General features: G+C 41.8%; 1 protein-coding gene across 5 annotated transcripts; it reads right to left on the minus strand.

Annotated features, from left to right (window-relative positions):
• Positions 1 to 8,066: 8,066 nt before the first annotated feature.
• ZNF318 (zinc finger protein 318) lies at positions 8,067 to 42,508 on the minus strand. 5 transcript variants are annotated; one of them, XM_046005535.1, is made up of 10 exons: positions 41,847 to 42,508; positions 38,805 to 38,956; positions 32,517 to 33,156; positions 30,104 to 31,546; positions 28,028 to 28,127; positions 25,324 to 25,628; positions 19,858 to 20,061; positions 19,303 to 19,402; positions 18,200 to 18,318; positions 13,459 to 17,906 (listed from the first exon to the last, which is right to left on the minus strand). In XM_046005535.1, exons 1-10 carry the CDS (start codon positions 42,300 to 42,302, stop codon positions 14,583 to 14,585), a joined length of 6,843 nt encoding a protein of 2,280 aa, XP_045861491.1. In that variant the 5' UTR covers positions 42,303 to 42,508; the 3' UTR covers positions 13,459 to 14,582. The 5 variants fall into 5 exon arrangements, with proteins under 5 accessions (XP_045861495.1, XP_045861496.1, XP_045861491.1 ...); XM_046005538.1 differs by lacking the exons at positions 13,459 to 17,906; positions 18,200 to 18,318 and adding an exon at positions 19,651 to 19,748 and having other exon boundaries at positions 19,301 to 19,402; XM_046005539.1 differs by lacking the exons at positions 13,459 to 17,906; positions 18,200 to 18,318; positions 19,303 to 19,402 and adding an exon at positions 8,067 to 9,037.
• Positions 42,509 to 72,089: the final 29,581 nt, after the last annotated feature.

Consider the following 72,089-nt stretch of genomic DNA (forward strand, 5'->3'; position numbering starts at 1 on the left):
CTAGCAAGTCTGACTTTTTCCCTTGCTTTCCAGCATCTGCTTGCTGCTGTTACATGAACCTGCTGAGAGCATTCGGTGTATAGCTACTTGTGGCTAGTTAGCTGCTTGGGGTTCTTGACTGGGCTATATTTTGTGACTGAGTGGCATCAGCTGGGCTAATTCAGAATCAAGACTGCAGGAAATGACACTCTGATCCCTCCCTCACCGTGGTTGCCTTCAACTCACTCTCATGAAGAAATCAACAACAGCTTTAAATAGTGGTTTTCCATACAAAGATGGGCTTGGTTTCTCAAATATCATTTGGAAATGTGTATTTTATCTAAAAATATATGAAAATAACTACATCCAGATAATTTGCAGCATGAAAAATGTATCCATATGCTGCTAGAAACTGAGAAGAAAACAAGAGGAGTGAAACTTGGTGGTCAACTTGCTTGTAGATCTGACAGATGGTGACAATACTCCGTGATGTGAACTGTCAGCAACTTCCTCATCCCATTTTTTATAATATAAAAGAATAGTCCTTCCAGGTCATGAGACTATGTTAAGGAAAACTAAAACAGTTTAATTTTATGAATTCAGAAAAATGCAAACGCTTACCTTTTTATAGAGGAGTTTCTGAAACTCAAAATCACAGAACCAGGAGTCAAGTTCCAGGCTCTTCCCAACTCCAAAATGACTGAGCTTTTTCTCTTCTCTGGAGCTTTTGGAAGAAGCAGAGCTATAATATCTTTACTCATAATCTCTTATTACCACCCTACCACGACCACCAAAAACAGGACATCAATTCCCAGTATCTTGTGGAGACAAGAACTTATGCATCCATCTTGTGATAAAAAGCCACAAAGAGGAAGGCTATAAAAACCAAGGCGGCACTGAATCTTTGCAGCTCTATAGGGGACATTTTGTTTTTTACTTAGAAGCATTTCCTTTGAAGAACCTCATCTTCACCCATTATAGATTGTTCAGTAGGGTAGATCTTGTTCTTCCATGATGAGCTTCTGACCAGGGCCTGGTCTGAGGACTTTATCCACCTGGCCACAGGAATTGTTTAGGGATAGAAGTGTGGCTCAAATCACACTCATCCTTTTCCCTGAGACTTTTCCATAAGACTTTTTGGTGTTATCAGGAAAAACACTCTCTCATTTCCTAGACAGAAACCTTGTAAGGACCACAGCAGGCTCAAGACTACAGGGGCTATTTTGCCCCTGAGTGAAGAGAAAATGAGACCAAGCAAAGCTGAGAGAAATAGGAAGGGAGGGTCCTAATGACATCTCTGACCTCCAGGATCTAACTTTGCCCCAGTTTCCCAGTATCAAGCAATAAATTATCCCCTATCCATTTTTTCTTAGACTTGTTTGAGTTAGATTTGTTAGAACCAAGAGTCCTAATTAATACAACGTGCATCTTTATACAGTTCTTGTGCTTCTCTTGTATTTAAGAGTTACATCATGGTGTATAAAGTTCTGACACTGTAAATTGCTTCAAATACATATTATCTTAATGCATGATTTTTAGGATAACCATGTAAGAAAAAAAGACTAGAAAATGATATGTAAAAAATTGGATAGACAAGTTATCCAATTAAATAACAGGCAAAGAATTTGGATAGTTTCCCAAATGGCTAATAAGCACATGAAAAACATGCCTGACATCATTAGTCATTAAAGAAATATAAATCAAAACCAGAAGGACATACTATACTATTTTACATCCACTAGGATGGCTATAATCAAAAAAGAAAAAGAGAAAATAACAAGCGTTGGAAAAGATGTGGAGAAAATGAAACCCTCATATTTCTGGTAGGAGGGTAAAGTGATGCAACTTCTGTGGAAAACAGTTTGACAGTTCCTCAAAAAGTTAAATATATTGTGATTTCACAGAAATGGCAGACAGAGTTACAAGAATCAGTCCTCCACTGAAGCTATCATTAAGCTGGCAAAAACGGATAGAAGGAACTTTTTTCAGAACTCCGGAATCCAATAAAACTTAGAGTGGAATCCAACCAGTGGTGTGCTTAATAAAAAAAAGTAGCTGTTAAAATGTTATGGCATTTTTGTTTACCTGTCTACCATCCCCCATTCCCCAGTTTGGTGCTGGCTTTGGGACAGTAGTCCACATTCCTGGTGTGGCTTGCTAGTGCTAGGGGAGGAGAGATGCACCCTATTCACAAAAGACTGTGGCTGTCAATTGTGCCCTGTCTGGTGGTTTCCTGAGGGATGCATGCTGAGTCTGACTTTTTTTTTTTTTCCTCCCCAGCCTGGAGAGCTTTCCAAATAGCATCTGTTCCAAGTACTTAAAGACCTGTGCTACTGATGACTGTCTAGAGCAAGAGATAGAGAACTGAACAAGCAGCAGATGAATCTAAAAGCCTGGGAAGTAGAAGACTGAGGAGTAAGCTGTATGGGGAAATAAGGACTCTGAAGGGCTACTGTGTGATTGGGGAAATCCATTATACAAAGTGCATGCCCAGGGACAGATGCATGTTCAGAAAAGACCTGAGAATATCCTAGGCTTGCACCTTTAGCTGATCTTTGGGTTCCATGCAATCAGGAGGTGAAGGCTAAGGCAGAGTTTCAGGCAAATTGGCTTAATATTGAAGAAGTGCCCCAGCTTAGATCCAAGCTACAAAAGCCTGGAGAGGTGCTTGTGGTGTTTTCAGTCCAGCCACTTAAGGAAACCTCTGACAGGTCACTGACTGACTGCTGAGATAATGGAACAGAGTTTCAGTGATCACACACAACAAGAAATGCAGTCTTAAAAAAATAGTTTAGGAGAGACAATGAACAAATGGATGACAATGGTCTTTAATAACCAGAAACAACAAATGGATGACAATACTCTTCAATAATCAGAGGATCGGATTCCCAGACTGACACAGTTTAATATTCAAAATGTTCACTTTTAAACAAAAAAATCACAAGATATATAAAGAATAAATAAAGTATGGTTCATTCACAGAAAAAAAAAAAGAGAAGTTTACAGAAATCATCACCAAGGAAACCCAAACACTGGACTTACTAGGCAAATATTTTATTTTTTTTTAAAGATTTTTTATTTTAAGTAATCTCTACACCCAACATGGGGTTCAAACTCACAATCCCGAGATCAAGAATTGCATGTTCTAACCACTAAGCCAGCCAGGCACCCCATTTGGCAAACATTTTATTTTATTATTTTAAAGATTTGATTTATTTATTTGACAGAGATCACGAGTAGGCAGAGAGGCAGGCAGAGAGAGAGGGAGGAAGGGAAGCAGGCTCCCTGCAGAGCAGAAAGCCCCATGTGGGGCTTGATCCCAGGACCCTGGGATCATGACCCGAGCTGAGGACAGAGGCTTTAACCCACTGAATCACCCAGGCGGCCCCTTGGCTAATATTTTAAATCAAATGTCTTAAATGTGTTCAAAGAGCTAAAGAAAACAATAGACAAAAAACAACAACAACAACAACAACAAAACACACACACACAAAAACTAAAGGAAACTAGGAGAATGAAGAAATGAACAAATAAAGAACATCCATGAAGATATATATTATTTATTATTATAATATCATATAAGAACTAAATGAAAATTCTCCAGAATAGGTCATATGTTAGTCCACAAAACTCAATACATTTAAAAAGACTTAAATAATACAAAGTATCTCCTCCAACCACAGCAAAGTTAAAAATCAACAAGAGAAGGAAAACTGGAAAATACACAAAATGTGGAAACTAAACAACACGCTCTTAAGTAACCAAAGGGTCAAAGAAGAACTCACAAGAAAATGATAAAATATTTTGAGATGGATGAAAATGAAAACACAACATATCAAAACACATGGGATGCAGTGAAAACAGTGCTAAGAGGGAAATTACAGCTATGAACATTTAAAAAAAGATCTCAAATCAATAACCTAACTTTATACCTTAAGGAACTAGGAAAAAAAAAAAAGAGCCAACTAAACTAAAAGATAGTAGGAGGAAAGAAATCATAAAGATTACAGCAGAGATGAATGAGGTAGGGAAAAGAACAACAGAATCAAAGCAACCAAGAGTTGATACTTTGAAAAGACAAAATTGGAAAACTTTAGCTGAATTAAAAAAAAAAGCTTTAGCTAAATTTACTTAGAAAAAAAGAGAAGATGCAAGCAACTAAAATCAGAAATGAAAGTAAGGCATTACTACTGACCTTACAAAATAAAAAAGCATTATAAGATAATACTATGGACAGCTGTATGATTAAGTAGGAACCAGACAAGGTTGTCACTTTTACTGCTGCTTTTAAACACTGTACTGGAAGTTCTAGCTAAAGCAATTAGGGAAGAAAAAGAAATAAAAGGTATCCAAATTGGGAAGGAGGAAGTAAAACTATCTCTATTCTCAAATGACACGATCTTATAATATACACTATACATATGTTATATATTATATTAAAGAATCCACATACACACACAAAACTAGAAGAAATGAACAAGTTCAGCAGAGTTTCAGGGTATAAGAGCAACACATTAAAGTACATTGTGTTTCTGTACACCTGCAATAAATAGTCCAAAAGGAAATTAAAAACAATTCCATTTACAATAGCATACAAAAGAATAAAATACATAAGAATAAATTTAGCCAGGACATGAAAGACATACACAAAAACTATAAAATATTGCTGAAAGATATTGAAGAAGACCTAATAAACAAAAAGATATCCCATCTATGTTCATGGATTGGAAGATCTAATATTGTCAAAAAGGTAATGCTATCCAAAGTGATCTATAGATCTAAAACAATCCCTATCAAATTTCCAATGACCCTTTTTGCAGAAATGAAAAGCCAATCTTCAAATTCATATGAAACCGCAAGGTGGCCCAAACAGCAAAATAATCTTAAAGAACAAAGTTGGAAGTCTTAGACTTCTCAATTTCAAAACTTGCTACAGAACTACAGTGATCAAAATAGAGTACTGGCATCAGGATGACATATAAACCAATGGAATAGAATTGAGACTCCAGAAATAAATCTATACACCTACAGCCAATCAATTTCCAACAAGAATGCCTAGACCATTCAAAGTAGAAAAAATAATCTCTTTAACAATCTGCTGGAACAACTGTACTTCCACATACAAAAGAATGCAGTTGGACCCTACCTCACACTATATACAAAAATTAACTCAAAACAGATCAACAACCTAAACATAAGTGCTAAAACTAAAAAATTCTTAGAAGAAAACATAGGGGTAAATCTTCGTGGTCTTGGACTTGGCAATGAATTCTTAAATATTATGCTGGAACCACAAGTAATAAAAGAGAAAATGGATAAACTAGATTTGGTCAAAATTAAAATCTTTTGTGCATCAACAGGTATTATGAAGAAAGTGAAAAGACAACATACAGCATGGGAGAAAATACCTGCAAATCATATATCTGATAAAGGTCTAGTATCCAGAATATATATAGAATCCTTACAACTCTAGAACAAAGAGACAAACAACCCAATTAAAAAAATAGGCACAGGACTTGAGTAGGCATTTCTCTAAAGAAGGTATATAAAAGGCCAAAAAAACACATGAAAAGATACTCAATATCATTAGTTATCAAGGAAAGGTAAATTAAACCACAATGAAACACTAGGATGGCTATAATATATATAACAAAGAAATTAACAAGTGTTATCAATACGGAGAAATTAGAACCATTGTACATTCCTGAAAGGGATGTAAAATAATTCAGGTGCTGTGGAAAAATTTGGCAGTTCCTCAAAAAGCTAAACAAAATAATCACATGACTCAGCAATTCCACTTCTAGTTAAATTCTGAAAAGAAGTGAAAACAGGTACCCAAACACGTACTTATCCATGTGAAAACAGGTACTCAAACATATACTTATTCAGGAATGTTCACAGCAGTACTACTCACAATAGGTAAAGGTGGAAATAACCCAAATGTCCATCAGTGAATGAACAGATAAACAAATTATGGTATATACATACAATGCAATATTATTCAGCCATAAAAGATAATGAACTACTGATACATGCTACAACAAAAACATTATGCTAAGTGAAAGAAGCCAGACAGAGTAGATCACATATCCTATGACTCCATTTTTGTGAAATAACCAGAATACGTACATCATAGTGACAGAAAGCAGATTGGTAATTGCCAGGGGCTGCAGGGAGGTAAGAAATGAGAACTAACTGCTTAATAGACACAAGGTTTTATTTTGGGGTGAGGAAACGGTTTTGGAACTAGATAGAGGTGATGGTTATACAACATTGTGAATGGACTAAATGCCACTTGTTTATTTTAAAGTGGTTATTTAGTTATGTGAATTTCACCTCCATAAAACAAATAAGCACAATACCTGAGACAGCAGTCAGAAAAGTGGTTACATTTCAGAAAAGTAGTGACTGGAAGAGGACATGAGAGGGCTTCAGGGATGTTGGTCATATTTTATTTTTTAATTTGGGTGTTGGTTACCCAGTTGTGGTCATTATCTTAAGATTTTGGTGCTTAACAATTGTGATGTGTGTACTTTTGTTTTTTATGTGCACCTTGTACTTTAACATAAAACTTAAAAAAAAAAGAGTTACCATGACCCAGGATATACCCAAGAGAACTGAAAAACATGTCCACAAAAACACTTGTATACAAATGTTCACTTTCATAGCCGTATTATTCATAATAACCCCAAAGTGGAAATAACTCAAAATCCCATCAACTAGTAGAGACACAAAATGTGGTATATTCATGCAGAATATTATTCAACTTATAAAATACGGTGAAGTACTGACACATGGTACAACATGATGAATGGACCTCGAGAACATGTTAAACAAAAGAAGCCAGACACAAAAGAGCACACACTGTATGATTCTCTTTATACGAATTCCCAGAACAGGTAAATCCACGGAGATGGAAAGCGGATTGGTGACTGCCAACAGCTTTGGGGCAGGGAATAATTGGGAGTGTCTGTTCATGGGTATGTTTCTTTAGGAGGGGTGGTAGATACGTTCTGGAATTGGATAGTGGTGATAGCTGCATGATTTTTTTTCTTTTAAGATTTTATTTGACAGAATGAGAGAGAGAGAGAGAGAGAGGAGAGTGTGTGTGTGTGTGTGTGTGAGTGTACAAGCAGGGGGAGTGGCAGGGAGAGGGAGAAGCAGGCTCCCACAGAATAGGAAGCCTGATGTAGGGCTCCATCCTAGGACCCTGGGATCATGACCTGAGTTGAAGGCAGATGCTTAACCGACTGAGCCACCCAGACACCCCATAGTTGCATAATCTTGAAGATACTAAAAACCACTGGATTTTATACTTTTTTTTAAAAAAGATTTTATTTATTTGAGAGAGTAAGTGAGAGAAAGCACGAGCAGGGGAGGGGCAGAGGGAGGAGAAGCAGTATCCCCACTGAGCAGGAAGCCCCATGTGGGACTCTCTCCCAGAAAGCTGGGATCATGACCTGAGCTGAAGGCTGATGCTTAATTGACTAAGCCACCCAGGTGCCCTGGATTTGACACTGTAAAATGGTGAATCTTATGTTACAAGAGATTTAATGTTATATGAAATATATTTCAATAAAAAAAGATCTTAAATATTTTCACAATGTATGTGAACTCTAGCATATTAAAGAAAAGAAGTTCAAAGGGAAAATATTACTCTGGAAGTGTTCCCTTCCCCCTGCCCATCCTTCAGATCAGCACCTCTTAGAGGTGGACCTCAGATACCATTGGAGAATGGAGGTAGATCAGTTGCAGTTAGGAATAAAAACTGTGACCAAGAGCCCTGATTGTCCCTGAGCAGAGGAATGTGGTAGCTGATGCGAAACAGGTCTTGGGCTGGAGCAAGGGAAAGAAAGTTAGAAGTGGTGGTGACAAAGTGTTGGCAGCCCTGGAACCAGAGCGTTTCCATTGCTTCATCCACAGGGTGGATGCCTTAGGAATGAGTAGTCCTTAACTGATTTCAGCCTCAACAGCCAGAGACCCTGAGATATTTCGTACCCCTTACTCCTTACTTCTTACTCTTTCGATGGCTCTGGCTGGATATTACACAGTTCTTTATACTTCTAGTGTTATGAGTATTCCCCAAACCTACACAAACTATAGATTTACTTGGGTAGTAAACTAAACCTCTAGGATTCTAAAAATGCTGGGATTTACAAATCAGGAACAAAAGTAGGCTAACAGTTTTAAGGGTAAATCTGGATCAGAGGCAGCTCAGATTTAAATGAATCTCAGAGTTTAAAGGACTTTGAGGTCAGCTAAATTTTATTTGCTTTTGGTTCTCACCCTCCACAGACCTGAAGTGCAAAAAGGAGAAAATGAATTACCTACTGGCATTTTAGATGGAGAGGAAGCGGTTTCCTTGGTAGTTTGAAATGATGCTTTCCTGTTTCTGTGAGCCAGAAATTTCAATGTGTATAGGAGAGATAGTGAGACTGAATGGAAACTACTTGACAACAGTCCTGAAGTCTAAAACCCCAGGATTTTTCAAATACCAACTTTGTGATTTTCTCCCCATCCTCCCACCTCTTTTGTCTACACATACACCACTCCTCTAAGGACATACCCAATTTTTACCTTTTTTCTTAAATGAACCCGTAATGAAGCTGAAATAGTAGATGTTCTACTTGCTAGGAACACTGGGACCCAGGCTCCAGGAGGGATAAGAAGATCTGAAAGCCACAGCTTTAACATAAGTATCAGGGCACAAAATGAGAGATGGAAGTTAGGAGATAAATTGAGATGAGTGGCAAGTTTAAAATATGTGTCTCTATGCCTCTTATCTTATTCCTCTTTGACAATAATACAGACATACATACACAACATATTTGCTCACCCAACTCACCATTTTCTGGCAGCTGAGGGCCTTCTCCACAACCCATGCCTGTCCCAGCAGTCATACCTACCTTCTGGAAGTCAGACCCTAGAGGTGACTGCCTACTGACCCCAAGGGTGCTCATCATTTCTTTGGTCTCTGTGACTTCTATCCCTGCCTCTCTGAGGCAAAGATGTCTTTTGGACTTCTTCTTTCTAGAAATCTGGACTTTGGCAACTGCTCCTGAAAAGAAAGGAAGAGAGGTAGGCAAGAGTGAGTAAATGTCTTCATAGTCAACCTCATATAGGTAGGCTATAGGAGAGCTGGGTAGCAGTTTAGCAGGGACAGAACATCAGAGAGAGGATGAAAGAAAATAATACCTCAATATGCTTTTTTGCCTCTTTGCAACCTTTCTCTGTACCCTCTATCATGTAACTGCCTCTACTTTCATCCTGCTTACTCACTTCCCTTAAACATGCCCATTTCCATTACTTTCAACAAAATACTTCCTCCCCTGATCCTCCACAAGTGGAACGAACAAAAGCCTGTAAAGCAATTAATCTATACATCTAGATACAAATTATCTTCTATTCTCTTGCATCCAACAAAGACTTTGTGATATATTTTTGTGTACTTGCATTACAGGTAAAGCTCTGTAAAGACAGGCAGTTTGATATATAGAATTTCATATCCAAATGCTTGTACACTTGGAAATGCATAACCAACCAAACAGAAGTAGGAGCAAGAGAAAGTGAAAAGGAAGAGGAAAAAAAAGAAAAGACTAATATTCTTCAAGAATGGAGATTGAATGAATGTTGCCCAGCCTTGAAGGGAATAGAGGAATTTAGGGAGTCTTGTGGGAAAAGCAACAGGAAACTATTTGTAATGATAGAAAACTATTGAGAGGAATGACAGGGATGTACTGAGTAGGAGACACAAACTTTAAAACAAAACAAACCAAAACACTGTTTTTTAATAAATAAAAGTACACAAAAGGAAAAAAATTAACCCTGGTCTATAATTCCACAGCATCAAATAACTCTTACTGACATAAAATTACATATTTTACATGTGTGTACCTATTTTATATGTGCATGAAATATTTGTATTTTATATAAAATGCATTTTATGGTCAGGATGTTGAAACAAAAAATATAGAATAAAAAAAGAAAGCATTCTTTCTCCTTCTACCAATGGCAACTGTTTTTTGTTGTTGTTGTTGTTGTTTCCTTCCAGAAATCAAACTGGCAGTTTGATTTTAGGTTCTTGTTCTGATGAGGTGACAAGAGGATGTTGGGCCAAATCAGAGATCTGGGGTTTGACTGACTCATTTCAACATGCCTATGAAATATGGCTGGAAGGAGAAAGTTAGCCATCTGAATATCAAAGTACCCAAAGCCTTTGATTACTAACACTACGGTCAGTTTACCCTCATTCCCAACCTGTTTTTCTTCCAGGAGCTTCAGGGGCAATGTGTCCCCCTCCTGGCCTGACACCACTATTCCAGAATGCTGCTGAAATGAAGGCCACTGACACCCTTGATTTGCATTCATTGCCACAGACAGTGCTTTGTATACAAAGATCCAGGACAGAAGCAGGGTAGCTGGTTTCTGGAGTGCTAAGTACCCAACAAATACAAAAGCAGTTTGTAGCTTTCACCCACTTATAAATTGCTCAATATTTACAATCAGTTAATAAAAAATAGCTACTATTACCACATTGATTCTTTTAACAAATTTTTATTGAGTACTCTATGCGTGTCAGGCAACTGTGCACTGGGAATACAATGGAAAAAAGTAAGCAAAGGCAGACTTCCTGCTTAGGAGAGTTTATAAACACATAAATGTAAAATTAAAACCACATTGCTACAGTGAAAACATACACAGTCCTTTGAAAGTGTATAAGGGTTACGGGCAAATCATCATGGCAGTGTTTTTTTTTTTTTTTTGATAGATTTTCATTATCAGTTCAACTGCTTGGCTTATATCAATGAACACTGTGAGTGTATACATAATTTTTTTGGTTAAAAATTATATATTATAAAAATAAAAACTATCATAAAATTCAACTCTATAAAGAAATCTGTTCACAATCACAAACTCTTTTCATTTGTCCATGTTCTCAAAAAACTGTTAATAGTTTATTTAATTACATTAATTATCTAAGCAATAAATTGCTTGCCCCAGGGTTGGTAGGTATGTTTTGTTAATGTGAGACCCAAGGTTTAGGAAAATATATTAAGTAAGCTCTAGGCCCAACATGGGGCTTCAACTCATGACCCCGATATCAAGAGTCATATGCTCTATCAACTGAGCCAGACAGGCACCCTAGGAATATAATTTTCAAAACCCATCTCACTTTCTTTGTAGGCTATCTCCTCTCTGAACCTGTCTCCACCTTCTTCTTTTTTAAAAATACACTTAATGTCCCTGTTGGATGCCTGTATCTCTATGTCCAACCCTCCCCGTCCAACACCTTACCATTCTTCTTTAGTCCCTGAACCTGGCAGCCTGATAAATGAACATATGGCCTGGCATGCTTTGATACCAAAGCATTTAGCTAACTTTTTGACTTTTACAATTTTTTAGAGATGGAGCTTTATTAGGTACAACGGGAATACTTACCTGAAATGTTTAAGAGTCTTATATGCCCTGAAGCTAGCTGTAAATAGGAGAAAGATGGCTCATGAAGCAAGAGGTCTCCATTCACAAAGCCAAGGGGATTTCTGGGGGATTATTTACACAACTTAGGTAAAATTAGGTGTTTGCCCAAATTTAAACCTAACTGCTGATGATGTATTCTCACAGTCGAGGGAGTCTAATAAAAACTTTCTGGTGTCTGCGGAATTTTAAAGTAGTTATAGATGATACCATAAGCAACATGTAAAGATTAGGGCCCCCTCCTTGCATGTGCCTTTGTCTCCAAAGGTGAACATTTATTCAGTGCTGTCATAGTACTGAATAAAAAGAAGTAGGTACTACCTTTAGGTTCTGGCAACTGGGTTACAGTTCTGCCTTTCCTTTCACAGGGCTTCTCTGGATGGGCTACAAAACTAGATCCCAGGGGCGCCTGGGTGGCTCAGTGGGTTAAGCCGCTGCCTTCGGCTCAGGTCATGATCTCAGGGTCCTGGGATCGAGTTCCGCATCGGGCTCCCTGCTCAGCAGCGAGCCTGCTTCCCTCCCTCTCTCTCTGCCTGCCTCTCTGTCTACTTGTGATCTCTCTCTGTCAAATAAATAAATAAAAATCTTAAAAAAAAAAAAAAAAAAAAAAAAAAAAAAAAACTAGATCCCAACGATCAAAGAGGAATCACTCTTCTGGCCTGGACTAAAGGCTCTCCCTTTTCTAGTTCAAGACAGATATGAAGACTGACATTGCTTCTTACAAGCAGGCATTCATTATTCTAGAAAAAGGCTGAAGTTATCAAAAGAATGCAACAGTAATAACTCAAAGTACTCCAGTCCCAGCTACCTGAATTAGTTCTGTACTTCGTAGATTTTTGCCTCTTCTCTTCCCTACCTTACCCTTCCCATGAGTCCCCCTCCTAATCTAAAGAATATCTATCTAAAGAATAAAATTTTGATTTACCCCTCCCCACTCTAAACCCACCCATCTCTCCCCAAAGGGAGATAAACTTACTAAGTGACTAGGCCAGAAAATCAGTAACAATTGGCATTTTAACTTGTTCTCGAATTCCTGTAGATAGAATGGTAGAATAGGGAGGGAGTAGTTCTCCAGAAAAACAAACATATTTCTGAAGCTCATCTGGGTTTACGTTTGTCTAAAGGGCACTTTGTCTAAAGTGATTTCTGAGTCACTCTATGGTTTCTGGGCCAGAAAAGTGCCTAAATAGCAGGCCTAGGAGGACTATTCAGGATGCCATGACCCTGGACATATTTGGGGCTGAGATGGAAGACAATGATCCTCATTTTAAAGAAGGAAAAAAAAAAAAAAAATCCCTGTGGAACAGTGAGGTGAAGTAACTTGTCCAAAATCACAGCAAGGCAAATGGTTGAGGGACAATCACGGACTGAACTTTCCCGAATATGTGCTCTTTCCACAACATGATGAACAACAGAGGCCAGGACATCTTCTAAATAGACATAGTCAAGAAAAACTAAATAGCCTCCGCAGAGTCAACATAGGATTCTGCACCTCTGCATACAAGTTAACAGGGAAAAAAGCATTCTGAGGGGAAAAGGTCAACTTTGCATTATTTTTGAGTGGGTAGAAGACAAGACTCTGATGCCTCTGTTGAGCCAGGTTATAAATTTCTGACAACAAGGATGTCAAAAGGAAACTGGGACAGAGATTAGGAAATCTGAGGACTAAGCTCTCTGGTCCCTAAGAATGCCCTCAGCAAGAACACGAATGTTCTTGGGGGAGTTCAGCTTCCAGAGTAGCATAGGGAGAGCCAACATAAGGGTATATGAAAAAAGCTTCACAATAGGGAGATGCCAAAACCAGACCACTGTTGTCTACTTACAACCCATCCAGGCAGCACTGGGGCATAGATTACGTAACTTCACAATCTCACATGAAGAAAACAGCCCCAACAGGGGGCGAATTAAAAGAAACTGGGAGGGAGGAGATAGACAACAGGATAGCAGAGTTCACTTTTCTAGTTTTCCTGTGGAGTTCAAATGTGTGTGCTTTCAAAACAAAAATCAAGAAAGAAACATGAGGTTAATGCATTTATTCCAAGTAATTAACACGTTAAAAATAAAATTAAACTTGTCCAAGCCAACTCATAAATTCTTTAATCTTTTGAACAAAATGTACAACCCAAAACATCACACTATGGTGGAAATAACTTGGGAAAGGGAGAGGTAGAGGAAGGAATACATATGGATTGAGGAACAGAGAATGAGTCCAATCCCAAAACAAGTTTCAGCTCTTCTACCTCTTCAGAACAGAAATGGCTGCTAAACAATTTAACACAAAGTGTTACTGGATCACAATACAATGAGCAAAAGGCAATTTCAAAAATAAAAGTGACCCAAAAAGCATATCTGCACCTGGCATTCAGCCATGAATCAGCCTTACCGATTTGTTGTCTTCCAAAAGTGAACCTGCTAGATTTTCTTCCACGTTTATTGAGGCCATTTCCAAACAGGTTTGTGGGTTAGCAGGACCATCTCAAGCAAAGGCAACAGAATAAAAGAAGTATGGGGTTGACATGGCACAAGGAAGTAAACAGTAAACAAAAGAGCTACTCACGCTGCATTTCAAACAATGTTAAGGCAGGCCCATCCAAATGGAAGCCTAAGAGATGAACAATCCTTCCTTCATTAGTGTTTTCCACTTCAGCAGGCTTTCTGGTGTTTCTCCCAGAGATCCATCAGCTGCCCAGGAAATTGGGTAGGAATACAACATAGCAATTGCAGAAGTCAGCTCTGTCTCCCTCCTCCCCCATATTCCAGAAATGGCAGAGTCAAAGCCAAAATACAATCAAAGCACACTGTGTGGTGAGCCAGACAGACATTTGATTTTAATGACAAAATAGGAGAAAGTAAATTGGCAAAATAATAATAATAATAATAATATAACAGAAAATACTTTTTTTACAGATATGTATAGAAGTTATGATTGATTCATCTGGTATCTTAAGGAAAAAAAAAAACAGAAAAGAGGTAAATTTTTTGGCTTCCATGAACATTTATTGGAAGATGCTGACTGCATCTCTTGGTGTAGATTCCAGATGAGACAGCCAACTAGTCCTGGATCATCTGGGCACCTGATATCTAGAAGCCAAACTGATTCATCCGCAAGAAGCTGTCGATGTGTATTCTTAGTCATGAACACTGGATGCTGTGTGGTCCTGGGTGGCAGCAACTGGAGCTTCTTGTGCGGGTATTTCCTGAGGGACCATATTGCCTCCAACTACTTGCTCCCTTGTAGGGGACCCTGAAGCCAGAGATTTTACCAGATTCAAAGGATGGTCACTGTCCTCATCTGCTTGAGGAATTGTTAGCTGTGTTATGGACACTTTCGGTATTTCTAGCTGTAGTGGACCCATCTCCAGGGGACTACACTCAGGAGTGTCACCTCGCTCAGACAGAGGAGAACATAACTTCTCTTTTTGAACTCCGGGTGTCCGTGTAACAAATTCAACAAGGTCTGGAAGGCAAGGAGACGGCCCAAGGCCTGCAGGATTAATTGGTTCCGATTCCAATCTGAGTGAATCTTGTTTCTCTAATTGAGAAGTTTCTTCTACTTCCTCAGGCATCATTCCTCCTGCTAACAGGTCAAGTGCTTGGTGTGTTCCCTCTAGGCTCCCTAAGCCAAGGTCAACATTTTCTATAGGAAGTCCAGTTTTCAAAATGTTAGGAGTGATCCTTCCACTTCTGGGATTAGATGAGTTTTGTTCACCCTCTGCTCCAAAGCTAAGCACCAGGGTTTTGGGAGAGTCTAATGGAAACTCAGAGAAGGATGGGACTGGTTCCAACTCACTGAGAGTGGAGGCATTACATCCTATAGGTGACACAGAATTTTCTTCACATAGTTTCTGAGACAGGGGAGTTGGGGATCTATGTGCTTGGTCTACCCGAGGATTGCAGAAATCAACACTTATATTCCCCAGGTTCCCCAGGGCAGCAAGCTCTTCTACTTTTAAGTCTGTAACTTCAAAGTCTTCTAAGGCCTTGCTTCCTCTTGTCATAGTCAATTCTGGATGGACATCTCGTAGCTCCAGGGTTTCTGTTTCTGGTTTTTCTGGGCTCTCCCAGGTCTCTGACTTCTTATTTTCATCCCAAACAGCCAGTTCATAAATCCTTTTACCTTGAAGGTCTTTTGATCTCTCTCTCTTGAGTCTGAGGCTTCTGTAACTAGTTCTGGAAGCTGATTCTGCAGCTGAATTTTCTTGCCATTCTTCACTACCAGGTGAAACTCCTTGCTCCTGTGCACTATCAGTTAAACACATATCTGATCTGGCTGGGGACTGGAGAAACAATCCTGGGGCAGAAATTTTCACATGTACATCTTGTGGATTCTGGAGTAAAGATCTAGCTTCTGATGAGTCTATTTTTGCCTTTGTGGAAGAAAGGGCCTGTGCACTCAAGTTGATCACTACTTTACTTTGAGTTTCACTTCCTGTCATCAATTTCTTGGACTGTTCAGAATTTTTGTCAGTCATTTGTAACTTGGGCTGTTCTATTTCTCTCACCCATGCACATCTGTTCCCACGGTTCAAATTAGAATCCTCTATGCTATTGGGCCCAACACAGATACCTGTTCCCTCTCCTACCATCACCTCAGAAAGCTTTGGTCTCTTTTCTTTTAGTTCAATATTTCTCTCTACCTCACTTTCCCCACAATGTTTAGATTTGTGGGGCTCTTGGCTTTCCTCATCCTGGTTACCAGATTCCATAAGGTGGGTTTCTACCAACTTCTGAGATTCCATGATCTGACAGTGTGTATCTGACAACTGAGGGCCTGGCTCTACACCTGGTGGCCCTGGCTCTCCCAGATCAAGTTCGATTTTTCCGCCTGGAGATACACCCTTATTAGCATCACTCTGGAAGGAGCTACAAGTCCACATGGCCAAAGTGTCTGTCTTTGGAGTAACAGCTTCATAAGGCCTGCTTTGGCACAACCTCGTCAGAGGTTGTAGGAAGCCATAGCTACTGCCTCTGCTCTTTGAGTCTGTGCGTTCTACCACTGACCATTTCCCTAGAGACACCAGAGTTTTTGGAACAGGCTTTTCAGGGTTGCTGACTAAAGGAGCAGAGATCAAACTTCTATCTGGAGGCAACTCCTCTTGGGATGCACTGTTGTTCAAAGTAGAAGAGGAAGAGGTATCTGAACTTTCCACTTTAGAGAGATGGCTGTTTTCCCCATTGGCCAAGAGACCACCACTCAGCTTAGTCTCAGGTGTCCCCTTCCCGCCACTACTGTAGAATATATCATACAAGTCCTTAGCATTGGCTGTGGCTAAGCATGAATTTCGCTTTTCCAATTTTTTGGCTTGTTCACTGAATACACTTGAGAGGGGAGGTGGAGGACGCACTAACACAGAGAAAAAGGTCTGGTCCCTGTCACTCTCACTCACCCCAGGAGCCGTCTCATCAGAAGGAATGGCAGCTGGCTGTGCTGAGGCCATGATGGCTATTGGCAACACAGGATTCAAAATGTTAGGACCCAGGAAGCTGGGGCTGAGAGTGTGAGATACAGCTGGGTTTGATTTGACCGGCGCCAAGATGGCATTTGTTTGAGTAGGAGATGGAGAAGCTAGATGAGGTATAACTGGGGGTGGCGGAGGTGGTGGTGGAGGGGGTGGTGGAGGAGGTGGCAGCATTTGTTCAGGTATATGGGATGGCGCATTCTTTTCAGCCAGTACCATTTTTTCCTCTGGAGACCCTTTGAGAATCACCTCTTCCCCTCCAAATGCTTTGGAGATGATGTCAGGAGGCAAGAGGAGATCAGCTGAAGACTCTTTAACCACTGGCAGAGGCTTAGCAGTAGTTCCAGAAGACTTGATGGATAGAAAGGTGTTAAGAGGCGCTGGCTTGCTCACTGTGGCTGAACCTGACTTGCGGAGTACTGTAGATGGGATGGGCAGGTTGGGTCGGATCTTAGTCTGGGTTGAAGTTGTAACAACAGGCATCCACGGGCTAGTGTGTGCGACAACCGTTTTCCCAGAGAGCTTGATTTTGATGGGCTTTGCCTTCCCAGCCTCAGCTTTGCCATCCTCTTTATCCTTACTGTTTTCCATAACCTCTTCCTTGTGAATAGCTGTGGCCATTGAACCTTTTTCCTCCTCTTTCTCTGCCTTCTTCCAGCTGAATTTCCCAAAAGAGGAAGATGTTGGTGATTCTTTCTTTACCTCTTCCTTTAACTGGAGTTTGATGCTAGCTTTCCTTTTACTTTCAGCCTTTTCAGGGGATTTCCCACCCTCAGAGAGTTGGTCTTCTAGTTCCTCAGAGACTTTGTCATCCTCTTTTACTTCCTTCATGACCTTTGTCTTTTTTTCTTTCTTCTCTTCCTTTGGTTTCTCACTAAGTTTACGCTTTAGTTCACTCTGTCGTCGCCGTTCTGTCTCCAGGACCACAGCTAAGCCAGCTTGGCGGTCCAGATTCCGCCGCTCCTCATACAATGGATTTTCAACCACATATTTCTGGGAAGAGAAAAGATAGAGACTCAACAACTGGTCAAAATACAGTTAGAAAGGAAATCTTGGCTCTGTTACTATTGGAATTCAACTGGTAGAAACCCCTGAAGAAGAGTCATCTTTAAGGATACAGATGGTTCTACCAAGTCAGCATCTCTTAATAGGATTGAAGAAAACTTCCTAGTAATTACATGGAATTTAAAGTATTAATGACTTTTCCTGAACTCTGAAGTTGTTTGACAAAGCCAAAAGGATTACTGTACAAAGTGGGAAACTCCACAACTACTACAAAGACCAACCTTATATTTCTCATTGTGCTGGTGACCCTTCACATGTTGCTCTCCAGAAATTGGATCCCCCAAAAATTCCTCACAGAGCTGGCAGTAATATCCAGTGATAGGAATCAAAAACTCAGAACCTGGAAGAAGTAGAAGTCAAGAAAATAAGTCATTTCCACCCAGGATGTCATTAAAGGAAATCCCACTTCCCCTTTGTAATAAAAAAGGTAATGGTATACAGGACCTTACCCACTCTCAAGTCAGAAGTACCATTTAGATGAATCCAAATGGCACAGTCTTTCCAATTTAAAGCTTGAACTCAGGACCTTTGGCCCTTCTCCCTCTTGGGAACACTAATTAGTTAATTTAGGGTTTTCTGTTTCAAATTCATTTCTGTTGTTGATGCCCCTCAAACTCCAACTACCACTAAGCATTGTAGAAAATTTAAAAACTATACTCCCAAACAGCTCAGTACCATTTGTATGAGGATCTCTCATGCTGGTATGAATTACTCAGGAATCTAGCTTCTGTAGATTAGCACTAACTACTTACGAAGGTAAGAAACTGAGAAGTATAAAGACAAAGAAACTTTCTACTTTTCAACCTACCCCCAATAACAACTATTCAAAAATATTTTATAGCTCTCAGTTGAAACAGCAGTTAAACTACTATACCTTTTTTACTGTTCTTTTACCTGGATTTCAAAAAAGTAAGATTTTGGTACATTGGTCAGTGAAAAAAAAGTTGCATGTGCATTAAAAATTTTTTTTTTACGTAGGCTCCATGCCCAGTATGGGGCTTGAACTCATGACCCCAAAATCAAGAGTTGCATGCTCTGCCAGCTGGGCCAGCCAGGCACCCCTCAGTTATATTTTAAAGTAGGTATGTATATGTTTAACATTTGTTAGAATTTTGGCCATATGGGTAGAGATCGTTTTTGTTGTATAGATCTCTTTATTTCTTCAGGCTCGGGCACACTATTTTGCACATAGAAGGCATCCTTACACCTTTGTTAACAAAATGGTTATGTCTCACCCTATGCTGCTTCCTAGCACCTTAATTCAGGGACACCTCTTATTTGGCTAAATGTAAGAAAACTACAGAGGAGGCAGGGGGGAACATACCTTTTGCAGGGACAGTTATCTTGTCAGTACGCTTTACAGCATCTTGCTTGGCCTCACTCTGGGTCTTTGAAGCCCAAGGTCTGTTGTAGGGATCCAGTGTCTATTTGCAAGAGGCAGAGGTGCTCACACAACAGCACTAAAACTCAATGACCCACTTTTCTCTTTTTCTCCCCCATACCAGGGGACCAGAAGCCCCCAGCTACCCACCCCCACCCTCTCTGCCAACTGTTTAAACGGAAATCACCTGCGGAAAAGGTAAACACATGTTAGAGCAAGTACTAGCAATGGATAAAATGAAACAAATAATCAGGTACTCAAGGAATCAAAAGAGGCAGAAGCCTCACTTACACTTGTCATGGTGTTTAGTTACAGGCAGGTCCCCTGGACTGAGCCCTGGGGATGATGTCTCCTTTGATGGTATCTCTTGGCTCTTCAGATTGGGGCTCCTGCCCATATGAGAATGTTTCATTTTCCAGCTTTGTAATGCAGATGGGGGTGCAGAAGTTTGAAGGGAAGGAGGGCGAGAATGGAAATAATAGCGGGCAAGATACCTACCTGTGTGTGCTTCTTATTGTGCATATGAGTGAAGAAGTCAAACATGGTTCCACAGATGGTGTTGCAGTCTTTGCACCAGTGATTGCCAGCATCATAATACTCATAGGCAGCAATAGGCTGATCAGACTGCTTAGCAGCTGGCTGGGGGCTCTCGGCAGACTTGGGGCTCTTAGTATGGGAATTCTCACTGTTTACCTTTGATTCCTAGAGGGAAAACACCTGCACTCAGAAGGAATTCTAGATCTGTCTTTTCTTAGAAAAACCAGTTAGCTTACTGCAGTAATTGATACAGGGCCATATGACCATATTTCCAGTGCCTAAAGCTATATAAACTGGGGAAAACCTCATGAGAAATCTGTCTACAAGGCTCAACAGAACTAGACTCCTTAGTGCTACCTTATCATGGAGAATACATTATAATGGCACTATATTTACTTATATATCTTGAAATAGAAAAATACTCAAGATTATGAGTATAATGGCGGCCTCTGGAGGGGGAAACTGAGAACAAGGATGGACAGGAGTCTTTTTACTATACACCCTTTGGTAGATGTTGAATGTGTTCCCTGTGCAATTAAATACATTAGTTAAATTTAAAAATCTATAACAACACCCAATAAGAAAAGACAAGACAATATGGAAGAGGTAACTGACAGGTTAAGCAAATACAGAAAACACATAATAATGAACCCACTTATCATAGACACATCCTGGTATACAAAACTGGAGCGCAAGGCTGGTGTAGTGCATAGACAAAACAGACAGGTATCTATGTGGAAAGACTTTAAAGAATCTGGGTAAAATATTTGGAGCTGCCTAAAATACCATCGTTAGAATTTAACACCTTTGAGTTAACAAGAATCCTCTTTTAAAATATATCAACTCAAAAAGCCCCATATCAACTCCTCATATTAAATTATTAACAAAAATACTTTAATATGAATTCATGTGTCAGCAAGCTGGAAACAAGGTATTTAGGAAGTGAGAGTTTTGGTACTGTTGAGGAGGGAGGCACAGAAAACAAATAATTTGGAACCGAGGAAGGTAAGTATGAACAAAGAGAAAAAATCAGAGAACTGGGCACATGGGCTGGTGGGAAGAAGAAGACAGGCTGGAGAAAGAAATAATTTAGAACTTCAAAGATACTCTTTCCTTACTAGGGTCTTGTACAACAGTCACTAAAGAAATCACACCCAGCAGATAAGGGATGGGCACATGTATACACTGTGGGCAAATATTAACTGGCACCACATTTCTGCAAGATAATCTAGGAATAAATACTACACACCTCAAAATTCTTTATGCCCTGACCTAGCAATTCCACTCCTTGACATTTATCTGAAGTAAATTATTATGTCAAAGAGGAGATGATCTGACTGGTTAAATAAATGTTGGTATTTGTGTGACAAAAAACAAGCTCATTAAAAATGATGTTACAGAAATCTATTAACATGGTAAAATGTTCATGATATACTGAAAAAAGCAAATAACTAAATACATTTGAATAATCAATAAAGATATGTAAATAGGCATAGAATATCAAGGCTCACCTTATCCAAATAACTTTCTGTACCTATCTATATCCCTTACCCATATTCTTTTTTTAGACACTTGTCATTACCTAACCTTTACTTGTTTATTATTTATTTTCTCCCACATTTCACAAGAGTTAGAACCTCTGTTTGGTTCCCTACTATACTTCCCCACCACCTAAAATAGTGCCTGTCACTTTTTTAGAGATCGGTAAATATTTGTTTAATATACAATCTTCCGTTTAATAAACAAAAGATGAGTAGTTGGAATAATATATACCAAGATATTAATGACAGTAGTCTACAGATAGATGAATTGTGGTATTGTGTATATGTGTGTTTATTTTTATGAAATGAATAGAAAAAGAAAGAAAACCTTAAACCACTGATGCATTTTAAAGAGAGGCAAAGAAAGAAGATAACCAACCAGGTAGGAAAGAGGTTGTAGACACAACATTCCTTACTATTGAAATGAATACTGAATTGTAACATATCCATGTTGGCCTCAGAGAATGTGAAGACTCATTCAAATCAAGGTGATTGGTCATTATGGGGCTGGTGCACAAATGGACCCCAAACAATGTATAAGTTAACTATAAAGGGCCAGAACTTTCAAGCTCTTTTCCATCAAAGGCCCTGAACTCAGTGCCCTGGTATAAAAAAGAGTATAGTCCTACCAGATTGAAAAAGAGAACTCTCTCAGGAAAAATGGAAAAATTAGAGCTTTGTTGATAGGGAATACAGAATATCCTCTTCTCTATCTCCCCAACATTAAGTGAGCATCTACTATGTAATAGACAAAGTGGATGCCACTGGAAACACAAAGATAAATGAGTCCTATTCTTTTATTATCAGGGAGTTCTTACTTAGTGGAAGAGATGGGCATGGGAACAGATATGATCTTAATCAAGTTTTTTTTAAAGATTTGACAGAGAGCGCAAAAGAGAGAGAGAAAGCACATATAAGCAGAGGTAGCGGCAGAGAGAGAGGGAGAAGCAGACATCCCTCTGAGCATGAAGCCCAATGTAGGGGCTCGATCCAAGGACCCTGGGATCATGACCTGCCTGAGCTGAAGGCAGACACTTAACTGACTGAGCCACCCAGGCCAACCCCATAATCAAGTTTTAAATAAGACAGAATGAAATAAATCTTATAAAGAAACCATAATATAGGGGCGCCTGGGTGGCTCAGTGGATTAAGCCGCTGCCTTCGGCTCAGGTCATGATCTCGGGGTCCTGGGATCGAGCCCCGCATCGGGCTCTCTGCTCTGCAGGGAGCCTGCTTCCTCCTCTCTCTCTGCCTGCCTCTCTGCCAGCTTGTGATCTCTCTCTCTGTCAAATAAATAAATAAAATCTTAAAAAAAAAAAAAAAAAAAGAAACCATAATATATTATGGGAGGGCTGACTATATATGAATATATTCTTTAATATATTAAAGAAGGGCCGATTAATTGGGGTAGAATTCAGGAATTTTTCATGGAGTAGGATGGTATTCATATTGGGCCTTAGAGGTGAGTAGGGCTGGAAGAGCCCGATGTGGGGCTTGATACCAGGACCCTGAGACCACGACCCGAGCCGAAGGCAGAGGCTTAACCCACTGAGCCACCCAGGCACCCCAATGATAAGAGGATTATTAATGGAAAACCAGAGAGGCATAGTAACATATTGCACATCTGGAAAAATGCAAGCATTCTGAGGTGACAGGAGTATAAGCGGTAGTGCAATATTTCTTAAACACTACTCATTTACTATGTGCCAGGCACTGAGTGATGAATTGAGGACTATATTGGAGAATGAGATGGATATTTTCCTTAACCCTTTGAACCTTAAAATCCAACTGAGGGAACCCATGTAATTATACAATTACAATTGTCAGAAATGCTAAGAAGGTAAATGACACATTATTACGAGAGTGTCTATCAGGCAAATATAACAGGCTGGGAAATCAAGGAAGAGAGGCAGGGTAATAATCTAAGCTACCCTCTGAAGGATGAACATAAGTTAGGAGAGAAGACAGATCTGCACAGTAACCAGAAAGAAAGAAGATCTACAGACATTAGAGGGGATGATGTATTTGAGGAATGAAAAATTCCAATAATCGGGATGCCTGGGTGGCTTAGTTGGTTGAGCATCTCCCTTCAGCTCTGGTCATGATCTCAGGGTCCTGGTATCATGTCCTGTCCCCCAACTGGGCTCCCTGCTTAGCAGGGAGCCTGCTTCTCCCTCTGCCTGCCACTCCCCCTGCTTGTGCTTACACGCCCTAACAAATAAATAAAAACTTCAAAAAAAAAAAAAAAAGGCCAGTAATGAGGGGTGCCTGGCCAGCTCAGATGGTAGAGCATGGAATTTTTTTTTTTAAAGATTTTATTTATTTATTTGACAGAGAGAGATCACAAGTAGGCAGAGAGGCAGGCGGCCAGGGCAGGGTGTTGGTGGGGGCGGGGGAGCAGGCTCCCTGCTGAGTAGAGCACCTGATGAGGGCTCGATGCCAGGACCCTGGGATCATGACCTGAGCCAAAGGCAGACACTTAATGACTGAGCCACCCAGGCGCCCCTAGAGATTACTTAAAAAAAAAATTTTTTTTAAAAAAAGGAAGGAAGAAGAAAAGGCCAATAATGAAATTATAATGAGCAAGGAGGAAAAGAAGCATGAAATGAGGCTGAAGAGGCAGGCAAAGGAGTACTGCAATCACTGGCTATATGTGGAGAAAGGATTAAGAGTGTAGTCATACAAGCAGGAATCGTAGGTGGCTTGAACTTGGAGGACAATAAAGATGGTGAGATGGATGAAACCAAGATTTACGTCAGAGGGAGAACTGAAAGAATCCGTCATTGATTCAGTATGGAGCAGTTAGGAGAGGGAAGCGCTGGTAAAGCTTTTCAGGTTTTTGGCAAGAAAACTGTTGGGACAGTGGGGCTACTGAGGTGGAGAACACTGAAGGCAGGAAAGAGGGAGGATGCACACATCATTAGTTTAGATAAGGATATGCTGATTTTATTTTTTTAAAAAGATTTTATTTATTTATTTGAGAGAGGGAGAGACAGGTAGAGAGGGAAACACAAATGGGGAGTGGGAGAGGGAGAAGCAGGCTCCCCTCTGAGTAGGGAGCCCGATGCAGGGCTCAATCCCAGGACCCTGAGATCATAACCCGAGCCAAAGGCAGAAGCTCAACCCACTGAGCCACCCAGATGCCCCAGGCTATGTTGATTTTAAAGTGTCTATGAAACAATGAAATGGAAATGGTGAATAAAATGTTGGACACTCAAATTTGGACCTCACCAGACTCATTTGAGCTAGTATTCAAACCAGAAGTAGTCAGTATGGTATTTTAGCATAGACCAGGATGAAATGACCTAGGGAGAGAGGATAATTCTGGAGAACTGGGTTAAGACTAAGTTCTGCAGAACTAAAATATTTAAAGATCAGGTATAAGACAACAGGCAGTAAAGGAGACTAATAAGTTGCAGCAGCCAGCATACTAGGAGGGAAAGAAATGTGAGAGAAGCCAAGAGAAGAAAGCATTTTTAGGAAACAGTGGTTTCCTGTATCAAATACTGACTTGAGAACTTAAATGTATTCACTGGCCATGCAGCATGGCGGTGAACCTGTTGCTAACTATGAATGCACAAAATGGTATATAGAAGTTACAAGAAGATTAGAAAACCATGCTGGTGTGGGTTAAGGAGTAAAGGCTAGAACAAAAACATGGGAGGCCTTGAATGCTAAGGATTTGGGATTCTACTCTGGGGACAATGGGAACTACTAAAATTCTGAAGTAGAGTCCTATGATCTCATATGTGTTTTATAAAAATAACTCTAATATGAGTTAAGAACAGGTTGGAAAAGGAAACTAAGGAAATGCTTAGTTAGAAGGCTTCTTTAGGAGTCCATGGAAATATAAGATATAATAGAAATGGAAAAGCTGAGTTGTTACCTTGCTGGTGGAAGAGGAGTTTGAGGATGAGGACACTTTTTCTGGGCTCCTAGATTTTTCCGCTTTTCCAGGCTTCTCTGTAGTCTCTTTACAGTCATTTGAAGACTTCTGGGATTTATCCAAAATGTTAATTCCCAAGATCTGAGCCACTTTGTCCAGTTCAGACTGCTTCTTTTCGGCCTCTTCTGCCTCTTGTCGAAGTTCTGCAATGTCCTTCATAATGTTATCTTGAAGCCGACTCACCTCCACCAGGAGCGGGTCTTTGTGGCCATCCTTCTCCCTTCGTTTCTTGCGTAGCATTTCCCCTGAGTAGTCAAATGTCAGAAGAAACAAACACAAATAAAGTAAATTAAGACAAGTCATTTTTCTGTTGTAAGTAGTAATCTCCCAAGAGTTTATGGTGACAAGATCTTTGCCGTTAAAACATTCCTTCCTAAAAGCAAGAGAGACTCTCCTTCCACATGGGCTAGTTTAGGTGAAGTTTCTTTTCCTTGTTTTTTCCTTTTTAAATTTTATTTGTGAGAGAGAGTGAGCGTGAGCTGGCGGAAAGGCAGAGGGAGAGAGAGAAGCAGACTCTCCTCTGAGGAGGGAGCCTGACTCGGGGCTCCACCCCAGGACGCCAGGATCATGACTTAAGCCAAAGGCAGACATTTAACCAAGTGAGCTAGTCAGGCACCCCTAGGTCAAGTTTCTATGGAGGTAAAGGATGAGTGACTACATTATCTCTTATGTAGGAGTTATTAGCCAAGGATCTACAGGCAGGCTTCAAGAACTCAATGAATCCCCAAAATGGTATATAAAGGTTTGTATGCATTTGTCCTTAGGTTGTTAACTATGAATCCAGGGACACCTGGGTGAGTTAATTGGTTAAGTGTCTGGCTCTCGGTTTCGGCTGGGTCATGAACTCAGGCTCCTGGGATCAAGCCCCGCATCCGGCTTCCTGCTCAATCTGCGGTCTGCTTCAACACCTCTCTCCCACTTTCCTTGCCCCTTCCTGGCATGCTTTCACTTCCTCTAAAATAAATAAATCACTCTTAAAAAAAACCCCAAACCCAAACTATGAATCCAGTGGCAGTCTTCTTCAGAAAACCAAAGTATTATTCAGAGGCCAAAAAACATTCAGTCACATCTTCAACTTTATGTGATTTAAGGACCCTTCACCAGTACTTGCATTGAGTGTTGGGTTTTGCCTCAGGCTTACCTCATGTTATCTCCTATTCCAAACTGCAGGTCCTCATGAAATCATCCTCACCAGATCACTAACTAAATTTCTCATCCCGAAACAGTCTAAACCCACATAAAAGAAACTGTATCTTTTCCCTCTGTTCTGCAATGCTATCATCAAGCTGTAATATTTAGAAGCCTTGTTATGCTCTTTCCTCAGTGTGTATGTGAATTTCTAAAAGAACAGATGAAGAGATGGAGTCAAAGAGGCATCATGGAACATCTTTTTGTGCCAAAGGGAGTACTCAGAAATGATGGGGACATATCAAAGGACATAGAAGTCAACTCAAAGGGGCTCCCATTGGCCAAAGCTGGCGCAATTTGGGCATGAAAATAAACGGCAGTAAATTATTATAACTTGTTGAATGCAGAGTCCATGCATTCACACCAACATAAATGGATCAATGAATGGGAGAAGAGGGATGGGCAGGAAGCTCTTCATCACGGTAGAAAACCAACTCATGAAAGTAGAAGGAATGATGAAATAGAAAATCACTATTTAACAACCATCACAATAACTGATTCAGGTAAGAATCACCAAAGAATGCTAAAACTACTCAGAGGAAATTTGAGGACTAACTGAATATTTATTCGTATAAATATCTCTCCCGTAAGTTACTAATTATAGAGGATAAAATAATAACTTTCCAGTGAAGACACCTTTGAAGGCACCACCCTAACCAATGATCAAAGTTGACCTCACCAGTAATGGGACTGAAATCAACACCTGATACGAACACAGCATCACTTCTGTAATGTTCCTGTTAAAAATGCATAACCTAAATTTAATTGTAAGGAAACATCACGCAAACCAAAATTAAAGGCCATTCTACAAATATGTGACTTTTCTTCTAAAAATGTCAATGTCATGAAACAAAGATTCAGGAACTGTTACAGAAAAAGGAGAGTAAAAGAACATGACAACTGAATGCTGTGCATAATCTTGCATTTTCTTTTGCTTTAGGGCATTATTAGGAGAACTAGTGAAATAGAAGTAAGATCAATAGATCAATAGACTAGTACTTCATTATGACTAATTTCCTAATTTAGGAAAGTGTATTATGGTTATGCAAGTTGCTGTTAGGAGTATGTTCACTTCATCTTCACAATGAAGTATTTAGGAGTAAAGGAGTATTGTATGTAAAACTTATTCTTAAGGAATTCAGGAAAAATCACACACACACACACACACATCCCACACAAAGATTGAAAGGGAAAAAGGGATGGAGCTTTGGTATGGTAAAATATGGTATATTGGTATGGTAACTATGGTAAATATGCTGATAATCATAGAAACTACCTGAGAACTCTTTACACTATTATTGTAATATTTTATTGCAACTTCTCTGTAAGACCAATTAAGTCAAAAGCTTTTAAAAATTAAGGCTTCAGGTCACTGAACCTGAGAGTCCTCACAGCTCAACTGGTTTCCTACTCAAGTTACTCCAAAAAGGCAGTCACGCATAGGAGTGTTTGATACCTTGTTGTTTATGAAGCCGCTCCAATTCAGTCCTGAGGTAGTACATCTTCTTCTGGCGAGCTTCCCGGTCACTCTTTAGCTTTTCCCTCTCTTCAATAACCTGCAAAGTACAACATCCTTCAGCCTCCAACATCCTCTCTTTTCTATTGCTCTCTTCCATCAGCCTTTATGCTAGATGGAATCAGAATCCAAGGATCCAAATGTCTGCACACAAAAAAAGTTCTGACTTTATATCAAAGGTGATATTTCATTCTGACCCAAATTCCAGAATAAAATTATCCTTTTCAGAGCTACATTGCCCAGAAAGGGTTATTTTTATGCACAAAGCACTATATATTTTTTTTCCTGGGGTGAGGGGGTCAGATGGAGAGGTAGAGACAGAGAATCTCAAGCAGGCTCCACAGCATGGATCCCAACAAGGGGCTCAATCGCACCACCTGAGATCATGACCTGGCCCAAAACCAAGAGTCAGATGCTCAACTGGCTGAGCCATCCAGGCGCTCCAGGAAACGCTATTCTATTGATAGTAACCTAAAGCTACAGACAGCAACTATTCGACAGGGGTTCTGAGCTCAAAGGGAACCATCAAGAAGGGAGCTAATAAGTATTATAGGGGATACACTGTGTTAGTTGCATTACATATATCTTCTTTAATCCTCATGACATTATCTCTGTTTTACAGTAAGAAACTGAAGTTGTGAAAGATTAAGTAACATACCCAAGGTCATACAGTAAGAAAACGTAAAATCCAGGGCACCCGAGTGGCTCAGTTGTCCAAGTGTCTGCCTTCGCCTCAGGTCATGATCCTAGGGTCCTGGAATTGAGTCCCACATTGGACTTCCTGCTCAGTGGGGAGTTTGCTTCTCCCTCTGCCTCTGCCCCTCCTCCCTGCTTGTGGTCTCTCTCTCAAATAAATAATTTTTAGAGAAAAATTTAAAATCCAGGTATATAAATCAAATCAAGTCAAATCAAATCCAGGTACACATAGCCAAAAACCCACAATGTTTCAACTGTATTACTACTACTTGATGGAAAAAACAAATATAGCTTGTCTATAATGGGTTAGTGTGGAAAATCTATGTATTATCAGCCCGGACTTAGTGTTAGGTTCTTGAAGGAGTAGTAAAGGGAAAGCATTCAATCTACAAACAGTGTCTGTGCAGTCTCAGATTTTGTCTGTATTGAACCTATCCTCCTCTTTCTGGAGTTTAGAGTATCAAGAATTAATTTCTGTCTTCCCAAGAATTAGTTACATTTCCTTTAAACCAGAAAAAAAAATGACTGGCCCTTCGTTTTTTTCCTCCTCAGGTTTTCATTACTTTACTAGCAAAACAAATGTATACATATTACATTTTTATGTTCCTAAACAAAGTGAGTTATTAATTACTAAGGGAATGCATTAATTTTTCCATTTGAATTTCTGCTATTCTGTATTCCTCATCCCTACATAATTTTTACCTACTGTTTTCAAACACCTAGCATTGTTACATCATTACCCCAGCCACTGCTCCCTTTCTATACCTGAGAACACAGTGAAATTTATAGTATAAAGACTATTTTTTTCAAAGTGTCATAAAAAATGTGGTGTTATTCCTGGACTCTAAAACAAATCAGAACAAGCAAAACTTATTTCTCGGGTTTAATTACCAAGCAACAACCGGGTATTAGCTTTTAACCTGCATAATCACTATAGGAAAAAGATCCAAAACTCACTAAGGTGAAAACAGGTTTACTTATTCTCCTTCACCCAATCCAATTTTGGTTCCTCGCTCCCTGATGAGGTCATATTGAAAACTTCAAGGCTCTCAAGTCCTACCCATAGGGTTCTAAGGCCTGTAACTTTGATAGAGACACTTAAAAAAAAAAAAAAGGAAGTCAAGAAATCACAGTGGGACCTAGGGCCAGAATTCAGTTTAGTCCTAATGAGAAAAACGGGAGGGGCAGGGTATATGCATTACTTAGAGTGAGGACAGCAGCCTCCAAAAACTTCAAGGACCTTACTCCCTCTAAAAGACAAATACCAATTTACATTAAAATAGGGAGGCCCAGGCACAGGTTGCCAAAGCTAATATTCACCTTCTGTTTCTGGGAAGCACGGTTCTTCTCATCAGAGATCTTCTCCGGATTGTATCTTATGAGTGATGGGATGGACACCTGGACAGGCACTTGAGCAGAAGGAATTGAGCTTAGCACTGACTCCTCCTGTTTGGGCTCATCAGGAGTCACAGTGGGGATCACACGGAGATTGGGACGGCTACGAGTAGCTTGTTTGGTAACAGGTATTACCCTGTGTGGTTCAGGTAGAGAGTGGTTGGATGGCTGAGAGGCAGGGTACATGGGCCACCTAGAGGCTGCATATGCCATGTAATGCCTATAGGCATCGAAGGAAGCAGGGGGAATGGCAGGTCCCTGGTAGTTTGGAGGTATCCGAGCTGCAGCAAACTGAGATGCCCTTGGCATATGAAACTGAGATAATGAAGCAGGATGTGGAAGTCTAATTGGGGCAGACGGGGCTGATGGTAACATGCATCTGACCGCCACAGATGACTGAAAACCACTGCCAACTACCTCTGGCCCTGCAATATGACCCACTGAATGGTCAGACTTTAGAAATGGGGGGCTGTTTTTTGTGAGCAGGTAAGGATCTACAGGGGAGACTGGATGTGGATGGGACACCTCTGGGGAGTGGGTATTGCTATGGTGTGCCTCCCTGCTCTCCAGTCTGTGAGGATCTGAGGAGTGTTGATCAGCTGAGAAACGGTGGTCAACTGAGGGACAGTGGTCTGCTGAAAAGTGCTGGTCAACTGATGAACGGCGGTCGACTGAGGAACGTGACGGTTTCTTGCCGTGAAGGCGTTCCTGGGTGCGGGCAGCCAGTTTACTAATCTCTGCTACTCCGATATCCAGCCCTATGGTCTTAAGCAAGTCATGAATCTTGGCGTATTCTGGATTGGTCTCTTCTATTGATTCTAGTTTTACAGCTGGAGCCGAAGAGGGCAGGGAGCTTGCCTTCTGTCTCAAGACTTCACTCTCAGAGCCCCCAAGGGGCTTTGGTGGAGATTCAGCCTTTAAATCCTCTTCTTCATCCCCATAGAGAAATTTCTCCTCATCCTCAATATCAGGGAAACTACGGCGCCTTTTTTCCTGTGTACTGGTAGAGTCTGCCAACATGCTCAAAATGCGGGAAAAACCACTGCCATCCTGGCTAGCCCTCTCATGGGGCAGCAAGAAGTCTGTGTGTCGCTCAGGCCCCTCGGGCTTCATATTCAATTTCTCCTTGTGGCACAGAAAACTTCCAAACTTTTCTCTGAGAGGACTGTTGTCTTTGGGTATCCCAGGGAGAGGACCCCATTGGTAGAGGTTGCCCTGAGGTTCCTTTAGGGTAGTCTCCACCATAGCCCCCTTGTTTTCAATCTCGGAGGCAAAAGCAGCAATAGCACCACTTAGTGGAAGAGATGGGTGACCAGAGTAGACAGGGTGATCCTGGCTGGAGCTGGTACTGCTGGAAAAACTCTCAAGCTGCAAAGACAAGCATAAGTGATTTAGCCTCTATGCAGAATCTCAGAAAATAATTGAAATAAATACTTAAATATTTTGTTCTTCTTGAACTAATAGGGGAATGCTAAGTATGAATGAAAGGTAGGTACAGTATGCTTAGGCAGGTTCAAGATTCGGGTCTCCATCTCTCCAGATGCTTCTGCTGAAGCAAGGGGAAATAAGAAGTAAGGCAGACTAGCATGAATCCTCACTTTTGCCCATTTGTTGTAATCCTTATCAAAGAATATGAATTCATATTCGTATTTCCTCAAAGAGGAAAAAAAGACATATAAAAATGGAGCTGCTTTGGTTCAAGTGGGATCAGGAAATTGTGAAACCCTAACTGATCAGCCTTCCCTTGTTTCCTTATGCCCCCTTAGGTACTTCTTCAGAAACCTCTGACTCCTAAGAGAATAGCTAAAAACTAGTGCTCATGCCTGATCATCTTTTCACAGATGAAAAAAAGTAACAAGGCCCAGAATGGTGAGGTGACTTGCCTAAAAATCGCACAGAAAGTTGGCAGCAGTGGGACAAGAACCAGAATCCCCTGATTTCTGGTCTAGTGTCCTACCACTCATAAATCTTGTCTTCTCTCTAAAGAGAAATGAGGAAAATTCAGATCATCTCCTATCTTTGCCCTTTAAACTTAATTTTGAAGATATCCATATTCAAAGATTCCTACAGGGCTATCCAATTTAGAGAAAAAACTTATAAAATACCCAAAAATGTTTACTTAGAAAGCCTAATATATGACAATAGAAGCCCTCTACTGATGCACTGTTAGGCCTATAGTTTCCTTTGGAGAATCCTGGAAGATACAGCTCATAAGCCTAACAAGGTTGGTCCAGGATATTTTATAAAGATACTATTAGAAACATACACCCCTGAGAAAGTAACCAAGTTTTAAGACATTAGAGGGACTAGCAAGAGACCCCAGAAATGCAGCAGAGACCTGAATGGAAGGCTCCATGTCCACCTCAATCCGTTTCTTCAGGATTGACTTCTTGGGCATCACAGATACTTCCTCAGGCCGATGTAAAGAATATCCTGGCTCCGATGCTGTTAGGACACCTGATAGTCCAGGAATGGGACAGCTATTGTCACCACCATCAACTCCAACCAGCTCCTGACTCAAGCTCCTACTTCGTTCCTCCTCTTCCTCTCGTTTTCGCCTGGCAAGGTCCAGCTCTCGAAACTCAGGATCTAGAAACCTAGGGCTTGGGCTTCGTCTACGCTGTCGATAGTTGCGGGTCCCTGATGTAAAACCTGAGTGATCACCTCCCATGCTGTGTATCTTCTCTGTGTCATCATAACGGGGCCGTTTGGCCTCCCGACTCCTTTCCTCGGGTCTTATGGAGTAGGAGCCTTTGAGTTTGTCTCTATTCCTTTCTGCTCCCCGCAACAGCTCATCATGACAACCGATATGGGGACTATAATCAGAACGATGCAGGAAAGTTTCTCTTGTCCGGTAGTCCTCATCAAGTTGTCCTAAGAATGGACTAAGAGGTCCCTCCTCCCGGGAAATATATCGTTCAAGACCTCGAGAGCATTGGGAACTTCGAGTGAAGACAGAATCATCAGTCAGGTCATCCCTGAGGAAAGAGACAAGCATCACTGAATACAATGGACTTGGAAACAGCAAGACGAGGCAAGACTAAGAGCCTGACATTCAACCAAGGGGTTACAGAATACTCAAGACAAAACACAATAATCATGAAGTCCAAGAACAGACCCATGGATCATTTCTTCTCCTTTTCTCCAGGACACAAGCAGCTTTAGCCTCTAACCAAGGGGAGACAGTACTAGTCTGTCTGGACAGAACTCGTAGGCTAATCTCTTTGAGTAGATTTTGGAGATGCAAACTATCACACTAGGGTTTGGGAGATCTGAAAATACCACTGCTAGACTACAGAAAGCCCTGGATTACACAACTCCAGACTAGCTTAAATTCTAGCTCTTTGTTACCAAGAGTGTGGTGTGAATCAGCAGCATCTGTATTACCCAGGAACTTTTTAGAAATGTGGTCTCTCAGGCTCCATCCAGGCCTACTGAACCAGAATCTGCATTTTAATAGGATCTTCAGGTAATAGGTATGCACTTTAAAATTTGAGGAACACCAGGCCAGAGCAATGATTTTCAAGCTATGTTCTACAGAGATTCTGAAGACTGCTCAGGAGCTGCCTAAAAGAAAGACATGCTAAGGAAGCACACCCTGGCAGCATCTGGGTGGCTCAGTCAGTTAAGTGTGTGACTTCAGCTCAGGGTTCTGGGATGGAGCCCTACATTGGGCTCCATGCTCAGAGGGGAGTCTGCTTCTCACCCTTGACCTCTTCCCCTCCCCTTGCTTGTGCTCACTCAAATAAATAAAATCTTAAAAAAAAAGAAAGAAAGAAAGAAAGAAAAAAAGCAAAGCCTACATGGCTCTGGGTCTTCCACCTCACTGAAACTGTACTAGCTCTAATTTTATCTGTTTATGAGATAAAATTCTATATATCATTTGGAAAAGAAGTGTTTCACTGTAGGGAAAAAATTTTTTTTAACTACTAAGCTACCTGACTGGCTTTATTTTCTCACAAGTTTTAGAAGGTTCTCCAATGCTTTGTTTCGCTAGTTCACTTATTAAAAGCCATAAAATTCCTTCAGAGCCTATTTAATTCCCTCTTTTCTACTTTGCTTGGGTATCCACAAGCACCCTGTTAGTCCTGGGTCTGGAAAAAGTATGTGCTCATTTGGCTCACTATATATTTTTATTTCATAAAAATAATACAGTCTTGGACCTTTGTGGCATGAAGATAAAAATATAGGCTGGAACACCTGTCTTTCCAGTTCAGAGCTCTGTACTACACACAATAGTCCTAATCTTTTTGGGTACTGTAGTCACAGAGCTTCTATGCCCCCCAAAACAATCTCTGATTTAATCACAGGTGGAAATAAAGATCCTCCAGCACTTTGAGCATACAAATTTTAAATAATCTGAATGAAAAATTTACAGGTCACTCACATTCCATTCACACTGGTGTTTTCTACAGTTTCCAGTACCTACCTTTATTTTTTGAAAGTTTCTAAGAATTAGCTTTTCTTTCATTTTGTTTGATTTTTTAGTTGCTTTCTCTGGGACTGAGTTAGCAGAACACCAAAGAGTGGCCTTTTCTTATTCACCAGTCCTGCCTTTGTTTTAGACCTGGGTAATAGCTATAAATAACTTTATGAAAGACTACTGAAGATAAACTATCTCATCCACTGAAAGAATGCCACCCATGGGAATCCATGTTCCTATAACTCACCTGCTCCCTAAGAATCAGGAGAAATTTTGAGTTTTCAATATAGCATAAAATAGGGGTAAAAATGGAATTGAACAAAGGATGAACTCTGAAATCAAACTAGAGTAAAACATTTTGTTCTATAGGTTTGTTGGCCATGAACATACCTATTTCCAGGGAAGAAAGTCCATGAGTTGCTCCATTGCTACCATCTACCACAAAACTCTGAGTGTATTAGTTTAGGGGGGAAAGATACAGGCTCCACAGGTAATGGCAAATTCATCCATACTTCCATGTTCAGCTCCACACTAAAACTATTACATATTACCAAATGACATACCAGCTCAAGATCTAATCCAGCCCTATATGTCAAGAAGTCAGAAATAATGAGATGACTCCTCCCAGAGTCTCAGTCCAGTCCTGTAATCTCCAGCAAAAGGAGGCAAACAAAAACAAAAACAACCCCAAAACAAACAAACAAAAAACCCACAATGAAAAAATGCACATTAACAATTAAAATAATGAGCTGTCATGTAAACACAGGGCAGAAATTAAGTTGCTTATTAGAAGCTCATGTCTTCCTTTCCCAGGTCTCCCAAAGGATAAGAGAAAGCACTAGCTACAGTAAAAGTAAGCCCTATAAAGGTAACCATACCCTGTAGCTCAGAATAGTCTAGGGACCCACTCTCTCTGAAAGCTTTAGTTAAATCCAACTCTTTTCTAAAATAAGGTCTATCTATTTAAAAAACTGACTGTTGGATGTAGGTGATGAGTACATGAGGACTCAATGTCCTATTCTACTTTTTTTTTTTAAAGATTTAATTGGCATTATTAAGCTATTCATGAATTGGGCAGCATCTCATCTAGCAAGTAGAGGGGAGATCCCTCTCTGTACTTTTGTATTTATGAATTGCATTACATCAGTCAAAAGAAATACAACATATATCCACATAAAAGTTTATACAACAATTGTTCATAGCAGCATTATTCACAATAACCAAATCATGGAAACGACCCAAATTTACCCATTACTGATAAATGGATAAATAAAACACACACAATAAAATATACTGGCAGTAAAAAGGAAAGAAGTACTATTATATGCTACAACATGAGTGAGTCTTGAAAAATATTATGCTGGGGCGCCTGGGTGGTTCAGTGGGTTAAAGCCTCTGCCTTTGGCTCAGGTCATGATCCCAGGGTTCTGCGATGGAGCCCCGCATCAGGATCTCTGCTCAGCAGGGAGCCTGCTTCCTCCTCTCTCTCTGCCTGCCTTTCTGCCTACTTGTGATCTCATTCTCTGTCAAATAAATAAATAAAATCTTAAAAAAAAAATAAAAATATTATGCTAAGTGAAAGAGGCAAGTCACATATGAAATGTCCAGAATAGGCAAATCTATAGACACAGAAAGTAGATTAGTGATAAGCTAGGGCAGGTGGTGGGATTAACTAATAAATAGCTAAGAGTAGAGGTAATAAAACTATTCTAAAATTGATCACAGTAGTGAATTCACAACTCTAAGAATATACTAAAAGTCACCGAACTATACAACTTTAAATGGGTGTATTTTATGGTATGTGAATTATGGCTCAATAAAGCTATTACAAATATATATGATAAAAAAAGAAAAAAGATCCTCCAGAGCCCAAATAGCCCGTTCTTTTCCTCTGCTGATTCCTCAAAATGCTGGAAGAAAACTGTGTGCTTCTGTCTTTTCCCCATGGCAAACTGGAGGGAAAAAATCCTGCTCCTTCAACCTATGTTAGGGCAAAAAGGGTTAAGAATTCCATGAGTGGAACACACAATGTGTGTGCAGAGTACTTTGTTAACACGGGAAACTGACCTCACATCCAAATCTTCAAAAGCTGACTGTTTTCTTACAACCTGTTCATGTTCCCTTTCCAGAGTAAGTTACATTAATACACACAGAGATGCCAAGGTGAGAACACAGACAACTCTGGCAATCTGGCTGTAATCCAAACTGGATATAAAGTTTAATATATTCAATAAGGGAAGAGAAAGAATACCAGAGTCCCAGGAAAATGTTTATTTATTTATTTTTAAAGATTTTATTTTTGGATGCCTTGGTAGCTCAGTCAGTTTAAGTGTCTGCTTTTGGCTCAGGTCATGATCCCAGGGTCCTTGGATGGAGTCCCACATCGGGCTCCCTGCTCAGTAGGGAGACTGCCTCTGCCTCTGCCTGCTGCTCTCCCTGCTTGTGCTTGCTCTCTTGTTCTCTGACAAATAAATAAATGAAATCTTAAAGAAAGAAAAAAAACTTTAAAGATTTTATTTTTGGGTAATCTCTATACCCCACATTGGGCTTGAACTTACAACCTCAAGAACAAGAGTCGAATGCCCTATTGACTGAGCCAGCCAGGTGTGCCCAGGAAAAAATGTAAAACACCTACATACAAAGTACAAAAATGGCCTGGACCTAGAAATGGTCAGGCTGAAGACTAGACACGCTGTCAGGAGACATCCTGAGAATGCCAATTGTCCTATGACCCGGTTTTAGTAGATCGTAATTATCCACACAAACCATACTGAGCAAAAGTACACACAACAAACATCAAAATAATGGACTGGTACCTCCTTCTATTCTTCTTCCTTAAATAATCTTTACATCCAACATGAGGCTCAAACTCATAACCGTGAGATCAAGAGATGTATGCTCTACCAACTACCCCAGCCACGGCCCCACTGGTAGCTCCTTTTAGAACCTTAATCTCATTTTCTCTAAAATAGACTTGTCTCTCTGAAACACGATTCTGGAAAGAAAATACTGTCCCAAACTCCCTAAAAGGAAAATTCTAATTTTTACAACTTAAAAAAAGACAATTAGCTCTCTGAAGCACACGTGCATAACGAAGCTTATGGAAAGGGGAGGTGACAGCCTAGAACTGACAAGAGGAAATGCTAAAGTTACCTCAAAAACCTTAACAAGGAAGGAAGAGAGTCACAACATGCACCACCTACTCAATCATCTCCCAAAATAGAAGCAGTCAGAAGGGCAAGGGCTTTTGCCTCAATTAAGGGACACAGTTACACACCTTGAAGCCCTTCAGAAGCTTATGTTGTATGACCTAGAACTGTCCTGCTTTGCTTTGCACATGGAATTGCCACTACGGCTTTGAAGAAAATATTACCAAAGGGTAGCACTGGTCTTCAGACTTCCTGCCCAGTTGTCCCCGACCTGTCTGCCTATGCTCAGTGTACCACTGCATGAACAGTCTCAGTTTGTAAGACTATCACATTGATTTGTTGCTACTGCTAATCATTGTGAAAACTCCCAGTACACTGGGCAGAGACTGTAAGAGACATGGCTCTCAGCTCTCAGAAAGAGTGCTTTCCCTGTACTCCCATTCTTATTTATTTACTTTCCTGAGGTGAGACATACCTAATGCGATTACTTCCCATATATAGTTAAGTTCCTAATACCTGGGACCTATTACACTCTGTGGAGTGTGTTTGTCCTTCCTCAGCATTCCAACAACTGTAAAGTAGTAACTGAAATTAAACATTTTTAAAGACCTTTCACTTTCCATTAATGCTTACATATTTAGATACATACATTAGACAGAAGTTTATCTAAGCCCTTTCTGAACCTATATTTCAACCTGATCAAGCTGAAAAACAACACCACTAAAAGATTTCCTATTTTGTCCAGAACTTCCCTTTGTAGAAAGGATCCTAGTTCGAGTATCTTAGAATTCTTATCATCTCAACTGTTTTTAATCTGGGGAACTCTGCTTATGTCCCTTCAGCTTTCCAGATGGACTAGGATGACATTCTGAAGTCTTCTACATAACTCTTTCAGCAACAGAGTCTATATCAATATACTATCCCCACTCAGAAAGCCTTTTCCAATGTAGTACTTTGTACTGGATATAGGACATAACTTCAGTGCTGGCACCACTCTTTCAAACACATCATGCAGAAAAGAGCAACTTTTCTACCTTCTTCAAATGAAGCCTACCTGTCCACGTCCTCCAGATTATCCACTGGTGACCCCAGCCGATCACTAAGCCGCCGCCGTTCTGGTATGCCAACACAGAAATGGTCATTGCCAACAGTGATCCTTAAGCTCTGTTCCAAAGAAGAGTCAGAACGCAGACCAGGAGAGCGCCTCTACAAAAGTAAAAGATAATGTAATAGTCCATAGGATCAAGACATCCTTATACCCAAAAATGTACTCCTTAGTTATAAAGTAGCCCAACACAGAGAGAATGGTTATGGTAAGATCCTACCCCCAGAATAAAGCACATTTAAAAAAATCTTTTTTTTTTTTTTAAAGATTTTTAAAATTTGACATAGAGACACAGCAAGAGAGGGAACACAAGCAGGAGGAATGGGGAAAGGGATAAGAAGCTTCCTGCTGAGCAGGGAGTTCTATGTGGGGCTTGATCCCAGGACCTTGAAATCATGACCCGAGCTTAAGGCAGATGCTTAAAAACTGAACCACCTAGGTGCCCCAACAAATCATTTTCTTAGATGAAAGGCCACACTTCCAACCCTCCCCACCAGCGCCCTTTGCCCTTTCATTCTTTCATTTACTAGTACTGGGCATGGGATGAGAAGAGTAAATTGAATCTCTTCTCAGAATCTCTACATACACTCACTCTTCATTACACTGAAGCAAGCAAAAACTTTTTGTTTTTTAAGTACTTCTGATAGCGGAAAGTGCCATAAAATTATTAAAACATGATAACATGAAAGAGATTACGGAAAAGGAGCTACTTCAGAGAGAATGGTTAAAGGTGGCTTTCCTGAGGTGATACCATTTAACCTCACACTTGAATGATGAGATGTCAGCCTTGCAAACAGATGGAAGGATGTTTCAGGCAAAAAGAACAAGCTCTGTAATATGCTTAGTGTGTTCTGGGTAACAGAAAGGCAGCTAGTGTGACTGCAGCAAAGTGACAAAAGACAGGCAGAAGCCAGTTAGGAAATTCAGATTTTATTCTTAGTGCAGTAAGAAGCCACAGAAAGATTTCCAGCACAAGAGTGATATGATCTGACTACATTCTTCCTCTAGATGCTTGCATTGCTCATACTCTCATCTCCTTCAGGTCTTTGTTAAAGTCACCTTCCCAGGCCCTCCCTGGCTACCCTATTAAAAAAAGCATTAACTCCTTTCTCTGTTCTTGTTTGTTCTTAATACTTAGTTCTATTTAACATGCCAAATTATTATCTGACTCCCTCTGGTAGAATATAAGCTCTATGAGGGCAGGGTTTTTTGACTGTTCATGTTGTAACCCCAGTGCCCAGAACAGTGCCTAATAAATGCTAGACATTTAATAAATACTTCTCAAATGTATAAAATGACGATTTAAAAAATGATTTTGATTGATGGGTGCAGAATAAACTGGGTGGTAACAAGAGTATAAAGGATCCTAACAGACGGGAAGTAACAGGACTTAGACTAGAGAGATGGTAGGAGGACAGTTTGGGAAATGTATCCTGGAGTGAGAGCTGACAAATTAGATGAAGTGACTGACAGCCTGCACTTGGAAAAGGGAGGCAATCAATGTTTCTGGCTGAGCAATGGATGAGGTCTTTCACTGAGACAGAAAAGCCCAGAGCACTGGAGAAAAGAGAGGTTATGGAAACTAGTATTCAACTTTGCTTCCTCTATAGAAATGCTTGATTCCTCAAACTATACCTGCTCAGCTATGAAAATCTTAGCATAGTGACAAGTCAATTCACCTATGAGCAGAGTACTTAGAGTACTCTAACTCCAATATTTTTAGAAAGCCACCCCACCCAAGAAAACAGAAACTCTGCCATTGGGTTTTTAAAAAAAGATTGGTGAACTGAAAATAAAAACAAATTCCCAAACACCAGCCCCAGGCCAGAGGTGGTTATAAGGAAAGGTTAATATTACATCTAAATTTTTTTTTAAAGATTTTATTTTGGGGGAGCACCTGGATGGCTCAGTTGATAGAGCACGCAACTCTTGATCTCACGATCATGAGTTCAAGACCCACACTAGGCATGGAGCCTACTTCTAAGAAAGGCAGGCAGGAAGAAAGACAGAAACACAGAAAGAGGGAGAGAAACACAGAAAGAAAGAAATGTTTTAAGTAATGTTTTAGTAAATGTTTTAAGTAATCTCTCCACCCAACCTGGGGCTTGAACTCACAACCCTGAGATCAAAAGTCACACAGTCTACCAACTTAAGCTGGACAGGCCCCCCTAAACTTCTTAACCTCATGTTCTGTTCCTTGAGCAGGAGAACAAAACGGTGAAAATCATGGGTGCCAGGAACCAGGTAGATATGGATTGAATCACAGCTACACCACTTCTTAGCCATGTGACATTAAGTTGCTCAAACCTCTCTGAATACCTCAGCTAGTCAATAACGCGATTTTCACTGCCTCGGCTCACAAGGCTTTGACTGTTCAAAGAGAATGTGTAAAGTGAAGGGCTAGGCATAATCCTGCCACATAACTCAGTAAGTGGTGGCAGTTATTACAATGACTGTGGACGCACAGTTCATTTCAGAGAAGCACCTCCTGTTTGCTAAGAGTTTACACTCAAGGGGTCTATGCTGATGGGGTTTAGGCAACCCTAACTGGCCACAAAGACATTCCAGCTTCTTTTCCAAGACGTCTGGAGCAGCTCAGGTCTAAGGGGATACCAAACCACTGAACTCTGAGGAAACTGCACAAGTACCAGGCACACGGTTTGGAGGGCATTCCCCTCGCCCTGGCAAACTTTTCCGCATCTCACCTACAGTGAGAGAAACAGCCTATTCCTGAAACGGTGCACTGCCTCCCGACCAGGCGCCCGTTTGGGTCCCGAGCCCGTTATTGTGCAAAAAGGGATCCCGGGGCTCACAGGGAACCTCCAGGTTCGGGCGTCGCCGAGGGAACCCGTAGGGGGGAGGAGGGCCCTCGATCCTGGGACTCTGGCCTGGAGGCCTCGGGGCGCCAGTGCTGCGGGAGTTTCTGGAGGCGGGAAGCCCGGGTGAGGGGGCTAGGGTATAGAGGGAGTCTCGGTCGAGGGGTGGGATTACCCGGCTGCCGCTGTCGCCTGGATGGTCTCCGCGGCCGTCCCGGGCGAAGTCGGCGCGGGACTCCCCCCGGCTGCTGCCTCGGAAACCGGCCGAACCCGGCGGGAAGAGTCGTCGGCCCCGCGGCGGCGACGGGGAGCCACGACGGGCCCGCGGCGGGGAAGGGGAAACGCGACGACCCCGCGGCGGGGAAGGCGAGGCCCGGCGGCCGCGGGGCGGGGACGGAGAGCTGCGGCGACCCCGCGGCGGGGACGGAGAGGCCCGGCGGCCGCGGTGCCCTGAAGGCGAGCGGGGCCGGCGAGCGGGGTTCCGCGACGAGGAGGAGCCGGAGGGCGGCGGCGAGGTGCGGCGAGCCGGGCCTGAGGAGGAGCCGGAGCTGCGGCCGGTGCGCGGGCCGCCCCCGCCGCTCTCTTTAGGCCGGTGCGAAGAGACGGAGGAGCGGGCGCCGCTGCGGTACATGGCTCTGGCAGCAGCGGCCACGGCGGCAGCTCCGACCCAGAGGTACCCTGGACGCGGGGCCCCAGCGCGCCGCTGCAGCTGCAGCCTCGGCCGCCACGGCCGCCACGCGCCGCCCCCGCAGCCGGAGCCGCCCCCTCCCCTCCGCCCCGCGCCGCCCCTGGGGCCCGGCCAAGCGCGCGGCCGCGGCTGGCGGTTGGACGCGCGAGCACGCGTCCGACACACCCCCCCGCCCTCCGGGGCTCCCCGCTCCTCCACTCAGGGAGCGGCCACAGAAGCCAGAAGTGGGGAGGAGCGCAGAAGCCGGAGCGAGGCAGGCCGAGGGGAGGGGAAGCGGAGCGCGCGACCTGCTCCCCGCACGCTCCGCCCCAAGCCGGCAAGATGGCGTCGGGAAGGCCGCCCACTTCCCCTCCCCCGGTGGCCACGTGACCTCGAGGGCCTCCGCGCGGTTAGGGCCTGGCGGAAGGGACGGGATTAGCGGGAGCTAAACAGGCTTTTCCGGGGGTTCTCGAAGCGTGGGGGCGTCGCGGGAGCATCTTCGCCTGTCCCTGTCCCCTAAACCTGCTAATTTACGTGGGGACAGTAAGTGGTTATAAGTTATGGGATACAAATAACCCCCAAACATTAGGTATGGCGCAGGTATAGCAAGAATGACCACCAACACCCCGGCCCCCACAGGAGCCTCAGCCATCATTTTACTTTCCATTTCTCCTGAATTCTGGCGACTGAAATTGGGGACAGGATAATGCAGAATGGGGATGGGTTGAGGGGCAAAGAGTCAAACCCAGAGCAGACATCAGAGTAAATTGTCGGCTCTCTCAACCAGAATACTTCTGGTCGTGGGGGAAGTCACTCACTGCCAAAGGGTCTGTAGCATGACAGGAGGCCTAGAGAGTTTTTGTGAGCGATTCGGAACCTCCAGTCTATAACCAGAATTTCCCCGGACGCCTGGCTGTAGTAGTCCCCAGTTTCAGCCTGCAAAAGTCAAGAAAAAGTCAACACACAAAAGAAGAAAAACAGTGGTCAAAACATGAAAAAAAAGTTGACCCTAATCAAACTCTTCCAAACAAAACAGTGCCTTGATGGTTTTCATCTCTCAACTAGAAACACAAAATTTGAAATTGGTAAGAAAATCAAGTTTCTAATTCCAAAGCAAAGGCAGAACAAATTTTTTTAACCACAAAATTTCCATTTTCTAATTTATATTTTTCTTTTTTAAATTTCTATTTATTTGAGAGAGAGAGAGAGAGAAGGTCAGAGGGAGCAGTAGCCTCCCGGTGGAGCTGGGAGCCCCATGCAGGACTTGATCCTGGGACTCTGGAATCATGACCTGAGCTGAAGGCAGTTGCCCAATCAACTGAGCCACCCAGGCGCCCCATAATTTATGTTTCCATATTAAATCTAAAATATATCTAATATTAGGTGTTTGTATAATGACATTTGCTTATAACATAGCTCAGTAACAACAAAGTACATTTAAAAAAAATTATCTATTTATCTGCCAGAGAGAGAGAGAGAGAGAGAGCAAGCACAAGTGGGGGGAGCAGCAGGCAGAGGGAGACGCTGACTCCCTGCTGAGCCAGAAGCCAGAGGCAGGACTGGATCCTAGGACCGGAAGATCATGACGTGAGCCAAAGGCAGACAACTAACTGACCCATCCAGGCACCCCCAGCATTTGCATTTTTGATCTCTGGCTTTTGGGTTTCAAGCCTTAAGGTCTTCATCATGTCAAGATTATCAATATATTCCATGTATGTTTTAACACTTGAATGATTTTGTTTTCCCAGGTTAGTTTATCTGGAGTTTTATGTGTGAATCCTTACATAATCATTCTATTAAGTTAAAATCTAAAATCATTTTTCATGGATGGATAGTCAATTTTGTTCAAAAACATGAATTGGTATTACCAGTATAGTGTATACTGCAACAGTGAGGGAATGAAAGAAACTTGGCAAATGCTTATCATTCACATCTCAGTCCACTTCTGTTGTTTTCTTTTAGTTGTGTAATTTAACAGTAAAGAGATTTGGTGGGGTGCCTGGGTGGTTCACTGGGTTAAGCCTCTGCCTTCTGCTCAAGTCATGATCTCAGGGTCCTGGGATGGAGTCCTGCATCGGGCTCTCTCCTCAGTGGGGAGCCTGCTTCCCCCTCTCTCTGTTTGCCTGCTTTTCTGCCTACTTGTGATCTCTGTCAAATAATAAATAAAATCTTTAAAAAAAAGAGATTTTGTTAATGGAATTTTTTTTTAAAGATTTTATTTATTTATTTGACAGAGAGAGATCACAAGTAGACAGAGAGGCAGGCAGAGAGAGAGAGGGAAGCAGGCTCGCTGCTGAGCAGAGAGCCTGATGCGGGACTCGATCCCTGGACCCTGAGATCATGACCTGAGCCGAAGGCAGCAGCTTAACCCACTGAGCCACCCAGGCACCCCAATGGGATTTCTTTGTGAAAAAAATAAAATACCAGTATCAATGATGGACATCGATCACCAATAAAGTGATGGCTCTTAACCAGAACATATGAGTTATATGTAAGTTTTCTGTATAGTTTGGAACATATTTCATAATGCGTCCTATGCAACAGAGACCTCCACTCGCACACCAGCTAAGTAACGTAAAAAGCCTGTCAGAGTGAAATGGGGAAAACTCCTGGTCAAACCATCACCTAAGGCCCATTTTTTCAAACAATGAACTTTCCTACTGCCTACTTCCAAACAGCAGGCATCCCACAGAACACATCGTAAGGATGGAGGACTGCTTCTATGAGGAAAGCTCCCTGAGGTACAAGTTACATGATAGTTGCTTCAGTTGTCAAGAACTTCTTACTGGGGCTGTGCAAATGTCCACAGGTGACCTTTTGACGTGGAAGAGACTGAAATTTCCACCCTCTGATCATGTCAATACACCATCTCTGAATAGGTGACGAATGAAAAGCATGACAATGCACTGCGCCTGTGTAGATCAACAATTCCTTGACCTTTAATCACCCATTCTAACTTCCAATCCCATTCACCCTAAAATCCCATAAATGCTCAAGACTCCTTCGCATAGGAAGGGAGCTTTGAGACTGGTCCTCCCATCTCCATGCTTGGCTGCCTTGCAGATAAATTCCTTTCTCTGCCATCTACCTGCAAGTCTCAGTGACTGGCTTGCTGAACATGGGGCAAAATGAACCTGGTTAGGTAACTGTTGGGTCGGTGGCTCCGGGGATGCAGGAGGAACAATAAAATGGCCGCCCTCTTCCTTTATGACTCTCCCGCCAGAAGGACATATGCCGAGGACACATCACCGTAAGTAAACCGATACCTATGCAAGGAACAGGAACGTAAGGACTCCCCCTACCCTCCAACCACCAAATACCGTACCATATATAGTTGTGAACCGACGCCCCAAATACCTTACTTTATATGGCTGTGAACCTATGCCCTGTCTTAATCCAAATAAAAGACCCACTCGACCCCTTCCCAGGACGACTTTCCCAACTCTCCTCTCCTGAGTCTCGGAACCTCGCCCGAGAGCGCCTTTAATAAACCTTGCCTTGTGCCTATCTCGCCTGGTGTCGTGTGTATCTTGCCTGTAAAACCTTACAGTAACAATTAAAGGGTGACAGTGTATGTAAGATGAGCTGCCATATAAAATAGTCTAGGGGTGCCTGCGTAGTTGGTTGAGCATCTGACTTTTGGGTTTTAGCTCAGGATGGTGAGATCCAGCCCAGCCTGGGGCTCTCTGCTCAGAGCAGAATCTGCTTCTGCTTAAGACTGCAGAAAAGTCTGAACTTCTCCTCCTCCCCCACCCAGCCTCTTATAATGACCCATAAAAACCCCTGCCTTAACTAGTGTCGGGGTTCAAGTCCATACTCCGCTGCATCGGGTATACTTGGGCCCAAGCTTAAGCATGTCACGTCGGGGTCCACGTCCCTACTCCGCTGTGTCGGGTATACTTGGGCCCAAGCTTAAGCTTGTCAAATAAACCTCGCTGTGTGACTTGCATTATCAAGAGTGTTCTCTGTCTAATTGAGGGGTGGTCGACTCCATACCCTAACAATGTCCCATGTTGGGTATAGAGATTACTTAAAAAATAAAATTCTAAAAAATAAAAAATCTGCCAGAGGGGTATACCCTATCTTTATTAGCTTATATGTGAATTTTGGTTACCCATGCTGAAGAAAATGTTAATAAGTATTTACAGATACTTGGGGTCCATACATTTAAAAATTTATTTATTTTTTAGTAATCTCTGTATCCAATGTGGGGCTCAAATTCATCAATTTGAGAAGCTCTGAGATCAAGAGCTGCATGCTTGGGGCCCCTGGGTGGCTCAGTTGATTAAATGTCTGATCCCAGGGTTGGGCCTCCTACTCAGTGGGAAGCCTGCTTCTCCCTCTTCCTCTGCTTGCTGCTCCCCTTGCCTGTGCTCTCTCTCTGTCCTCTCTCTGTCGAATAAGTAAACAAACTCTTAACAAAAAAACTTCTCCTCTTCAATCCTTCTGTAATACGGAATAATGATTTTTATCAAGGGATTTGGCCTCCATTGGATAAAATTGGAAAACTTTCCTGCTTCCCCTTCACATCTGCCTTCTGCGTAGTTCTTTCCATGCCCTGCACGAAACCTCTTGCCGATCCCTTCACTTGTTAAGTATTTTTCAGTCACAAGACTAGTCTTATCGCAGTAGTGAAAATACTTGTCCATGGTAACAAGTACAACTCTAAACTTCATTCAAGCTAAAGGTTCTCTCCTTCCCTAGCTCTTGCCTGCTATGGATGTGAAACTTACTGTGCTGAAGGGAGGTGTGCCAGGCTTCTCCATATCCCAGCCTTTACGCCTCAGTGTATATTCGTCCTCTCTTGCTGGCCAGCTGCTATTTCTGAACTGCCCTCCCCCAGCATTTGGTGCAGGAAAAGAAGGGATTAGTGGGAAAGGGCAGTCTTTCCTGGGTGATGCAGGATACTGTCATCTTCAAAAGTTGGTTCCCTGTGGGCATGGAGGATACACAAATGTTGACTCTTTTGCTCCTACGTCACATTTGTGGGCTTTTTAATGACTCTTCTTCTGGGACCTAGATAATGTCTCTTCTCTAGCTGACTGCCTATTACTTTTCTACCTCTAGCCCCTGGTCTTGTAGAGTCATCCCACATAAAACTCATTCTGCTGGAGTCCCTTTCCTCTCCAGGCATACATCATGGGAAGGCTTGATTGATCGATCAATTTTAAGTTTTTATTTAAATTCCACTTAGTTAACATACAGTGTGATATTAGTTTCAGGCATACAATTTAGTGCTTCAGCATTTACATACAACACCTGGTGCTCATCACAATACATGCCCTCCTTAATCCTCATCACCTATTTCCCCCATCCTCCCCACCCACCTTCCCTCTGGTAACCATCAGTTTGTTGTCTATAGTTAAGAGTCTGTTTCTTGGTTTGCCTCTCTATCTTCTTACCCCCTTTGCTTGTGTGTGTGTGTGTGTGTGTGTGTGTGTGTGTGTGTGTGTGTGTTAAGATTTCTCTTATTTATCTGAGAGAGAGAGCAAGAGAGAGCACAAGTGGAGGGGAGGGGCAGAGGGAAAGGGAGAAGCAGACTCGCTGCTGAGCAGGAGCCCAGGGTGGGGCTCAATTCCAGTACCCTGGGACATGACATGAACCAAAGGCAGATACTTAACTGACTGAGCCACCCAGGCGCCCCGTTTGTTTTGTTTCTTAAATTCCACATATGAGTGAGATCATATGGTTGTCCTTCTCTGACTGATTTTGCTTGGCATAATACTCTCTAACTCCATCCACGTTGTTGCAAATGGCAAGATTTCATTCTTTTTTTATGGCTGAGTAATATTCCATTGTATATATTTATATTCACACCACATCTTCTTTATCCATTCATCAGTTGATGGACATTTGGGTTGTTTCCATAATTTGGCTACTGTTGCTAATGTTGCTATAAACATTGGGGTGCGTGTACCCCTTTGAATTAGGGTTTTTGTATTCTTTAAGTTAATACCTAGTAGTGCAATTCCTGGGCCATAGGGTAGCTCTACGGAGTAAACTCCGTACTCTTTTCCACAGTGGCAACACCAGTTTGCATTCCCACTAACAGTTCAAGAGGGTTCTCCTTTCTCCACATCCTTACTAACATGTGTTGTTTCTCATGTGGTTGACTTTAGCCATCCTGACAGGATCCTTTTAAAATGATTCTAGGTTGGTTTCCTTCTAGGTGCACTTGGCCCACAGGACAACTTTTGCATCTTTGCCCTGCTGACAAGGGCAGTACAGCTCATTCTTCATGCCACACACCTTACTGGCCATCCAGGAAAGCCAGTCAGCCTGCATCCTGCTTTCACACTTCATCAGGTTGGAGTTAGGATATCACTCCCTATGGACTGCCAACCCCACCCCAGGAAATATAAGCTAAACACTCTGAGAGGTGCCAGTGGAGGCTTCTAACTCACCTGGCTTTAGGTAAAGGGAACAACCCCACTCCCTCCAGAAGAGAAAATTCAGAACATACACAACTCTCCAACACAATCCTCATTCTCTTATACAGACTGTAGAACATTAGTAAAGCTGGCACACTTGGTAACAATCTCTTCTCATCTCCCTTTGAGGTAGGGATGAGGGGTACCTGGCATCTGTTGTGTTTCTTTCTGCTTTTGAGGCCTTTGCTGAAACTCCAAAGACAACAGGAAGAATCTAATTAACATCCTGTCAAAATTGTTGTCTGTCATCAATCCAAGAAACTCTTACTAGACATTTTTTTTTCTCAACTAGGCTCTAAGCCCAGTGTGGAGCCCAATGTGGGATTTGAACTCATGACCCCGAGATCAAGAATTGAGCCAGACCAAGAGTTGGATGCTTAACCAGCTGAGCTACCCAGGTGCTCCTCTAACTTTACTTCTGATGAAACTGGTGAGATGGGTTTACACACACACACACTCACACACATACTGTAACAGACAAATAGCAATGACAGAAAAAAAATTTGAAAAGAGAAGGGGCACCTGGTTGGCTCATTCAGTTAAGTGTCCAACTCTTGGTTTCCATTCAGGTCAGGATTCATGGTTTTGAGATTGAGTCCCCCATGGGGTTCTGTGTTCAGTGTAGAGTCCGCTTAAGATTCTTTCTCGCTCTCAAAAAAAAAAAAAAAAAAGACTCTCTCCCTCTGCCCCTCCCCCCCACTCTCTCTCAAATAAATAAATAATTTTCAAAACTTGAAAAAGGAGGGGCACCAGGGTGGCTCAGTGGGTTAAAGCTTCTGCCTTCGGCTCTGGTCATGATCCCAGGGTCCTGGGATCAAGCCCCACATCGGGCTCTCTGCTCCGCGGGGAGCCTGCTTCCTCCTCTTTCTCTGCCTGCCTCTCTGCCTCGTTGTGATTTCTCTCTCTGTCAAATAAATAAAAAAATATTAAAAAAAAAACTTTGAAAAAGGAAAAGAGACCTAGGCTTTAAAATAAGATAAATCTGCCCTATGAGCCCCTATGATTATGTGCCATTCCCACAGACCCCCTAGGCTTTGAGATAAGTCTAGAAGTAAGGGTAGCAGTCAGAGATTTCACTTCCGTGTATGGAGATATAAGTGCCTCCCAGGAGGTGGAGGACCTGGGACAGGTTTTCAGCTTGAAGCCAAGGATAGTCCCACCCTGACATTCAAGCTGAACGCAACTATTGTCCACTTTCTGCTTGGGCTTATAACTTTATCGGAAGCTGTGTGCAAAGTGGGTGCGAGGACAAATGTTGACAGTCCTTAGTTGAGAACTGAGCCTAGGCTCTCACTGCTCAGTGAATGGAATGGCAGGACCTTGGTATCAGTACTTTCTATATATTAGCAATAGCTAATTAGAAAATACGATTTTGTGTTAAACATGGTGGATTCAATCCATGCATTATCACTGTTAGGTCCCTAAACTCCTCTAAAATGACAATAAATGGTTTCACTTGTCTGATTTTTAAGGTATACCCTCATACATGCCACCTGTAAGTATGAGGGAGATAATGCCCGGTGGGGTGGAATTTTGATCAGTGAAAGACAAGAGCCTATGAATAATTTTCTTCCACTTCTCCCATTACTGCACTTCTCCCAGGATGGTCTTGAGAAGCAATTTGTTTATTGAGGACACAGTTCCCAGATCCAGCAATCACTTTGATTTAGTGGCTGAGTTGGTGAAACCATCCTCCTGTTGGTTCTCCTTTCTTTCCCGTGTCACTCTCCTTGTCCCTCACACCTGTTCCCTGGACTCCCTAATAATACAGTGAGGCTCTGGTTTCTAGGGAACCAGGCTAACACAACTGACAAGGAAAAGATTGATATATTTGACTTCACTGCCATTAAGAATTCCTGCTTCTCAAAAGACGCCATTAAGAGAATGGAGTCAGAAAAGATATGCTGCACATAAAAAGGACTCATAGCCACAATATATAAACAACAATTGTAATATAAGGAAAAGATAGACACTCGATCAAAGTATGGACAAAATACTTGAGTAACTGATCAAAAGTGGAAATCCAAATGGCGAGTGAACGTGGAAAAGCTCACAAATAATCATGAGAATGCAAAGTAAATCATAATGAAATACCACTTTATGCTTACTGACAGAGCTAAATTCCAGATGTTGGGAAGGATGTGGAACAAGTGACATTCACAGACGGAAGTGTAAGTTGGCACAGCCACTTTGGAAAACAGTTTGGCATTATCTACTAAAGCTGAAAATGACTACACAATCCTTTTCCTAAGTATATATCCTAAGAAATGCATATGCAGGTCTGTACTGGGAGATGTATACAAGAATTCTCACATAATGGGGTGCCTGGGTGGCTCAGTGGGATAAGCCTCTGCCTTCTGCTCAGGTCATGGTCCCAGGGTCCTGGGATAGAGTCCCACATCAGCCTCTCTGCTCAGCAGAAGCCTGCTTCCCCCCCCACCCCCCACCTCTCTCTCTTCTGCCTGCCTCTCTGCCTACTTGTGATCTCTGTCTGTCAAATAAATAAATAAAGTCTTCAAAAAAAAAAAAAGAATGCTCACATAAGGGGCACCTGGGAGGCTCAGTCAGTTGAGTGTCTGACCCTAGATTTCAGCTCAGGTCACGATCTCAGAGTTGTGGGATCGGGTTCCATGCTCGATGGGCAATCTGCTTAGGATTTTCTCTTTCTCTCTCCCTCTGCCCCTGCCCACTGCTTGCACATTCTCTCACTCTCTCTCAAATAAATAAATAAATCTTTAAAAAGGCTCACAGAAGCTTTATTTGTAATAGACAAACAGTGCACATATTCTTCAATAGTAAAATGGATACATTTTGTCATGTTTATAGTATGGCATACTGTACAGAGTTGAAAATTAACAAACTGCTTAATTCAATAACATAAATAAATCTAAAGAACATAACACTGAGCCAAAGTAAGTAGTTACAAAACTACTACATACTGCATGATTCCATTTATAAAACATTTTTAAACTGGCAAAACCCAACTGTAGTGACTAGGAGTACATTCTTAGATGGTGTATTATAAAGAAAATCAGCCTGAAAACCATAAAAATCAGCATGGTGGTCATCCTAAGTATGGTAGGGAGGGTGGTGTGATTCAGGAAATTGGGGAGGGGTTTCCGGGGTGTTCACATTTTCCCATATGTTTACTTGGGTGATTGTCCACAGATAACAGCTTTTTCATAACTTAGTAAACTGCACATTTATGTTTTAAGCACGTTTATGTACAGTATGAAAAATTTTACAATATAAAAGGGTTAAATTTTTATAATATAAGGGAAGCCTATGAAATTTGAAATCCAGGTGGCATTATTTGTGTGCTAGCAAGCAATTTATGTTCCTAAGATATGGCAGCCAGCCCCCAAAATGGCCCTATGATCTCTGTCTCTTGATATTCACACCTTTGTATAGTCCCTTCCTCTATGGTGGTAGGGTTGGTCTGTGTGACCAATAGAAAAGACTGTTTATATGAGGAAAAAAAAAGACTGCTTATAAAATAATTTTTCAAAGACTTTATTTATTTATTTGCCAGAGAAAGAGAGAGAGAGAGAAAGTGAGCACACAAGCAGGGGGAGCAGCAGGCAGAGGGAGAAGCAGGCTCTCTCCTGAGCAAGGAGCCCAATTTGGGACTCGATCCCAGGACTCTGAGATCATGACCTGAGTTGAAGGCAGACATTTAACCAACTGAGCCATCCAGGCACCCCTGCTTACAAAATAATTTAAAAACTAACCTAGCAGGGATACCTGGCTGGCTTAATCTATAAAGCATGCAACTCTCAGTCTTGGGATTGTGAGCTCAAGAACCATGTTGGGGGGATATATATGTATATATATATATATACATATATATATATAAAATATATATATAATGACTTACTATATACATATAATGACTTACTATATATATATATATATATATATATATATATACAGTAAGTCATTTCTAAAAAGATTTTTATTTACTTGAGAGACAGAGACAGAGACAGCAAGGGAGAGAGCATGCTCTTCCAACTGAGCCAGCCAAGTGCCCCTAAAGTTGACTTTTTTTTTTTTTAATATTTTATTTATTTATTTGACAGAGAGAGATCACAAGTAGATAGAGAGGCAGGCAGAGAGAGAGAGAGGGAAGCAGGCTCCCTGCTGAGCAGAGAGCCCGATGCGGGACTCGATCCCAGGACCCTGAGATCATGACCTGAGCCAAAGGCAGCGGCTTAACCCACTGAGCCACCCAGGCGCCCTAAAGTTGACTTTTAATAATGTTAAGGAAACTGTAGTATCAGTAGTATTCTTATAGGAAAAATCATGAAGGTGCAATTCAAATACATAAGGATTGGGAGGGGCACCTTGGTGGCTCAGTCGGTTGAGCATCTGCCTTTGGCTCAGGTCATGATCTCAGGGGCCTGGGATCAAGCCCCTGTTGGGCTCCCCACTCAGCAGAGTGTCTGCTTCTCCCACTCCCTCTCCCTCTGCCCCTTCCCCCAATACATGCTGTCTCTCTCTCAAATAAATAAATAAACAAAATCTTAAAAAAAAAAAAAAGGATTAGGAAATACCAATCTGTAGTCACTGTGCTAGACTGAGAGAATAAAATGGTGAGCAAAACCTCGTGGACAAAAAAATAATTCAAAAGAAAAGAATATACAAATAAATTATTTTAATATTAGTTGGATTTATCAAAGTCATTGAAAGCAAGGTCGATATAAAAAAATCAGTTGTATTTCTATATACCTATGAAAAGAAAAGAAAATTGGAAAAACAGGCCCATTTACAACAATATCAAAAAATGCTAAATACTTCAGAAGAAATCTAATAAACGAAGTATAAAATCTCTATATAGAAAAGTATAAAACAGTAACAAAACTAATTAAGGAAGATCTAAGTAACTGGAGGGATATACTATACTCATGGACTGAAAGACTCAATATTGTAAAAATGTTAATTTTCCCTCAAATTGATCTATAGAGTCAATGTAATCCTAATGTGTTTTTTGATAGAAATCAACAACTTGATTCTAAAATGTGTATGGAAATGCAAAAGCCTAAGAATAGCAAAAGCACTCTGCAAGAAGAATGCTACCAGATATTAAGTCTTATTGGAAATCTACGGGGACACCAGAGTGGCTCAGTCAGTAGAGCATGTGGGGTTGTGAGTTCGAGCCCCACATGGGATGTGGAGAATTACTAAAAGAGAGAAAGAGAGAGGGAAAGAAAGAAAGAAAGAAAGAGAAAGATTTATTAGAAATCTATAAAGTAAAACTGTGTGATATTGGCACAATGAGACAAACAGACCAATGAGCACAATTCAGAGTCCAGGAACAAATCTATGCTTGATTTAAGACAAAAGTGGCACTGCAGTGCACAGGGGAACAGAAGATGTTTTCAATAAATGGTGTGGGGTTTACTGGGCATATAACTACAGGGGGGAAAAAAGAATCTTGACCTTTACCTAATACCATACACACAAATTAATTACAGATTGATAATATATCTACATATAAATTTTAGATTGTGAAAAATAAAACAATTAAGTTTCTAGAAGCTAACATAAGAAAAAGTCTTCATACTTTCAATAAGAAAGATTTCTTAAATAGGACAAAAACACTAACTGTAAATGAAAGAACTGGTAAATAAGACTGTATTAATTAGAAACTTTGGAGGCACCTGGATGGCCCAGTTGGTTAAGCGGCTGACTCTTGATTTTGGCTCAGGTCGTGATCTTGGGATCCTGGGATTGAGACCCATGTTGGGCTCCCCACTCAGGATTCTCTCTCTCTTTCTCTCTCTCCCTCTGCCCCTCCTCAACTCTCTAAAATAAATGAATACATATCTTCAAGATTAGAAATGCTGATCTATCAAAAGACACCATTAAGGAAGTGAAAACATGAGTCATGGAATGAAGGATGATATCTGCAACTGCTTGTGTTTCCTCTCTCACTGTGTCACTCTTTGTCAAATAAATAAATAAATAAAATCTTAAGAAAAATAGTGGTTAATTTGGGGGCACCTGGGTGACTCAGTTGGTTAAGCATCTGCCTTTGGCTCAGGTCATGATCTTGGGATCTGGGGATCAAGCCCTGTTTTGGGCTCCCTGCCCAATGGGGAGTCTGCTTCTACCTCTCCCTCTACCCCTCCACACCACTCATGCTCTGTTTCTATCTAAATGAATAAAATCTTTAAAAATTTTTAAATAAAATGGTTAATTTTTTTGTTACATCAATGTTACTTCAGGGGCGCCTGGGTGGCTCAGTGGGTTAAGCCGCTGCCTTCGGCTCGGGTCATGGTCTCGGGGTCCTGGGATCGAGTCCCGCGTCGGGCTCTCTGCTCGGCGGGGAGCCTGCTTCCCTCTCTCTCTGCCTGCCTCTCTGCCTACCTGTGATCTCTCTCTCTCGCTGTCAAATAAATAAATAAAAATCTTAAAAAAAAAAAAAAGAAAAAACGATGATCAAGGAAAAAAGGCAAATATTCAAGGACAAAGGAAGTAAGAGGAATGATGAAAACAGACAAGAGGTGCTGACAAAATTCAAGAAAACAGAAAGTAAAAGGCGATGCTTAACTGACTCAGCAAAGCAGAAACAGGCATGCAGGGAGGTAGCCAAAAAGAGACCAGATGGTTTATACACAGAACTCTGATGAGCTCAGAGACCCCAGGTACCTCTGACAGTGGGACTGGAGGTGGTGTTGAAACAGTAGAATTGGGTTTTAAGTTGATATAAGGAGTAGTTGGACCCCTCGGCCTCTTCCTCTAGCCCATGTAACAGATGACTGCCCCATTCCTTCCCCAACAGATGGGAGGTTATTTCTAGAGCAGTCTCCACAGCAGAGCATGATGATGAGATATCATACTAAAAAACAGGACAACAGTCTGGCAAGACTGTCCAATCCTTTTTTTAACCTGCTTCTAGAATACAGGCAGGCAACCCTATATTCCTAGCCAGGAGACTGAAAGGACTCTCCTTGAAGAAGCAGAATCACCTCCCAGAGAAAAGGTCTATAGACACCAACATTTGGGGAACTCTGCAATGATGCCCACTTGCCCACAAGCCCAAACCATGCACCTAGAGCTACTCAGCTTCCTAGTGCCTCTTTCTTAAATACAAGTAACAGCCAAAGATCACCAGCTGAGAACTGCCTGTAACCTGAACATCAGACATTTTTAAAATGGTGGTGGGGGGGGGTCACCTAGCTGGTTCAATCAGAAGAGTGTGCAACTCTTGATCTTGGGGGTCATGAGTTTGAGCCTCACATTCGGTGTTGAGATTACTTAAATAAATAAATACTTAAAAAAGAAAAAAGAAAGGAAAAAGAAACTCAGAGAAACAAAGAAAGAAAGCCAAAAGAACATTAAAACTAATAGTAATAATATTCTCAGGCCACCTGGGTGGCTCAGTCCATGAAACATCTGCCTTCAGCTCAGGTCATGACCCCAGGGTCCTGGGATTGAGCCCCTCATCAGGCTCCCTGCTCAGTGGGGAGTCTGCTTCTCCTTCTTCCTCTGCTGCTCCCCATGCTTGTGCTCTGCTTCTCTCTCTCTCAAATAAGTAAATAAAATCTTTAAAAAATAAAAAATGAAAGTAAAAATATCTTCAAAAAGACATGAGATGGTATTTTGACCATGAAACAAGAGAAATAGGCTATAAAAATGAAATCAGAAAGGTTGTTTGGAAATTAGAATTATAATGGGCAATGGGATGCCTGGGTGGCTCAGTTGGTTGAACTTCAGAATCTTGGTTTTGCTCAGGTCATAATCCCAAGGTTGTGAATGAGATTGAGCCTCACATGGGGCTATGCTCAGTAGAGACTTTATTTAGATTCTCTTCCTCTACCCTTCTCCCCACTCATGTGCACTCTCTTTCTCTCTCTGAAAAAGAAATAAAGCAAACCTTTCAAAAAAAAAACCATAATGGGAAAGATAAAAATTTAAATTGAAGAGTGGAACTTAAGGAAATCTCTTAGAGAGTGAACAAATGCCAAAGAGATGGACATTGAGGAAAAAGAAAACTTTAAATGATTAGATGATCAGTTCAGGAAATCTTACATCTGACCAATAGGAGTTCCAGAGACATGAAAGATAGATGGGGTGGGGGGGTAATTATCAAAGAAATAAAATGATACATAAAAATTCCTGGAACTGAAGGATAAGTCTTCAAATTGGAAGGCCCTCTGAGTTCCCAATACATACAATGAATGAAAAAGACCCAGAAGTTTCAGAACACTGAAAATAAAAAGAATATCCTACAATCTTTTAGAGACAAAGAGAGGCCATGTACAGAGAGTTAGGTGTCAGAGTGGATTGTATCAGTGAATACAATGCAGCAAAAATATTTTTAACTTAGACCTGATACCCAGATAAACTATCCATGGTAGCTTTGTGAAGATGGCCCCCAATGATCTACAATTCTCAATAATTATACCCTTGCATAGTCCCTTCCAACTCTGAATGCAGGTTAGTCTATGACTCACATTTACCAATAGAGTAGGGTGGAAATGACACTGGGCCAGTTCTGTTCCTGGCCTTTAAAAGGACTAGAAGTTTCCACTTTCTCCCTTTGGGAAATCTTTTGCTTTGAGGAGCCTGAGGTGCTATGTGGAAATTCCAGCACTCTGATGGAGAGCCAAAGGGAGTGGCTTCTCTGAGACTACAGAGAGAATGAAAGAGAGAGAGAGAAAGAAGAGACAGATTATAAGGAATTGGCTCACATAGTCATGGTGGTACAGAAGTTCCAAGATCTGTAGTCAGCAAGCTAGAGATCTAGGACAGGGTATGGTATACAGTTCTAGCCCAAAAGCCAGCAGGTCAATGTTTCAGTTGAGTCTGAAGGCAGGAAAAAACTGATGTCACAGCTCAAAGAGTCATACAGTTGTCCCCTCTAACTTGCAGGAGGGACAGCCTTTTTGTCCTATTCAGGCCTTTGACTGATTAGATAAGGCCCACTCACATTAGGGAGTGCAATCTGTTTTGTTTTTTTTTTTAAAGATTTATTTATTTGACAGATAGAGATCACAAGTAGGCAGAGAGGCAGGCAGAGAGAGAGGAGGAAGCAGGCTCCCAGCCAAGCAGAGAGCCCGATGCGGGGCTCGATCCCAGCACCCCGGGATCATGACCTGAGCTGAAGGCAGAGGCTTTAACACGCTGAGCCACCCAGGCGCCCCGGGAGTGCAATCTGTTTTAATCAGTCTACTGATTCAAATGTTAATCTCATCCAAAAACACCCTTATAAACATGGCCATAATAACTTTTATATGAATATCTGGGTACTTCATGACCCAGTCAATTTGACACATAAAATTAATTGTCACAGACATTTTGTCATTAGTCAAAGTTTATCTGTCAGTCATTCCCTTCCCTTAGAATGATTTCTTTCCCAAGGATGGTTCCCTAGACTAGTTTATCAGGCCCTCGCCACTGGTTCATCAGACCCACGGCTAGAGTGCATTTCCAAAGCAGACATAAGTTGGATCTTTTTTAGATTATTAGTTATCAAACAAAACCCTATGAACTTCTCAAAGATAGGGACCATGTTTTATTCATTATTGTGGACCAAAACCTAACAGTGTTCCTGGCAGCTATTATCATTATAGTTTTAAATAATTCAGGGATATTTAAATTTTTTTCTTTTTGCAAGTAACAGCACCCACTTGAGCTAATTTAAACTAAAAATGGAATCAATTAGATCATGTGATGGTTAATTTGATGTGTCAACCTGGCTCAGCCATTGTGCCCAGATATTTAGACAAACAATATTCCGGAGGCCTTTGTACAAGTGGGTTTTTTTTTTCCTATGAGATTTACATTTTAAATTTGTGAATTTTGAGTAAAACAGATTAATTCCATAATGTAGGTGGGCCTCGTGCAATCAGTCGAAGGACTTAGTAGAACAGAAGTGATAGCCCCAAGCAAGAAGAAATTCTGCCAGGAGACAGCCTTCAAACTTGAAGTGCAGCTCTTCCCTGGGTCTTCCCTACTGGCTTACCCAGCAGACTTTGGACTTGCCAAGCCATCACAACTGCATGAGCCAAGTCCTTAAAATAAATCTCTATATATATCCACATCCTGTTGGTTCTGCTTCTCTGGAGAATCCTGACTAATACAGAAGGTTATTAGGTTATTGTGTGTACTATGAAATATTTTTGGCCTTTTCCCCCAGTTTCTAGCACCAAGTCCCTAAAAACCTTGGAATTTCCTGATAGGAATGTCTTTGTTTATTCTTAAGGATCCCCCTCATAAGTACACTTGAGTTTATGATAATAAGGTGACTTAGGGTGGGAACTCAGATAGCCTTAACATAGGGCTGGCCAAGTGATTAGAAAGTCGGAAACTTTCAGCCCCACCCCTCGACCTCCAGAAAGGGGAAGGAGAAGGGTTGCAGACTAAATCCTAGATTTTTAAAATCTTTAAAGATTTTACTTATTTGAATGCCTGGGTGGGCTCAGTCAGTTAAGGGTCTACATTCGACTCAAGTGGTGATCCCAGGACCCTGGGATTGAGTCCTAAATGGGGCTCCCTGCTCCCCCTAGAGTCTACTTCTCCCTCTACCCCTCCTCCTTGCTCATGACCAATTGCTCTCGCTCTCTCAGATAAATAAAATCTTTAAAAAAAAAAGGAGAGATTTTATGTATTCATTGTAGCCAGGGCACAGGGGTGTAAGAGCACCCAGCTCTGGGGGTCCCAAACTGACCAGTTTCCGCCACTCGCTGTGACAGAATCCAAACACAGAGAGACAAGTGGTGATGAAACAAGAAAAGAACGTATTTCAGTGAGGCCACCACCGGGGAGACCATGGACTAGCATTTCAGAGACTGTCTTCAGAGTGCCAAAAATATTTCCAGGAAAATATGGGACAAAGGTCAGTGGGTACCTGCATGTGGGCAGGAAAGGGCAGGTCAGTCACTGTCTTGGAGTCAGTCATGCAGCGTCTCACTGGCTCAGGGCCGTCCTTATTGCATCAGGGGTTGCTTTGCCTCCAGAAGATGTCACCATGGGGGTAGTTGTAGTCCTCTTGAGATACAATAAAAAATACATACATCAAGAGGTGGTGCATCCTCGAGTCCAAATGTCACAAACAAGAGTTCTGTGTAGGGAGAACTCTGAGGTCTGGGCTGGTCAAAGGCTATACTCCTTTGTCTTGAGAAAAGGTTACATTGCAATGTTCTTGGTGATTCTCTGGCCATCCAAGAGAAAATCCCCACTCATCCCCCCTGCCAATGCTGGATTTTTAGAAAGGAGCAGGCAAAGATGAATTTGGAAAGCCTGCTTGGCATCAGCCTGGTGAGAGCCTTGCATCTCAGAGTAAGGAGTCTAGAATTTTCCTTGGCAGTAGTGGGAAAGACTTTGGAGGCTTCTGCATGACAAAATAATGTGATCTTACCCTTCCTTTCTTTCAGGAAGAGGAAACTGATAGGTGTGAAGAGAGAGGAGGAGGGATAAGGCAGGCTGGGAAGCTGTGTCAATCAGGGTTTTTAGGTATAAGTAAGACGTCTCAACTCTGCCTAAGTTGAAAATAAAATAAAACTCTGCCTGCTGCTCCCACTGCTTGTACTCGTGGGTGTGTGTACTCTCTTTCTCTCTCTTTGAAAATTTTTTAAAAATTTACTTTATTTAATTATTTTATTTATTTACTTTTAAAGATTTTATTTATTTATTTGACAGATAGAGATCACAAGTAGGCAGAGAGAGAGGAAGGGAAGCAGACTCCCTGCTGAGCAGAGAGCCTGATGTGGGGCTCGATCCCAGGACCCTGGGATCATGACCTGAGCTGAAGGCAGAGGCTTTAACCCACTGAGCCACCCAGGCTCCCCTATTTTATTTATTTTTAATCCTTAAAAAAAAAAAGATTTATTTGAGAGCGAGAGCGAGAGAGCACGTGTGTGCACTTGAGCACAAGCTGGGGGAGGGACAGAGGACCAAGCAGATTCCCCACTGAGCAGGAAGCCCTACACAGGGCTCAATCCCAGGACCCTGAGATCATGTCCTGAGCTGAAGTCGGATGCTTAACTGACTGAACCACCCAGGTACCCCTAGATATTCTTTAAACAAATGAAATCATTCACTGCCTCCTCCCAAAAAGACCACCTCAGGTTTCAACAGTTGCTGCAACCTGTGCCAAGTCTAGTGTCTGCTGATGCCCACTTTTCTCCTATTTCTGCCCAGGCTCATCCTGCTATCTCTGTAGACTAACCTGTAAAGTTATCAATCAATTATGGCATTCACGTTTTTCAAAAAGTGGGAAAAGAGCGGCACTTGACTTGCTCAGTCTGAAGAGCATGTGACTCTTGGGGTCATGGGTTCGAGCCCCATGCTGGGCACAGATATGATGAAAACAAGTAAACTATTTTAAAAAGTGGAAAAGAAATTCAAGAAAAAGAGAAATCAGTTTAGATAGATGAGAACATATTTAGGAAAAATTGAGGAAGGAAATCGGGGTAGAAACTACAGTTCTCATTTCCACAACAGATGGTGTAAGGCTGTGGGTATTTATGACCTCTGCCCTCTCTAATTGGTCTGTGTTCTCTATGCCTTTAGGCAAGACTTCAGATGGTCCTGCTTATATAAGAGGTTGAAGGAGTCCTTCTTTAACTTCTAGTCCTGAGCATGGCTGTGTAAGGATGTGCCCCTGGTGTTCCTCTGGGTCCCATCCATATGTTTCTTGACCCCATAATGTTGTCACAAACTTATTTCACCTTGAAAATTAGGACTAATGATTCTAGTCAACACTGGAACTTTTGTTTTTCCCTGTTGACCCACTGCAATGAGGAGTCCAAAATGGCCAAGTGGTGATCTGGCCCTCTCTTATTGTGCCAGTTCGGTCAAACCTTTCCTACCAGCTGAGCACAGAGTCGATGATGTGGTAGGCAGAATAATGGTCCCCAAAGATGGCCATGCCTTAATCCCTAAAACTTGTGAATGTGTTAGGTTGCATGGCATGAGGAATTAAGGCTGCAGATGGCTTTAAGATTATTAATCAGTTGACCTTGAGATGGGAGAGTGTCCTAGATTATCCAGGTGGGCCCAATGTACTCCCAAGTGTTTACCTTACAAATGAAAGGGAGGCAGGAGATTCAATGTCACTGATGAAGCATGAAAAAGAGTTGATCAGCCATTACTGGCTTTAAAAATGGAAGGGGGTCACTTCCATAATTTGCCAATGTAAATAATGCTGCTATAAATGTGTGCATGTAACCCTTTGAATTAGTATTTTTGTATTTTGGGGGTAAATACCCAGTAGTGTGATTGCTGGATCATAGGGTAGTTCTATTTTTAACTTTTTTTTTAATTTATTTTTTTATTTGACAGAGAGAGATCACAAGTAGACTCTGCATCCCTGCCAACACTCGTTGTTTCTTGTCTTTTTGATTTTAGCCATTCTGACAGGTGTGAGGGGATATCTCATTGTAATTTTGATTTCCATTCCCGTGATGATGAGTGATGTTGAGCATCTTTTCATGTCTTTTGGATATCTGTAGGTCTTCTTTGGAGAAATATCTGTTCATATCTTCTGCCCATTTTTTTTCTTTTTCTTTAAAAAAATTAAAAAAAATTTTTTAAATTATTTATTTATTTATTTGACAGAGGCTTTAACCCAGGTGCCCCATCTTCTGCCCATTTTTAATTGGATTATTTGTTTTGGGGGTGTTGAGTTGTAGAAGGTTGTTTGGTTTTTTTTTTAAGATTTTATTTATTGATTTGACACAGAGAGAGACAGGGAGGGAAAACAAGCATGGGGAGTGGGAGAGGGAGAAGCAGGCTTCCCGCCAAGCAGGGAGCCAGATGCAGGGCTTGATCTCAGGACCTTGGGATCATGACCTGAGGTGAAGGCAGACGCTTAACGGACTGAGTCACCCAGGCGCCCCAAGGGAATCCATCAGTCTTGCACTTACATGAGATTTGAATTTAAAACAACTCATTGGAGTGCCTGGGTGGCTCAGTGGGTTAAGCCTCTGCCTTCAGCTCAGGTCCTGATCTCGGGGTCCTGGGATCGAGCCCCACATTGGGTTCTCTGCTCAGCGGGGAGCCTGTTTCCTCCTCTTTCTCTGCCTGCCTCTGCCTACTTGTCATCTCTGTCAAATAAATAAATAAAATCTTTAAAAAAAACAAGAAAATAAAACTGAACTCACTGAGTTAAGAGCAGAGAAGGCAGAGTGCAAGGTATCTACTTTGCTGCTGTGGCTCACGGCAGAGAAATTGGCTCTGTGGTTACAAGTTCATTAATCTGATAGTTTACTGTGGTGGCAACCATCTTTTTAAAAAAAGATTTATTTATTTTTAATCCTTTTTAAAGATTTTATTTATTTTTTAATCGTTTTTATTTATCTTTTTTTTTTTTTTTAAGATTTTATCTTACTTATTTGTCAGAGCGGGAGAGAGAGAGAGCGCACAAGCAGGGAGAGCTGCAGAGGGAGAAGCAGGCTCCTGGGCGAGCAGGGAGTTCCATGTGTGACTCAGTCCCAGGACACTGGGATCATGACCTGAGCTGAAGGCAGACGCTTAACCGACTGAGCCACCCGGGCATCTCTCCAAACTTCCTTTTAATATTACTTCTAATTCCCCATCTAGCTAAACCATTAGCCTCTGTCCAAGAATCAGTGCAGATTTTTACCTCAGGCCCTCTGTCCTTTTGGGAAAACTACATAGATGTATTATTTCTTGAAGTCCTGCCTGCCCCCAATGTCCTCCAGGGCCACCCTTGATTGGGGGCCATAATAGTGCAGCAGTCCATTTCTTTCTAATGCCTGTGTATCAGGTAAAGGCGGCTACAAACTAATGTTGATGTCTTCCCACCACAGCTGTCAGGGCACAGCTCATCAGGTCACAGTGATGGAAGCAGCAATGCTCCAGAAGTAGGGGTATGGGTGCTGCGAGCTGCTGGGGTCTCCAGGATCTGCTCAAACATCACTTTGTACAGATCATTTCTATTTGATGACACCCAGCTTCACGTTCAGGTGGACAACAGAGCTTGCGATGAGCAGCTCGAGGTCCACGGTAATTCTGTGTCCATGGCCCAGCAGCAAGTTGAAAGTGGATTCTCAAAGAGAGAATATTTCCTTGACGAAGGTCATGGTCAAAGGCCTCTGCTATCATTCACCTGTCAGAACCTGCCACAGGCTGCACACAGGACTTCTGCCACAAACACTTCGCACATCAAGGGGATCGTAAGGACCAAGTTGCCCTGCTGACTGGACCAGCTGGAGAAGCTTCCCTTCCTTGGAACCTCACTCAAACGTGGCTTTGTTTCAGGGGACCAGGTAAGGAGATCAGGATAGTAAATCTATATATGGTAAACACTGTCTCTAAACTCACCTGAGTGTGGTCTCTTTGTTTCTTCATTTACTGTCAGATAGCGCAGGTAAAGCCATTTGTCCTTCATTTTGGAGGGGACAGCTGTGGGCAAAATCACGGAATACCTCAATGAAGTGAGAGCCCTTTGTACTTTAGTCTCCCAGTCCTTCGGTGTACACCTGTTTCCTAAAGCATGTAAGGCACTTGCTATTTTATTTTATTTTTATGTTATGTTTTTTATTATTTTATTCTATTTTATTTTATTATTTTATTTTGAGAGAGAGGGCATGCATGAGCGGGGGGAGGGTTGGAGGGAGAAGCAGGCTCCCTGCTGAGCAGGGAAGCCTGACAGGCCTGATCCCAGGACCCCAGGATCATGACCTGATCTGAAGGCAGATGATTCACTGACAGAGCCACCCAGGTGCCTCTGGCACTTGCCATTTTATATTCTGCGTGTCTGATGCCATCTATTCAGTGGCTCACTTCTGTCTGATCTGGCTACAAATCAGGGGTCTATGACCCCCTTCTCAGGTTTGGTAATTTGCTGGAAGAGCTCATGGAACCCAGAGAAACACTTTATTTACTATTACTGGTTTATTATAAAGGATATAGATGACCAACCAGAGGAAAGAAACCATAGGATGAGATCCAGAAGGATCCTGAGCACGTTGTGCTAGGTTTCTGGCACATGGATGTGTTCACCAACCCAGAAGCTCTCTAAACCTTGGGGTTCAGGGATTTCTATGAAGATTTCATCACATGGGCATTGATTACAAACTCGGCCTCATCCTCTCTCATCTCTCCAGAGGATGGAGGTTGGGGCTAAAAGTTCCAAACTTTAAATCGTGGCTTAGCCTTTCTGGTGACCAGCCCCTAGACAGGACCCACCAAGAGTGACCTCATTAGAACCAAAGTTACTCTAATCACTCAGGATATTCCAAGGGATTTTAGAGCTCTGTGTAAGATGCTCCTATCATCCCATTACTCAGGAAATTATATGGGTTTTAGGAGATCTATGTTAGGAATGAGGGCAGAGATCAAGTACATATTTCTTATTATGTCACATCCAGCAAAAGTCTTGGATAGGTAAATGGTCAAAATCCCTATGTACTAAATTGTATTTATGTAACCAAGAGATGATATGATAAATGTATATGGTTATGTATTACATCTGTTTTCTGTAATGAAGCCCAAGAGAAAGACTTCACCACCGCAATATCTTCTTTGGGCCCTTCCTTTCTCAGTAACACTCTCCCCAAGAAGATGAAACCACCATTCTCATTTCTAATACCTTGACTGGTTTGTGCTATTGCTGAACTTCATATACCAACAGTGTGCGAGCATTGCAGCTGCTTCCCATCCTTCCTTGCCAGATCGTGGCATTGTCAGTTTTTTCTTTTCAGTGTTAGCCTTTCTGGTAGATGTAGTGCTGTTCTGTTTTCTTAGATTCTGTATTTGTCTGTTTGGCATCCATTAATTACAGGGCCAAATTAACAGCCCAAATTGTTAGTATCTCCCCTGTAATCCAGCTTTTGTGAGCATGCAAAAGTCATATTACAAACCCCGCAACAAATCCCATGTCCATCGCTTCAACCCCCTCTTTATCTAACCCTCATACCAAGTCAGTATTTCCTCTGCCGAAATCAACCAGGGATAGGTACCAGATTAACTAGAACCACTCCTGCAGCTGACATCATTCAAATGAACCAATCCTAAATTGCTTACCTTGCTTTGCCTTTCTTTCAAAGACCTCCTAAAGGCTGTGACCTATGCTTTTCCCTCACTCCTGCTTCCCCCGATGACCAAACCTGATGCTTCCCCAGGTGACCCCCTTCTCCTGGAAACTCTAAGGAATATAAATCTTCTTTCAAAGGCATTAGCCTCTCCATGTTATCACTCAATCAATCACCTCTGTGAATCCTGTGGACATGACTGATATGAGTACTATATCATTGTTGGTTTAATTTCCATGTCCCTAAAGACAAATAAGATGGTACATCTTTTCACGGGTTTACTGGTCATTCAAATATCCCCTTGTGAATTGCCTGCTTAATTCCCCTGCCTACTTTTCCATTGGATTGTCTTTTTCTCTTCAATTATTTTTAAAGATTTATTTTAGGGAAAGAGAGAGAGAGAGCAAGAGAGCACAAGCTGGGATGGGGGGAAGAGAGAAAAAGTCCTCAAACAGATTTCCCACTGAGCGCAGAGCCCCACATGGGGCTTGATCCCAGGACGCTGAGATCATGACTTGAGCCAAAATGAAGAGCCAGCAGCCTAACCAACTCAGCTACCCAGGAGCTCTTTTTTCTTATTGTAGAGAGCAAAATGGAATCTCTCATGTCAAGCAGGAGCCTGGATCAAGCAATGATACAAGCAGTTAAGGCACTGCAGCGAGGAGATATCGTGGGGACCAATGTCAGGTGACAACCCAGAACTGAGAATGAGCAGAACCAGAGGAGGTCTGCGGGGACCTGAAACCGATTAAATCCCTTTAAAAAGGGAAGGATTTTGGCAACAAACTGTCAGATCCTTCAGACATGACCTCTCTATGACCACTTAAAAAAGGTTAACTGCTGGGGCGCCTGGGTGGCTCAGTGAGTTAAGCCTCTGCCTTCTGCTCAGGTCATGATCTCACGGTCCTGGGATCGAGCCCCACGTAGGGCTCTCTGCTCAGCAGGGAGTCTGCTTCTCCCTCTCTCTCTGCCTGCTGCTCTGTCTGCTTGTGATCTCTCTTTCTGTCAAATAAATGAATAAAATCTTTAAGTCAAATCAATGAATAAAATCTTAAAAAAAAAAAAAAAAAAGGGTAACTGCCATGGTAGGCTTTGCCGGATGGATCTCCGAACAGAACCAAGATCCTTCCCTGCTTGAACATCGGAAGCAGTAAGGGCTGATGGCTGAGCAGACCAGACTGAGGCCTTATCTCAACTGCACACCCACAGACTGACTTCGTGTTTGGTCCGCTCACTTCCCGCACTCTTCTGTTATCTTGTTTGTTGTGTGGCTTGTCTCCTGTCCTGCTTTGTTTGCTGTGTAGGAAGCCAAGTTAAATCATGTAGTGAAATGTCCTTGAGTTTGGGAGCCTGAACCTGCTTCGTAGTTGTGATTTAACTTTGCTTTATGATTGAATAAAGCTGACATTGTGGAAAGCCACAACTCACCTGTGCGCCCTTACCAATTTTTAAGAATTCTTTATATATTCTGCTGAGTGCTTTGTCAGCTGTATGCATCACACGTAGTTTCTTCCATACAGTGACTTGCCTTCTTACTTTCTTTTTCCTGCCTTCTTACGTTCTTAATGGTATCTTTGAGCTCCCTGCCCAGTGGAGAGCCTCCTTATCCCTTTTCATCTAAGTTCTCTCTTGTTCTCACTCTCCCTCAAGTAAATAAATAAAATCTTTATTAAAAAAAAAAATTCTTTGAGGGCGCCTGGGTGGCTCAGTGGGTTAAGCCGCTGCCTTTGGCTCAGGTCATGATCTCAGGCTCCTGGGATCGAGTCCCACATCGGGCTCTCTGCTCAGCGGAGAGCCTGCTTCCCTTCCTCTCTCTCTGCCTGCCTCTCTTGTGATTTCTCTCTGTCAAATAAATAAATAAAATCTTTAAAAAAAATTCTTTGAGTCAGGGAAGAAAAGGGAAGTCAGAGGCAAGGCAAAGAACTTGGACTTTGAGAGATTTATTTATTTATTTTTTTAAGATTTTATATATTTATGAGAGAGAGAGAGAGAGAGAGACAGATAGAACATGAGAGGGGAGAGGGTCAGAGGGAGAAACAGACTCCCCTCTGACCTGACAGCCTGATACAGGACTCGATCCCTGGAGTCTGGGATCATGACCTAAGCTGAAGACAGTCACTTGACCAACTGAGCCACCCAAGCACCCAACTTTGAGGGATTTAAGAAGTGGGTGACTTGCATCTCTATTCACTTCCCTCCCTTGCCATGCATAGAATTGTAGACCTGGTAATGTGCCCTAACTAGGCAAAGAAGGCATAAAATAGCCTCCAAAATTTCCTGAGATCTCTCATTGTTTCATAGTATTTCAGCTTGAACCAGGATGGTTCAAGGACGTGGATGAGACTCAGAGAGATTCTTAGAGCCAACCGGAGCCCCCATGAGACAGTTATCAGTGGAGGTACTGTTAAGTCATAACTGGATGAAGAAATTAGACCAACACTTCATTGCATGCAGACTTCAAGGACAGTAGCAACGAGATTCCAAGTGATCAGAAAGGCAGAAAGGAAAACTACTTCAGAAACCAGGGGCACCAGACACCCAGTGAGAGCAGATCTAAGACTCTCTCTCCCCGTTTACCAAGAGGTCATCCAGTCATTTCACACTCCAGGAGACCTATCAGAAAGAAGAGGAGGAGGAGACAATCTCAGGACTTCAGAATTTGCCTGAAGGAGTTGTTTGGCCACCAAGAGTCTGTTGAAACCCAAAAACACAGAGATTCTATTAATTGGCAGGTTTAAGGTACCATCCCGCTAGTGGTATTGGGGTTTGTGAAGGTTTGACCACTTATAGAAAACGAACTATGGGGGTGCCTGGGTGGCTCAGTGGATTGGGCCACTGCCTTCGGCTCAGGTCATGATCTCAGGATCCTGGGATCAAGCCCCGCATTGGGCTCTCTGCTCCGCAGGTGAGCCTGCTTCCTCCTCTCTCTCTGCCTGCCTCTCTGCCTACTTGTGATCTCTCTCTCTGTCAAATAAATAAATAAAATCTTAAAAAAAATTATAAAAAAAAAGAAAACGAACTATGTTTACTTGTCTGTGTGATTGTAATTTTGTAAGCACATATTATTTAAGTGTAAATGATTCTAATGCTTTCCTGCCTCTGGAGGGCGCTTCTTTCACAATTATTCTCATTCTTTGGTATTAATTTACAAGAGAACAGATTCAATCTTCTTGTGAAAATAAAAAAAAAACTAGCAGAGTTAGGAGTTTTTATGTTTTGCATTAGGCCAATCATCCTTTTCTGATTTGAGGAGACGGTATTTATACTTAGAATATTCACAATGTTTAGGAACATAAAAATACCAATTAGCACAATATTACTAGGGTAATAAATCAACATACGATCAAGTAAGAAAACTAATATGAACTATAGGTTTATTTTTTAAGTGATTTTCCCAGGACAAAAGTCTTATATGACCCCTTTATTCAAATTACACTTCTAAGAGAGAACACAGCAAGTTGGTAATAGTTATAGTCACCAAGTCTCCAATTGGCACGAATGGAAATGGAAAACAAGACTGACATTTTTTTAGAAAAAGATTTTCTTCATTTATTTAACAAGAGAGTGAGAGCACAAGCAGGAGGAATGGGAGGCAGAGGGAGAGGGAAAAGCAGGCTCCTCATTGAGCAAGAGGCTCGATCCCAGGACCCCAAGATCATGGCCTGAGCTGAAGGCAGACACTTAACTGATTGAGCCACCCAGGTACCCCAAGTCTGACAATTGTAAACAAAAGTATCTGTGGAAGAAAAGAAGATGTCCCCTCTTCCTTGCAGCAACAGAGGGAGCAACAGCATTCTGCATTATCAAACTAGTTCAAAGACTCTGATTTGACAACGAGTGAAATCGAGCACATTTATAAAAATGTCAGTCTTAGGGCTCCTGGGCAGCTCAGTCAGTTAAGTGTCTGCTTTCAGCTGAAGTCATGACCCTGGAGTCATGGGTTCGAGCCCCGCATTGAGCTCCATGCTCAGCAGGAGCCTACTTTTCCCTCTGCCCCCTGATCTTGCTCTCTATCTCAAATAAATAAATAAAATCTTTAAAAAAAACAACAACTGTGAGACTTCCTTTTATTATCATTTTTAAAGATTTTATTTATTTACTTGAAAGAGAGTGCACGGGCAAGCGAGAGAGCTGCAGAGAGGGAGAGGCAGGCTCCCTGTTGAGCAGGGAGCACAAAGCAGGGCTCCATCCCAGGATCCTGAGATCATGGCCTCAGCTGAAGGCAGACACTTAACTGACTGAGAAACCCAGGTGCCCTGAGAGTTGCTTTTATTTCATTTTCATTTTTACTTTTTTAAAGATTTATTTATTTGAGAGACAGAGAATGAGAGCGAGCGAGCATGAGAGTGGGGAAGGTCAGAGGAATAAGCAGACTCCCCGCTGAACAGGGGGCCCGGATGTGCGGCTCCATCCTGGAACTCTAGTCTCATGACCTGAGCCAAAGGCAGTTGCTTAACCAACTGAGCCACCCAGGTGCCCCAAGATTTGCTTTTAATAGCCAGGCTCTGGCATTTCATTAGTTAGCATTAAAAGCGAAATTCAGTTCTTTAAATCTTGACTTAACGGACTAAGGAAACAGATGGAAAGATTTTCTTTAATAAGGAACACATAGCAGAAATCTCACATATTAACCTTCCATGTTAGTAACTCTCTTTTTCCCCTGTTTGTTGATGCCTTTTTCTCTGTCCTGTAATATGCAGAAATCTTATCTCAAAAATGACCTGGGGGTGCCTGGGTGGCTCAGTGGGTTAAAGCCTCTGCCTTCAGCTCAGGTCATGATCTCAGGGTCCTGGGATCGAGCCCCGCATTGGGCTCTCTGCTCAGCAGGGAGCCTGCTTCCCTTCCTCTCTCTCTGCCTGCCTCTCTGCCTACTTGTGATCTCTGTCAAATAAATAAAATCTTAAAAAAAAATGACCTGGATATGATATATGTAAAAACCCTGGATTACTACTCAGCAACAAAAAGGAATGAGCCACTGACACATGTAAAAGAATGTGGATCAAGCTCCAAGAAAGTGGGCTGAATGGAGGAAGTCAGGCCCAAGAGTCCATACTATATGATTCCATCTACAGGAAGTGCTAGAAAAGACAGAAGTCAAATAAAATGATAATAGGTCAACAGTTGTCTTGAACTGTCAGTAGAGTAAGGAAATGACTACAAAGAGGCTTGAGGGAACTTTTTTGCACGATGGAAATGTGCTATATGTTGATGAGTGCATACACTAAAACTCATTGAACTATACATTTACTTTATATATTTAATTGGTGAATTTTTGTATATCAGTTATGCCTCAATAAATTTAATTATAAAAATGAACTGAAAAGAGGGGCATGTAGGTGGCTCAGCCAGTTGTCTGCCTTCTGCTCAGGTCATGATCTCAGGGTCCTGGGATCAAGCCCCAAAGTCAGGCTATCTGCTGGGCAGGGTGTCTGCTTCTCCCTCTCACTCATTCTGTTCTCTCTCTCTTTCAAATAAGTAAATAAAATCTTTAAAAAAACAAACAAACTGAAAAGAAACAGATTCTTTATTTTTATTTCTTTTAAAATAATGAATAAATAATAAATAAATAACTAAATAAGAATAATAAATAAATAAATAAATGGCTCAAACTTACAGCCCCAGGACTGAGAGACATATGCCCTACAGACTGGACTAGCCACGCGCCCCATGAAATAGGTTTTTAAATTGCAAGAAACTCAACGTTTCTTTCTGGCAACATGGTGGAGTAGGAGTCAAGGTTGACCCTTCCCACTGAAAACAACTAAAATGCTGGAAAAGAAAAACCAGAAAAAAAAAAAAATCCCCTTGAACACATCCATGAGTTGAGAAGAAAGTGAGGAATATTCAGACCGGAAACGGAACAAAGGCAGAAAACCAGACAGACAGACCATGCAACAGTATTCACTGCCAGGGTATCGTCAAACCAAGTGAACTTGAGCACTGGATTCTGAGATTCAGATTACCTCCAGGGTTTTCCAAAGTATGGATTCTAAAAGATGAAACTCCCAATAAAGCACGAACCACAAAGGGCTAAGAGTTAATTAGAAATAGACCTACCCTAGGGGCGCCTGGGTGGCTCAGCGGGTTAAAGCCTCTGCCTTCAGCTCAGGTCATGATCCCAGGGTCCTGGGATCGAGCCCCGCATCGGGCTCTCTGCTTGGCTGGGAGCCTGCTTCCTCCTCTCTCTCTCTCTGCCTGCCTCTCTGCCTACTTGTAATCTCTATCTGTCAAATAAATAAATCTTTAAAAAAAAAAAAAAAAAAGAAATAGACCTACCCTAAAGATTTGGAGAAGTATTTCTCCACAGAAGACCT

Source organism: Meles meles, chromosome 5 (assembly GCF_922984935.1).
Source record: "Meles meles chromosome 5, mMelMel3.1 paternal haplotype, whole genome shotgun sequence".
NCBI lineage: Eukaryota > Metazoa > Chordata > Mammalia > Carnivora > Mustelidae > Meles > Meles meles.

Excerpts from the sequence above, each read along its gene's own strand:
- ZNF318 (XM_046005535.1), bottom strand. The coding sequence starts at position 42,302 with ATGTACCGCAGCGGCGCCCGCTCCTCCGTCTCTTCGCACCGGCCTAAA. Across the intron at positions 20,062-25,323 it reads ACTCCTCTTCCACCAGCAAG|GAATCAAAGGTAAACAGTGA; the intron begins GTAACAACTCAG and ends TTTTCCCTCTAG. Across the intron at positions 18,319-19,302 it reads GATAACTGTCCCTGCAAAAG|GTTCTGAGTTTTTGATTCCT; the intron begins GTATGTTCCCCC and ends TACTTCTTCCAG.